The sequence below is a fragment of the Salmo salar genome, chromosome 06 (genome assembly GCF_965601325.2).
Source record: "Salmo salar chromosome 06, fSalSal1, whole genome shotgun sequence".
In the NCBI taxonomy this organism is placed as follows: Eukaryota; Metazoa; Chordata; class Actinopteri; order Salmoniformes; family Salmonidae; genus Salmo; species Salmo salar.
In genome coordinates, this window is record NC_138296.1 from 93376694 (window position 1) to 93448782 (window position 72089).

The following is a 72089-nucleotide window of genomic DNA, read 5'->3' on the forward strand; positions in this document are numbered from 1 at the left end:
CGATGGTGCAGCTGTAGAAACTTTTGAGGATCTGAGGACCCATGCCAAGTCTTTTCAGTTTTCTGAGGGGGAATAGGTTTTGTCGTGCCCTCTTCCCGACTGTCTTGGTGTGCTTGGACCATGTTAGTTTGTTGGTGATGTGGACACCAAGAAACTTGAAACTCTCAACCTGCTCCACTGCAGCCCCATCGATGAGAATGGGAGCGTGCTCGGTCCTCTTTTTTCTGTAGTCCACAATCATCTCCTTTGTCTTGATCACTTTGAGGGAGAAGTTGTTGTCCTGGCAACATAGGGCCAGGTCTCTGACCTCCTCCTTATAGGCTGTCTCGTGTTTGTCGGTGATCAAGCCTACCACTGTTGTGTCATCGGCAAATTTAATGATGGTGTTGGAGTCGTGCCTGGCCGTGCAGTCATGAGTGAACAGGGAATACAGGAGAGGACTGAGTACGCACCCCTGAGGGTCTCCAGTGTTGAGGATCAGCATGACTGATGTGTTGTTTCCTACCCTTACCACCTGGGGGTGGCCAGGAAGTCCAAGATCCAGTTGCAGAGGAAGGAGTTTAGTCCTAGGGTACTTAGCTTATTAATGAGCTTTGAGGGCGCTATGGTGTTGAATGCTGAGCTGTAGTCAATGAGTAGCATTCTCACATAGGTGTTCCTTTTGTCCAGGTGGGAAAGGGCAGTGTGGAGTGCAATGGAAATTGCATCATCTGTGGATCTGTTGGGGCGGTATGCAAATATGAGTGGGTCTAGGGTTTCTGGGATGATGGTGTTGATGTGAGCCATGACCAGCCTTTCAAAGCACTTCATGGCTACAGACGTGAGTGCTACAGGTTGGTAGTCATTTAGGCAGGTTACCTTTGTGTTTTTAGGCACATGGACTATGGTGGTCTGCTTAAAACATTTTAGTATTACAGACTCGGACAGGGAGAGGTTGAAAATGTCAGTGAAGACACTTGCCAGTTGGTCAGCGCATGCTCAGAGTACAGAGTAGACGTCCTGTTTAAAGGTCTTACTCACATCGGCTGCGGAGAGCGTGATCACACAGTTTTCCGGAACAGCTGGTGCTCTCATGCATGTTTCTGTGTTATTTGCCTCGAAGCGAGCATAGAAGTAGTTTAGCTCATTTGGTAGGCTTGTTTCACTGGGCAGCTCTCGGCTGTGCTTCCCCTTGTAGTCTGTAATGGTTTGCAAGCAAACCCAGCCATATGCAGGCAAGAGTGTGCAAGGCACTATTGAATGTCACTGTCTGTCCATCTGTCACTCTCTGTGACCTCAAATGTGTGTCTCGACCTATTTATTGTACCCAAGACAAGGTGCACCTGTGTAATGATCATGCTGTTTAATCAGCTTCTTGATATGCCACACATGTCAGGTGGATGGATTATTTTGGCAAAGGAGAAATGTTCACTAACAGGGATGTAAACAAAATTGTGCACAACATTTGAGAGAAATAAGCTTTTGTGCATATGGAACATTTCTGGGATCTTTTATTTCAGCTCATGAAACATGGGACCAATACATTACCTGTTCCATTTATTTTTGTTGAATGAAGAACAGGACAAAATACAAACCAACCCAAAAAGGCCTGTGGTATTGATGGTATCCTAAATGAAATTATAAAATATACAGACCACAAATTAAATTGGCTATACTTAAACTTTTTAATATTATCCTCAGCTATGGCATCTGCCCCAATATTCGGAACCAAGGACTGATAACCCCAATCTACAAAACTGGAGGCAAATTTGACCCCAATAACTACATGGGATATGCATCAACATTGACCTCTGGATAAACCTCTGCATTATCATTAACAGTTACTCCAACATTTCCTCAGTGAAAACAATGTCCGGAGCAAATGTCAAATTGGCTTTTTACCAAATTACCATACGACAGATCACGTATTCATAATGCACGCGCTAATTGACAAACAAACAAACCAAATCAAATTGAGCCCCACGCTCTTCAGCATACAAGCAGCCAACATGTGCTCAGCATATGTGGGAACTCTTTCAAGGCTGTTGGAAAAGCATTCCTGGTGAAGCTGGTTGAGAGAATGCCAAGAGTGTGCAAAGTTGTCATCAAGGCAAAGGATGGCTACTTTGAAGAATCTCAAATATAAAGTATTTGTTTAACACTTTTTTGGTTACTACATGATTCCATATGTGTTATTTCATAGTGTTGATGTCTTCACTATTGTTCTACAATGTAGAAAATAGTAAAAAAAATAAAGAAAAACCCTTGAATGAGTAGGTGTGTCCAAACTTTTGACTGGTACTGTATATATCACGGTCCCGTGTGGCTCAGTTGGTAGGGCATGGTGTTTGCAACGCTAGGGTTGTGGGTTCGATTCCCACTGGGGACCAGTACAAAAAAAAAAAATACATTAATGAAATGTATGCATTCACTACTTTAAGTCACTCTGGATAAGAGCATCTGCTAAATGACTTAAATGTAATATCAACAAATTATCGAGGGCACTAGAACAGTCTGCAGCACCCGGCCTCACTCTACTAGAATCTGAAGTAAAATGTTTACTGTTTACTGATGATCTGGTGCTTCTTTCCCCAACTAAGGAGGACCTAGAGCAGCACCTAGATCTTCTGCACAGATTCTGTCAGGCCTGGACACTGACAGTGAATCTCAGTAAGACACAAATAATGGCGGTCCAATTTCCAGGACCACAAATCCATATTCCATCTAGAATATGTATTTGTTGCACTGTTGCCCTAAAGCACGCACAAAACTATGCCTACCTAGGCCTAAACATTGGTACCCCTAATTTCCCCAAAGCTGTGAACGATCCAATACAAGGCAAGGAAGGCTTTCTACGCCATCAAAAGGGACATAAAATTCGACATACCAATTAGTATCTGGCCCCAAAATTGTTTTTATCAGTTATAGAATCCATTTCCCTTCATGCTTGTGACAAACACCAAATTGAGACTCTGCATACAGAATTCTGCAAAAACATCCTCTGTGTACAACGTAAAAATCAGGCCGATACCCGCTAATTATCAATATCCCGAAAAGAGCCGTTGAATTCTACAACCACCTAAAAGGAAGCGATTCCCAAACCTTCCATAACAAAGCCATCACCTACAGAGAGATGAACCTGGAGAAGAGTCCCCTAAGCAAGCTGGTCCTGGGGCTCTGTTCACAAACACAAACACACCCCACAGAGCCCCAGGACAGCAACACAATTAGAGCCAACCAAATCATGTGAAAACAAAAAGATAGTTACTTGACGCATTGGAAAGCTGTGACTGACCCAAAATTAAGGAAAGCTTAGGCTACGTACAGACTCAGAGAGCAAAGCGTTTCTATTGGGAGAGGCCGTCGTAGACAGACCTGGCTCTCAAGAGAAGACAGGCTATGTGCATCTGCCTTTCAACTGTAAAATGTCTTCCTTCTTGAAGGCCAACAGGTCACTGCACGATAGCGATCAGTAGTTTCCCCAAGGTCTAGCTAGCTAGCTTTTGTTGTCGGCTAGTTTGCAGCGGCTTTGCGATTTGTGTAGACTACTACATAATTGATAAATCCTATACCTCCACTACACTACTTTGATATGCATCAGTAGGGATTAAGAAGTGAGTATAAGCAATGCCCACTGAAAGAAGAGTGGGTATAGAGTTTATACCTGCGTATAGCCTCCACTACACCACTGGCCCTTTGTGTTTTATAAAAAGTACTCTCTCCTACATGAGTGGTCTGGTATTACGGTTGCTGTCCTTTCAGCATCACCATCCTGTCTATAGGACAATAGGTTCTCCACTATACTAACCTGTCAATAGGTTCTCCACTATACTAACCTGTCTATAGGTCAATAGGTTCTCCACTATACTAACCTGTCTATAGGTCAATAGGTTCGCCACTATACTAACCTGTCTATAGGTCAATAGGTTCTCCACTATACTAACCTGTCTATAGGTCAATAGGTTCTCCACTATACTAACCTGTCTATAGGTCAATAGGTTCTCCACTATACTAACCTGTCTATAGGTCAATAGGTTCTCCACTATACTAACCTGTCTATAGGTCAATAGGTTCTCCACTATACTAACCTGTTGTCATGACGTTGGCCTCTTTTGGTACAGGGAGGACAGTTGACCCCTCCCTTTTGCTACCACCCCCCCCAATCCACCCTGTGTGTAAAGGGTCGTAAAAACTCTAAAATTGCAGGAGAGTCTCTGGCCACATGGCCCATAGAGAGACACAGGAAATTCTTCCAACTCATAGAATTGGAGAGCCAAGCGACATTTTGTGTTCTGGAGAAGGTATGGAAGATTGGTGAAGAATCCAGCTACGAACTGATCCGCTTGGTACAATTTTGTGATACTCAGAAGAGACAATATAGCCATATTACCATAAAACTGTTTATATAATAGCATCATAATGCTTGTATAGAATGTATTAATAAGGATAAAGCTTTTGTAAGACATTGAGATGCTATTTACTGATGTAATGTGATAGAATTGTATTTCTGTAACCAAATCTAACTCAGTCATAGGCACGCCCCCAGGGACCCATACAGGACCAGGCGTCATTTGACAAGCCTGTTCTAGGTGCACTATAAAACACCCCCTGATTTACATTTCACCAGACCAGGCCTCCACTCATGGCTAATAGGGTTTACCTTCCAATTCCTCTACTGAAAGTGAACCATACCACGTGGTTAACTTTTAGACTATTGATACCGACAGAATAAGAACAAGTCTTTGATATTAATTATTAGTCTGCAGCTAAGTAAATTATATCATCGAACGCGAAGACCAACGAAACATCCAGTCTATGACGACATTAATGAATGTCGCTTTGAAAGATCCATTCTAACCGAGAGAGAGACTCTCCAACAGAACCGAACTCTCCAACAAAGAACGACAACACACTGAGCGTAAATATATATTGATTGCAATTGTTCCCGAATGAGTGAGCCTTCAATTGTCAATTGTTAATATTAATGAACTCTGTGTAACTTCTCAGCTGACCGTTTATGACCCATTGTTCAACAGGCCGACCTGCCTGTTTAGCCCACAAGGGCACATTCCTCTACCAATCCTTTGTGACGATAATGACTGTTTGTATGTTTTCTGTTAATTACTTAGTGTAGTAAATAAATGATTTTAAGACAATTGATGTATGGATGATTTTAGTAAAGACTGGGTTCGTGCAGATACAACAATTTACGACGTTTGGAATGAGACTGGACTAGAGGTAAAATACACAATTTAAACCAGAAGATAATCGGCCTATACTATAATAGAATAGAATATTATAGTACAGGAAAGTTATATTAGGAAAATTATAGCTTTGTAATCTGAATATTCTCCTTGGTGCCCCGATCTCCTAGTTAATTACAATTAAACGATTAATCAGTTTAATCGCGTGATAATAATTACAGGGAGCTAATTGATAAACATATCCTCAGTTTAATGGTACCCCAAAGACACGACACTGTCTATAGGTCAATAGGTTCTCCACTATACTAACCTGTCTATAGGTCAATAGGTTCTCCACTATACTAACCTGTCTATAGGTCAATAGGTTCTCCACTATACTAACCTGTCTATAGGACAATAGGTTCTCCACTATACTAACCTGTCTATAGGACAATAGGTTCTCCACTATACTAACCTGTCTATAGGTCAATAGGTTCTCCACTATACTAACCTGTCTATAGGTCAATAGGTTCTCCACTACACTAACCTGTCAATAGGTTCTCCACTATACTAACCTGTCTATAGGTCAATAGGTTCTCCACTATACTAACCTGTCTATAGGACAATAGGTTCTCCACTATACTAACCTGTCTATAGGTCTATAGGTTCTCCACTATACTAACCTGTCTATAGGTCAATAGGTTCTCCACTATACTAACCTGTCTATAGGACAATAGGTTCTCCTAGTTAATTAGGAGGTTCTCCACTATACTAACCTGTCTATAGGTCAATAGGTTCTCCACTATACTAACCTGTCTATAGGTCAATAGGTTCTCCACTATGCTAACCTGTCTATAGGTCAATAGGTTCTCCACTATACTAACCTGTCTATAGGTCTATAGGTTCTCCACTATACTAACCTGTCTATAATAGATATAAAGACTGTTAAGATATTATATTTCAAGAAAGGAGTTTATATATTTGGCCTGGCAAACACACACCGACACACACACACACACACACACACACACACACACACACACACACACACACACACACACACACACACACACACACACACACACACACACACACACAGGAAATATAGGCTCCAGACAGTTGCCTGTGACAATGTTTTCAATCTATTCTACTGCAAACCTCACTGGGATAAAAAAAACCTTTGAGAAGAAAGCCCTTTGGAGCCCCCTGGTTTTTCCTTTCAGCTGAGTAGACACCCAGTCATACTAATCACTCTGCTGCTCATACTGTAGTACACACACACACACATACACACACACACACACACACACACACACACACACACACACACACACACATACATACACACACACACACACACACACACACACACACACACACACACACACACATACACACACACACACACACATGCATGCACACGCGCGCTCGCACACACGCACACACACGCACACACGCACACATACGCACACACACGCACGCATACACGCACGCACGCACACACGCACGCACGCACGCACACACGCATACACACACATACACACACACACACATGCCAACTCTAGATGACTGTCGTGCATGGTGAATGCATCAACTCTGTAAATGAGTCAGTCTGACTGACTGGCCTGTGCTTTATGACAACCCGTCTCATTCAGAGAGCATTACCCGTGCACGTTAGTCATCTCGTAGTAAAGACCTGTACATATGAAGTAAATTATTAATAAACAGACTTAGACGATGACTGAGAGAGGCTTTTGACAAAGAGGCTCCTGGAATAATAAAGATGTTATGAATGGATTCAAGATATAAACACATTTATTCAATGTGTTATGGACAGACTGATGACTCCATTTCACCTAAAAGAGAAATAGACAGATGAGACATCAACATAGAAAATAGTTCACATAGGTTTGCCCCCACAACCCATTTATTCTACTCTACTGTACTCTACTGTACTCTACTGTATTCTACTCTACTGTACTCTACTGTATTCTACTCTACTGTACTCTACTGTATTCTACTGTTCTGTACTCTACTGTACTCTACTGTACTCTACTCTACTGTACTCTACTGTATTCTACTCTACTGTACTCTACTGTATTCTACTCTACTGTATTCTACTGTATTCTACTGTTCTGTACTCTACTGTACTCTACTGTACTCTACTCTACTGTACTCTACTGTATTCTACTCTACTGTACTCTACTGTACTCTACTCTACTGTACCCTACTGTATTCTACTCTACTGTATTCTACTGTATTCTACTGTTCTGTACTCTACTGTACTCTACTGTACTCTACTCTACTGTACTCTACTGTATTCTACTCTACTGTACTCTACTGTACTCTACTCTACTGTACCCTACTGTATTCTACTCTACTGTATTCTACTCTACTGTACTCTACTGTATTCTACTCTACTGTACCCTACTGTATTCTACTCTACTGTACCCTACTGTATTCTACTGTACTGTACTCTACTGTACTGTACTCTACGTACTCTACTGTATTCTACTGTACTGTACTCTACTGTACTCTACTCTACTGTACTCTACTGTATTCTACTCTACTGTATTCTACTGTACTGTATTCTACTGTACTCTACCCTACTGTATTCTACTATACTGTATTCTACTGTACTGTATTCTACTGCACTCTACTGTATTCTACTGTACTGTACTCTAGTGTTCTCTACCCTACTGTATTCTACTATACTCTTCTGTAATCTACTGTACTGTATTCTACTATACTCTACTGTAATCTACTGTACTGTATTCTACTATACTCTACTCTACTGTACTCTACTCTACTGTATTCTACTATACTCTACTCTACTGTACTCTACTGTACTGTTGTCTACTCGACTGTACTCCACTGTACTCTACTCTGCTGTACTGTACTGTACTGTAGTGTAGTGTATTGTAGTCTAGTCTAGTCTACTCTACTCTACTCTAGTCTACTCTACTGTACTGTTCTTTACTCTACTCTACTGTACTGTACTTTACTGTACTCTGCTGTGCTCTACACACAAATAAGTCTTAGCCATCATAGCAGTATAGTACACTGCCATAAAAAAATAAAGGGAACACTTAAACAACACAATGTAACTCCAAGTCAATCACACTTCTGTGAAATCAAACTGTCCACTTAGGAAGCAACACTGATTGACAATAAATTTCACATGCTGTTGTGCAAATGGAATAGAAAACAGGTGGAAATTATAGGCAATTAGCAAGACACCCCCAATAAAGGAGTGGTTCTGCAGGTGGGGACCACAGACCACTTCTCAGTTCCTATGCTTCCTGGCTGATGTTTTGGTCACTTTTGAATGCTGGCGGTGCGTTCACTCTAGTGGTAGCATGAGACGGAGTCTACAACCCACACAAGTGGCTCAGGTAGTGCAGCTCATCCAGGATGGCAAATCAATGCGAGCTGTGGCAAGAAGGTTTGCTGTGTCTGTCAGCGCAGTGTCCAGAGCATGGAGGCGCTACCAGGAGACAGGCCAGTACATCAGGAGACGTGAAGGAGGCCGTAGGAGGGCAACAACCCAGCAGCGGGACCGCTACCTCCGCCTTTGTGCAAGGAGGAGCAGGAGGAGCACTGCCAGAGCCCTGCAAAATGACCTCCAGCAGGCCACAAATGTGCATGTGTCTGCTCAAACGGTCAGAAACAGACTCCATGAGGGTGGTATGAGGGACCAACGTCCACAGGTGGGGGTTGTGCTTACAGCCCAACACCGTGCAGGACGTTTGGCATTTGCCAGAGAACACCAAGATTGGCAAATTCGCCACTGGCGCCCTGTGCTCTTCACAGATGAAAGCAGGTTCACACTGAGCATGTGACAGACGTGACAGAGTCTGGAGACGCCATGGAGAACGTTCTGCTGCCTGCAACATCCTCCAGCATGACCGGTTTGGCGGTGGGTCAGTCATGGTGTGGGGTGGCATTTCTTTGGGGGGCCGCACAGCCCTCCATGTGCTCGCCAGAGGTAGCCTGACTGCCTTTAGGTACCGAGATGAGATCCTCAGACCCCTTGTGAGACCATATGCTGGTGCGGTTGGCCCTGGGTTCCTCCTAATGCAAGACAATGCTAGACCTCATGTGGCTGGAGTGTGTCAGCAGTTCCTGCAAGAGGAAGGCATTGATGCTATGGACTGGCCCGCCCGTTCCCCAGACCTGAATCCAATTGAGCACATCTGGGACATCATGTCTCGCTCCATCCACCATGCCACGTTGCACCACAGACTGTCCAGGAGTTGGCGGATGCTTTAGTCCAGGTCTGGGAGGAGATCCCTCAGGAGACCATCCGCCACCTCATCAAGAGCATGCCCAGGGCGTTGTAGGGAGGTTATACAGGCATGTGGAGGCCACACACACTACTGAGCCTCATTTTGACTTGTTTTAAGGACATTACATCAAAGTTGGATAAGCCTGTAGTGTGGTTTTCCACTTTAATTTTGAGTGTGACTCCAAATCCAGACCTCCATGGGTTGATAAATTGGATTTCCATTGATTATTTTTGTGTGATTTTGTTGTCAGCCCATTCAACTATGTAAAGAAAAAAGTATTTAATAAGATTATTTCATTCATTCAGATCTAGGATGTGTTATTTTAGTGTTCCCTTTATTTTTTTGAGCAGTATATTATGTAGTATTTCAACAATGATTGCACAGTACATACATGTTTCCCCCACAACCCCTTTCTCTCCTCGTTCTTAGCTATTTTCTCTTGTCTTATCCGGTGTCCTGTGTAAATTTAAATATGCTCTCTCTAATTCTCTCTTTCTCTTTCTCTTTCTTTCTTTCTCTCAGAGGACCTGAGCCCTAGGACCATGCCTCAGGACTACCTGGCATGATGACTCCTTGCTGTCCCCAGTCCACCTGGCCGTACTGCTGCTCCAGTTTCAACTGTTCTGCCTGCGGCTATGGAACCCTGACCTGTTCACCGGACATGCTACCTGTCCCAGACCTGCTGTCCCAGACCTGCTGGAACCCTGACCTGTTCACCGGACGTGCTACCTGTCCCAGACCTGCTGTTTTCAACTCTCTAGAGACAGCAGGAGCGGTAGAGATACTCTCCAAGATCGGCTATGAAAAAGCCAACTGACATTTACTCTTGAGTTGCTGACTTGTTGCAACCTCGACAACTACTATGAGTATTATTATTTGACCATGCTGGACATTTATGAACATTTGAACATCTTGGCCATGTGCTGTTATAATCTCCACCCGGCACAGCCAGAAGAGGACTAGCCACCCCTCATAGCCTGGTAAATCTCTAGGTTTCTTCCTAGGTTTTGGCCTTTCTAGGGAGTTTTTCCTAGCCATCGTGCTTCTACACCTGCATTGCTTGCTGTTTGGGGTTTTAGGCTGGGTTTCTGTACAGCACTTTGAGATATCAGCTGATGTAAGAAGGGCTATATAAATACATTTGATTTGATTTGATATTTATCTGTTGATTCTGGCCGACCTCGCTTAGGACTGGGTGTTATAAACCGCCATCTTGTGTCTGTCGGCCGTCGGGAGTCATGGGGTGAAGGCTGTCCAATCTGTCCAATCTGCATCGTGGTCCGGGTGGGGGTAGGATCTGATCTGCTGAACCAGGCACTTTATGGACCAGAGGACAGAAAGTCATTGAATATATACATGATTATAAACTGGGTGGTTCGAGCCCTGAATGATGATTGGCTGAAAGCCGTGGTGTACCAGCCTTTGTATATCAGTGTATACCACAGGTATGACAAAACATTAATTTTTTTATGCTCTAATTACGTTGCTAACCAGTTTATAATAGCAATAAGGCACCTTGGGGGGTTGTGATATATGGCCAATATACCACGGCTAAGGGCTGTATCCAGGCACTCCGCGTTGCGTCGTCCTTAAGAACAGCCCTTAGCCATTGTATATTGGCCATATACAGTGCTTTTGGAAAGTATTTAGACCCCTTGACTTTTTCCACATAAGGTTTGTCGTGGAAAATTGCAAGATTATGTTATAATGCTTGTATTGTATTATAATGGTTGTAATATTCGACAGAATTGAGTATTCTGTTAAACTATTGTGTGTGTGTGTGTGTTCTACTGATGGGCCTCTATAAGATAGCACTGACAGTGGAGATTTACAATGTCTTTGGGTAATAAAGCCTAAAAGAGCATTCCAGAGGACATGAGCTAATGATTCTGTTCTATACCGTACCAGGGAGAGACGGTTCCAGTTTGGAGTAGGAGGACCAGACACTGGTCTGTTCTGTACCGTACCAGGAAGAGACGGATCCACTGTTCTATACAATGAAAACTGTTGACACAGCAGTTGCTGTCTGCTATGTTTTATAGATATCTTTCATGCACATCTTAACCTTGTGACCCATTCTATGTATCTGTGGTTCGTCATGTACGTTGAGAGGGGTGTATCTTGGCTATAAAAGATCTTTGTACTTTTGTGTTGTCACTATCAACGGTTCATTAGAAATGGTGACTCGTTGAAAGTCAATGCTTTTGCAAAGCTCTTATTATTAAAGATGTAGTTTAAGTATAACTCTGACTGGTGTGTGAAGTTTGTTTCTCTTCGTTTGGTAATACTGAAATTAACCACCACAGGTGATGTTACAACCTTATTCTAAAATAAATTAAATTGTTTATTTTCCTAATCAATCTACACACAACACCCCATAATGACAAAGCAAAAATTGTTTTTTAGAAATGTTTGCTACTTTAAAAACTTAAATATCACATTTACATAAGTATTCAGAACCTTTACTCAGTACTGTGTTGAAGAACCTTTGACAGCGATTACAGCCTCGAGTCTTCTTGGGTATGGCACAACAAGCCTGGCACGCCTGTATTTGGGGAGTTTCTCCCATTCTGCTCTGCAGATCCTCTCAAGCCCTGTCAGGTTGGATGGGGGGGCGTCGCTTCACAGCTATTTTCAAATCTATACAAAGATGTTTGATCGGGTTCAAGTCTGAGCTCTGGCTGGATATTCAGAGACCCGAAGCCACTCCTGCATAAGCCACTCCTGCGTTGTCTTGGCTGTGTCCTTAGGGTCATTGAGCGCTCTGAAGCAGGTTTTCATCAAGGATCTCCCTGTACATTGCTCTGTTTATCTTTGTCTCGATCCTGACTAGTCTCCCAGTCCCTACTGCTGAAAAACATCCCCACAGCATAATGCTGCCACCACCATGCTTCACCGTAGGAAAGAGTTCAATCTTGGTTTCATCAGACCATGGAATCTTGTTTCTCATAGTCTGAGTCTTTAGGTGCCTTTTGGCAAACTCCAACCTGTCATGTGCCTTTTACTGAGGAGTGGTTTCTGTCTGGCCACTCTACCATAAAGGCCTGATTGGTAGAGTGCTGTAGAGATGGTTGTCCTTCTGGAAGGTTCTCTCATCTCCACAGAGGAACTCTGGAGCTCCGTCAGAGTGACCATCGGGTTCTTGGTCACCTCCCTGACCAAGGCCCTTCTCCCCAGATTGCTCAGTTTGGCCGGGTGGACAGCTCTTGGAGGAGTCTTGGTGGTTCCAAATGTCTTCCATTTAAAAATGACAGAGGGCACTGTGTTCTTGGGGACCGTCAATGCTGTAGACATTTTAAGGTACCCTTCCCCAGATCTGTGCATCGACACAGTCCTGTCTCGGAGCTCTACAGACAATTCCTTCGACCTCATGGCTTTTACTCTGACATGCACTGTCAACTGTGGGACCTTACATAGACAGGTCTGTGCCTGTCCAAATCCTGTCCAATCAATTTAATTTACCACATGTGGACTCCAATCAAGTTGTAGAAACATCTTAAGGATGATCAATGGAAACAGGATGCACCTGAGCTCAATTTACAGTCTTTAAGCAAAGGGTCTAAATACTTATGTAAATAAGGTGTTTCTGTTTTTGTTGTTTTATAAATTTGCAAAAATTTCTAAAAAACAGTTTTCACTTTGTCATTTTGGGGTATCGTGTGTAGATTGTGGGTAAAACTGTATTGTTGGTTAAGGGCTTGTAAGTAAGCATTTCACTGTAAGGTCTACACCTGTAGTATTCGGCGCATGTGACAAATACAATTTTATTTTATTTTATTTCATCCATTTTTTGAATAAGGCTGTAACGTAAAAAAAATGTGGAAAACGTCAAGGGATCTGAATACTTTCCGAAGGCACTTTCTCACACCCCCTCGGGCCGTATTTATTAAATATAAATCAGATAGATGCTATTCTACTATACAGCCATGTTGATGCATAAATTCACACTCCGATTACGGCTGTCATTGGCTAAACGTCGTTGTTCAAATATCAATCAATTAAAAAAATACAGTCAATGGAAAATAGGCATGTTTATTTTTTTTCAGACTTGATTGGCTGGGTTGGTCTGGGATGGTGATTGATGGGAAAAGGAGATTGTCTCTCATCGTAGGTAGTGAGGTAGTTCACCTGTTTACCACATCAGCATGTTGTCATGACCAACAGCCTAGCCATGATGTCATGTTTTACCCATGAGTTTTTGTGTTGATGTCTCAGTTATTTGGCAGTCAATGCAGAGCTTTTTCTTTTGGAAAGTGATGGACAAAAACAAGGTATTTTATCAACCACTCTTCCTCATTCCACCTCTCTCTCTCTCTCTTTCTCTCTCTCTCTCTTTCTCTCTCTCTCTCTCTCTCTTTCTCTCTCTCTCTCTCTCTCTTTCTCTTTCTCTTTCTCTCTTTCTTTCTCTCCCTCTTGCTCGCTCACTCTTTCTTTCTCTTTCTTTCTTTCTTTCTCTCTCTCTCTCTTTCTCTTTCTCTTTCTCTTTCTCTCTCTCTCTCTCTCTCCCTCTCTCTTTCTCTCTCTCGCTCTCTCTCTCTCTCTTTCTCTCTCTCTCTCTCTCTCTCTCTCTCTCTCTCTCTCTCTCTCTCTCTCTCTCTTTCGCTCGCTCTCACTCTCTCTCGCTCTCTTCCTCTCTCTCTCTCTCTCTAACCAAACAATCAGAAATGAACAGTAAACATTACACTCACAAAAGTTTCAAAGAAGCAGAGACATTTCAAACGTTATATTATGGCCAGTGTTGTATTACTCGAGGCCAGTCTTGAGACCACATATCGAGTGTCTCGGTCTTGTCTTGGTCAGATACATGTGTACTAGGTCTCGTACAGGGAGGACTCGTAATTTCTTCCCCAGACCAGCGGAGTTAAAAAACTATAATTATCAGCTTCCATTCAGTCATAAAACCTGTGCGTGTGCATGTGTGTGTTTCCCGGTACTCCTGGCCGGTTAAAAAGCACCCCTGGCATGTGATGACTGCTCTAGCTACTGTCATGCTTCAAAATAACTACTACTCTACTGAACTGTACTTTACTTTACTGCACTGCACTGTACTGTATTGTACTGTACTGTACTGCACTGTACTGTACTATACTGTACTGTACTGCACTGTACTGCACCGTACTGTACTGTACTATATTGTACTATACTGTACTGTACTGTACTCTACTGCACTGTACTGCACTGTACTATATTGTACTGCACTGTATGGCACTGTACTATATTGTACTGTACTGTACTGTAGTGCACTGTACTGTACTGCACTGTACTATACTGTACTGTACTGTACTCTACTGCACTGTACTGCACTGTACTATATTGTACTGTACTGTACTATGTTGTACTGTACTTTACTGCACTGCACTGTACTGTACTGTACTCTACTGCACTGTACTATACTGTACTGTACTCTGTACTGTATATTGTACTATACTGTACTGTACTCTACTGTACTGCACTGTACTATATTGTACTGTACTGTACAGCACTGTACTATATTGTACTGTACTTTACTGCACTGTACTGTACTGTACTGCACTGTACTGTACTGTAGTCTACTCTACTGCACTGCACTGTAGTCTACTTTACTGTACTGCACTGCACTGTACTCTACTACACTGTACTGTAGTCTACTTTACTGTACTGCACTGTACTGCACTGTACTATATTGTACTGTACTTTACTGCACTGTACTGTACTGCACTGTACTGTACTGTAGTCTACTCTACTGTACTGCACTGCACTGTACTCTACTACACTGTACTCTACTCTACTCTACTCTACTGCACTGCACTGTACTGCACTGTACTATACTTTACTGCACTGCACTGTACTGTACTGCACTGCACTGTACTCTACTGCACTGTACTGTAGTCTACTCTACTGCACTGTACTCTACTACACTGTACTGTAGTCTACTTTACTGTACTGCACTGTACTGCACTGCACTGTACTCTACTGCACTGCACTGTACTCTACTACACTGTACTCTACTCTACTGCACTGCACTGCACTGTACTCTACTGCACTGTACTGTAGTCTACTATACTGTACTGTACTGTACTGTACTCTACTGCACTGTACTCTACTCTACTGCACTGCGCTGTACTCTACTCTACTGCACTGCGCTGTACTCTACTCTACTGCACTGTACTGTACTCTACTACACTGTACTCTAATCTACTCTACTGCACTGCACTGCACTCTACTGCAGTCTACTCTACTGTACTCACCTCTACTCTACTCTACTGTACTCTACTCTACTCTACTCTACTCTACTCTACTCTACTCTACTCTACTGTACTCTACTGTACTGTACCTCTACTCTACTGTACTGTACCTCTACTGTACTCTATTGTGCTGTACTCTACTGTACTCTACTCTACTGTACTGTACTTTGTTCTACTGTACTTTGCTCTACTGTACTGTACTCTACTGTACTTTGCTCTACTGTACTCTAAGGTACTCTACTCTACTGCACTGCACTGTACTCTACTGCACTGTACTGTAGTCTACTCTACTGTACTCGCCTCTACTCTAATCTACTCAACTCTACTGTACTCGACTCTACTGTACTGTACTTTACTGTACTCTACTCTACTCTACTGTACTCTACTCTACTCTACTGTACTGTACCTCTACTCTACTGTACCTCTACTGTACTCTACTCTACTGTACTCTACTCTACTGTACTCTACTGTACTCTACTATACTTTGCTGTACTGTACTCTACTGTACTTTGCTCTACTGTACTCTACTGTACTCTACTCTACTGTACTCTACTGTACTGAGCTCTACTCTACTGTACTCTACTGTACTGAGCTCTACTGTACTTTGCTCTACTGTACTCTACTGTACTGAGCGCTGCTCTACTGTACACACAAAGACACCACAGCCTTCATAGCATTATAGTATTATATAGTATTTCAACAATGACTGCAAAATATATTAAGGAAATTACAACTGCATTACATTATGTACTTTACAACCCTCTTCAGTAATCCTTTCAGAGAGAACAGACTAGATATCTGCTAGACCATTCAGAGGCTTTTATGTACCATGATGATGATGATGATGATGAGCCTAACACATGGACCTTTTGTCTGCTATCGTCTGTCTACCCTGGCTGCTGTCTGAGTGCTGATGCTCCTCTCATCCAGACAGCAGTAGACGACCACAGAGCCAGACTCCAAACAAACGCTTCACAGTCAGAGCTTTATGTCAAGTCTGCCAGTCTTTTTTTTTGGTGAAAACATTTAATTCCATGAAACTGTTGCCAGAGAGTATATTCCATACTCTATACTCTAACATTTTACAACGTTATGTTGGGATGAGATTTTGGGCAAAGTTGAAGTGTCTCTCACATCAGACTATTGTCTGTTGGGCTACACCACCCTCTAGTGGCTCGAAGGAGAACATTCGAAATTGATTACTACCTGGGATTATGTACAGATGCTGGGAGATGACTACAGAGGTTTGGACCAAGAGTAGCACAGAGTTAAGATCAGTACATTTTTTAAGTTTCTTCTCAGAGATTTCCTCATATTAAAAAGATCTACCACCTGAGAGAGAGAGAGAGAGAGAGAGAGGTTCTCCTCGCCATTTCCCAGAGGCCTTTGCTTCTCCAGCCCAATAGAGGATACATAGTTAACATCTTTATCATTTCAAAGAGTATGATTGAGACACTTCTGATTTTGAAACAATTTGGCTTGTTGGTTAGTACTGAATCGCTTGTTGGTTAGTACTGAATCGCTTGTTGGTTAGTACTGAATCGCTTGTTGGTTAGTACTGAATTGCTTGTTGGTTAGTACTGAATCGTGTGATCTCAAGTCCAAAATGGTCTCTTTCTCTTGGTAGGACAAACCTCTGATAGGACACCCTCTGATAGGACACCCTCTGATAGGACAAACCTCTGATAGGACATACCTCTGATAGGACAAACCTCTGATAGGACAAACCTCTGATAGGACAAACCTCTGATAGGACATAAACCTCTGATAGGACATAAACCTCTGATAGGACATACCTCTAATAGGACAAACCTCTGATAGGACAAACCTCTGATAGGACAAACCTCTGATAGGACATACCTCTGATAGGACATACCTCTGATAGGACAAACCTCTGATAGGACATACCTCTGATAGGACAAACCTCTGATAGGACAGACCTCTGATAGGACAGACCTCTGATAGGACAAACCTCTGATAGGACAAACCTCTGATAGGACAAACCTCTGATAGGACATACCTCTGATAGGACAAACCTCTGAAAGGACAAACCTCTGATAGGCACCCGATGGCACCTCTGATAGGACATACCTCTGTGACGCTGTCACTGTCTTCACAAGCTCTTCTGTGTGCGTGCATGCATGCAATTACCCATTGAGGAAGGGAGGGAACATCATTGAGGGATGCCAGGGGCTGAGTTAACAACCTAAAATATCTCAGCATGAGGGAAAAGACAAAGAGATCTCATTCCCTCTTCTCATTTTTTTTTAGGTTCTCAAAATAATTCCCAAGCCCATTTTGGGGCCATTTTCAGTTATGATCATTCCAACCGGCACAAAGCAAAGAGCCAAACTTATGAAAGAAGACATTGCTGGGATCAAGCGGTTGGAGCAACTAGAAAGGAAATGAATGTGGAAAGTGATATATACGGAATCAGGGGAGTGTTCCCATAACGTACATGGTGGGATACCTAGATGGACGACGACCACACAAGGAGGAAATTACTATTTAATGTAGACGACTGATCACTCGCATAGTACCACAAACAACAAAAAACATTGCAAGATCCTGCAGAGACGGGCTAAGGAGCTACAGTATGTCAACACAAAGAGACTCCTTGAGAAATCAGTGTGGTTTAACTTTCCTTTCCAGATTACTGTGGCTTAACTTTCCTTTCCCAGATAACTGTGGTTTAACTTTCCTTTCCAGATAGCTGTGGTTTAACTTTCCTTTCCAGATAACTGTGGTTTAACTTTCCTTTCCCAGATAGCTGTGGTTTAACTTTCCTTTCCAGATAGCTGTGGCTTAACTTTCCTTTCCAGATAGCTGTGGTTTAACTTTCCTTTCCCAGATAACTGTGGCTTAACTTTCCTTTCCAGATAGCTGTGGTTTAACTTTCCTTTCCCAGATAACTGTGGCTTAACTTTCCTTTCCCAGATAGCTGTGGTTTAACTTTCCTTTCCAGATAACTGTGGCTTAACTTTCCTTTCCAGATAACTGTGGTTTAACTTTCCTTTCCCAGATAACTGTGGTTTAACTTTCCTTTCCAGATAACTGTGGCTTAACTTTCCTTTCCAGATAGCTGTGGTTTAACTTTCCTTTCCAGATAGCTGTGGTTTAACTTTCCTTTCCCAGATAACTGTGGTTTAACTTTCCTTTCCCAGATAACTGTGGTTTAACTTTCCTTTCCCAACACTCTGTGCACAAGAAAGATGAGAGAAAGAGAGGGATAGCAGCAGACAATAGTGACAAAGTGGAAAGACGTATTTTTTGGTTTGTTTTTGCTAATTTATTGAAGGAAAAATTTACTTTAAGGATACCTGGGAAACTGTACTCATGCCTAAACAAACATACAGTGCTTATTTGGACATTACTGAATGTTTCACATCACTATGCATACCGCTGGTAAACGTTATAGCTAGTGAAATGCCATTCCTGCCCCAACGATTGGGTCTAGACTAAAGTTCAATCTGACCTTTGACCGTAAAAGGGATCTGAGAAATGTAACCAGCCAGTATACAGTATATTCTAGGAATAAAGATGAAACGATGCTGAGAGAAAAAAAAATGCCGCTCTGTAAATACAACAACTTAGAGGACCTACAAAATAAACATGCAGAAAGAATGGATTTCATCAGGGATTATGGTTTGAGGTTCCTGAGTGTGTGAGAATCTTGACGGAACTGGGGTTGAAAGATGGACTCATTTGGAAACTCTCTACTGGAGTAATGTCCCTGGAATTTCTAGTAAAGTGGATTTTGTTATGCATTCCAAATTGCACCTTATTCCCTTTGGTTCAGCTGTTGTGGAACAAGTCCATTTTATCCTCAATGGTGCAAATGATGGTGTATCATTTATTAACTTATCTAGAAAGGAATGAAATGCTTCCCAGTGAAGTACTATTATGAGCAGCGATAACAAGGATAAGACAGAGATGGTATAGCAGGCACTGCTTGGGTCTGGTTTGCGTCAGACATGTTTCAATTTACAATACCTTTGATGTTCCACTAGAGGGAGTACTGTCTATTTCAAAAGGACAGTAGCAGCAGTTGATCGGACCACCTTCGTTACCAAGTTAATTACTGATGCCGATATTGTACCATTTTCCTCTAACAACAGCGATTAACGCAATCAGATCGATGAAATCCCCTTATGAGTAATTGTATGCTATCAAAACAGCCTACAAGCGACATTGATCCTTGGAAAAAGTAATAATAAAGTCATACATCTAAACTTTTTCACTTTAAACTATTAAAAAAATATATAAAATATGATAAACGTTTAGAATTACGTTTGAAATGACACATTGTATTGAACTGATAATAGATTATATTTTGAGATGTGAGAACTTCTACACAGAATAGAGTTATGGTCATGGAATAGATAACCTGTGGTCCTTCCTCCATCAAAACGTCACAGCCGTCGGTATAAAACAAACGTGAGCCCGTGCTGAAGGCGCACAGCTCTGCAACGTGACGTTAGCCGGGCACTGTTAGGAGAAGGTGCGTGCGGGTCAGTGGCACGAAGTTGTTCATGACAAATAAAAATAAAAATAAAAAAGGAAGGATGCAAAGTTGTGGTGCGAATCGGGCGACCTAAGTGAACGAAAAGGGTTAAATAGAAGAATGAGAAAGAAAAGTCAATAGGCGGTATGCGTTCAGTTACTAGAATGATGATTGAGACCGTTATTGCACTGAGTAGATTTTAGTTTGGGCCGCGCTTGGGAATTTATTCATTTGGAACGGCTGGGCGATAGATGTCTGATGGCTGAATACACACCTGGATTTCTATGGATCACAAACCAGCGAAAATGGATTTCCTCGGGAGAGGACATACGTGTATGAAGAAGTCAAATGAAATTGCGAGAAAATAGTTTGTAAACTGCTATGAAGTTGATTTGAAAGTTTAAACATACTTTTACGCGTAGGAACCTTGAGAAATAGTCACCGGTGTGAATCCGTTATTAGACTAAATTTGGTTACCTAAGTGCTTCACAAACCAAGTGCATCACTGAGCAACAGAAACATGTATCTCGGTAAAGCTCTTCTGTTGGTCCTTCTCCTAAACTACACGACCACCAGTCTGTCTCTGTCAACCTGCGCCACGGTGGACATCGATCATGTGAAGCGGAAGAGGTTCGAGGCGATTCGGGGACAGATACTGAGTAAGCTCCGGCTGACCAGCCCGCCACACTCCCTGGGACCCAGTCAGGTCTCCTACCAGATCCAGTCGTTGTATAACAGTACCCGGGAGCTGCTTGAGGAGTTGGGGAGAGACCGGCAGCAAAGTTGCGGCCAAGACAACACGGAGACCGAATATTATGCCAAAGAGATATACAAATTCAACATGGTCCAGGGACCGCCAGAAAATAGTAGGCTAAGTCGTGTTATATTATATTCACCTTAATGCTCTTTTGGTTGATAAGCTATTTTCTATTGTTATTTTTGGTAAAACTCTCTTTGATTGTAGTTGGGTGCTCCATTACGCACGAGATCAATGAATAGAGAGCGTGCCAAATGCGTAATTTTGAAAACTTCCGCGTGATCACAAGAGGGAGGGCTGTCCCCGTTACCCAAGTGAAGATCATAAAATTAGTGGTTTATCTATTTGTCATGACAATGATGGGTCCTATTTGGGCTTTACATAGTTGATAGTTGACAATGGATAGGATCGACTCTGTATATTGCATATATGGAGTGTGTGGATAGGATACAGTAGACTCGGTCCTTCTGGACCCCAATGGGTGCTCGTTTTAGTTATTTGCCATAACACTACACAGCTGATTAGAAATGATCAAAGCTTGATGAATAGTTAATTATTTTAATCAGTTGTGTAGTGCAAGGGCAAAAAACCAAAACGTGCACTCCTTGAGGTCACGAGGACTGAGTTTGGGAAACCCTGTGAGTACACAGATGGAATGTCTCAGAAACTGAATCTGTTTAAGATCGTATTAGATGTGCTAACTTCTGTTCAGTTCACTTTATTGGCCTTATTCAGGAATGTGTCTCGGACATCGGTGAGATGTGAGACTAGTAGAAGCTATGTTGTGGATTAACCTGGAAGTTGCCTCAGCTCTTTCCCCAACCTATTTCAATCCAGAAGACTAGTGTTTTTGTGTAAAGTCGTTCCTACTCCTCCTTCCTCCCTCTTTTTAACCATGGACCCAGTCCCTCTCACCAGATGTGTCCGTTTGTGTTGCAGCCAGGCCCAAATGAGAGGGACATCTGCCCAAGCTGATTGGAATAGGGCTGGGGAAGGGAAGGGGAAGCCTTGCTGAGGGGAGATAGGAAAAGTTAACATGGAGAAAACTTAGCTGAGGGAAGGACAGGGAAAGTAATCATGGAGAAAGAAACAGTTAGCAGATGGAAGGATCTCCTCCACTCCTTAGCCAGAGATCCACCACACACTATCTCCCTTTTCCCTATCTCACCTACATATCACCTTTATAGAGATCCACTATCTCCCTTTTCCCTATCTCACCTACATATCACCTTTATAGAGATCCACTATCTCCCTTTTCCCTATCTCACCTACATATCACCTTTATAGAGATCCACTATCTCCCTTTTCCCTATCTCACCTACATATCACCTTTATAGAGATCCACTATCTCCCTTTTCCCTATCTCACCTACATATCACCTTTATAGAGATCCACTATCTCCCTTTTCCCTATCTCACCTACATATCACCTTTATAGAGATCCACTATCTCCCTTTTCCCTATCTCACCTACATATCACCTTTATAGAGATCCACTATCTCCCTTTTCCCTATCTCACCTACATATCACCTTTATAGAGATCCACTCCCCACCACACACTGTCTGTGAGGTCCTAACTGTCTGTGACTCCTAACTTTAACAATTAGTGGGGGGGGGAAAACTCCTAACTTTAACAATTAGTGGGGGGGGGGGGAAACTCCTAACTTTAACAATTAGTGGGGAGGGAAAACTCCTAACTTTAACAATTAGTGGGGGGGGGAGAAACTCCTAATTTTAACAATTAGGGGGGGGGGGGGGGGAATGCAAAACTGATCCAAGATCAGTGTCTAGGGGAAACGTCACCCTACTCCCATTTAGGATACACCATCACCATTCCTCTTGTTTACAACGCCCTATAGCGTTACAGTTTTCCCTGGGGGTCAAAGGTCAAATTATCTTAATGTTCTCAATCAATATTGATTTATAATCTTCCTCTTTAGCCACTTGGCTCATCCTAATAAACTATTATCCCCTATAGTGTATAGAAAAGGCGACAATAGTCATCTGTAACACTATAGGTAAAGTTTAGATTTGACTGAATATTCATTATGATTACTTTCATTAATCTCATACTCTGTATGAAAAGACGATGGGTCAAACCCACCTTAAATGCAAAAGATTCACATAATCTCATACTTGTTGTGGTTCTTTATTTAACCAGAGGTCACATTTGAGATTTGCATTTCTTTTTTCCAGGTGAGCTCTGGCCAAGAGAGCTGCGTACACATGAGATACAACACAACATAACTATAAATGAACGTTAAGAACAGTGCAAAGTGCATAAGAGAGCTTAAAAGAGCTGGTACACTCGTCAGTTGTCAATAGCGTCATCATGCATACACAGTATTCACCCCAATGGGACTAATGACTTCAGCATATGCTGCTTTCTGGACGGAGCCAGCAGCAAAACATGGAGGATGGTTTTTTTTATATTTTCCCTGTTGTGCACATTGCCCTTTCCCTCAGCTGGCTCCAGACTTTTAGAATTCCACTTACCTCAGAGAGGAAAAGAGCTACGTTTTTGAAATGTCTTCCAATGCCAGGAAGGCTGTCTTGACCCTGCTGTAGGAGTTAGTCTTTACACCTGAGAATTTCTAGTGGCTTGAATTACTCAAGACAATAGTGCAAACCGGTTCAACATTGTTATACAGTGGGAAGAAAAAGTATGTGAACCCTTTAGAATTACCTGGATAAATTGGTCATAAACTTTTATCTGATCTTCATCTAGGTCACAACAATAGACAAACACAGTCTACTTAAACTAATAACACAAACAATTATATTTTTTCATGTCTTTATTGAACACACCGTGTAAACATTCACAGTGCAGGGTGGAAAAAGTATGTGAACCATGTGAACCCTTGGATGTAATAACTGGTTGACCCTCCTTTGGCAGCAATAACCTCAACCAAATGTTTTCTGTAGTTGCCGATCAGACCTGCACAAGGGTCAGGAGGAATTTTGGACCCGTCCTCTTTACAAAACTGTTTCAGTTCCACAATATTCTTGGTATGTCTGGTGTGAACCGCTTTCTTGAGGTCATCCCACAGCATCTCAATCGGGGTGAGGTCAGTACTCTGACTGGGCCACTCCAGAAAGCGTATTTTCTTCTGTTCAAACCATTCTGTTGTTGATTTACTTCTGTCTTTTGGGTTGTTGTCCGGTTGCATCACCTAACTTCTGTTGAGCTTCAATTGGCGAACAGATGGCCTTACATTCTCCTGCAAAATGTCTTAATAAACTTGGGATTTCATTTTTCCGTCGATGATAGCAAGCTGTCCAGGCCCTACGGCAGCAAAGCAGCCCCAAACCATGATGCTCCATCCACCATACTTTACAGTTGGGATGAGGTTTTTATGTTGGTGTCCTGTTCCTTTTTTTTCTCCACATAGTGTTGTGTGTTCCTTCCAAACAACTCAACTGTAGTTTCATCTGTCCACAGAATATTTTGCCAGTAGCGCTGTGGAACATCCAGGTGCTCTTTTGCGAACTTCAGACGTACAGCAATTTTTTTGGGACAGCAGTAGTGGCTTCTTCCGTGGTGTCCTCCCATGAACATCATTCTTGTTTAGTGTTTTACGTATTGTAGATTCGTCAACAATAATGTTAGCATCTTTCAGAGATTTCTGTAAGTCTTTAGCTGACACTCTAAGATTCTTCTTACCCTCATTGAGCATTCTGCGCTGTGCTCTTGCAGTCATCTTTGCAGGACGGCCACTCCTAGGGAGAGTAGCAACAGTGCTGAAATTTCTCCATTTATAGACAATTTGTCTTACCGTGGACTGACTTTTAGAGATACTTTTGTAACCCTTTCCAACTTTATGCAAGGCAACAATTCTTAATTGTAAATCTTCTGAGATCTGTTTTGTTCGAGGCATGGTTCACATCAGGCAATGATTCTTGTGAATAGCAAACTCAAATTTTGTGAGTGTTTTTTTATGGGGCAGGGAAGCTCTAACCAACATCTCCAATCTCGTCTCATTGATTGGATTCCAGGATAGCTGACTCCTGACTCCAATTAGCTTTTGGAGAAGTCATTAGCCTAGGGTGTTCACATACTTTTTCCAACCTACACTTTGAATGTTTAAATGATGTATTCAATATAGACAAGAAAAATACAATAATTTGTGTGTTATTAGTTTAAGCACACTGTTTGTCTATTGTTGTGACTTAGATCAGATCAAATGTTATGTAAAATGTATGCAGAAATGCAGGTAATTCCAAAGGGTTTACATACTTTTTCTTGCCACTGTAGTGCCATTGGCCAATATGGTACCCCTTATTGTGGAAATAAAGAGAGCACATATCATGATGACGTTATATTAGTGTTATGATGAACCCCCCTTTGCCAGATGGACTTCACCAGGTGCACAAACTTCCTCATATAAAGAAAATCTTTGAAGTTATATCCCTTGGTCAAGGTGCTTTCCACCTTACTAGATCTGTTCAAAGCCTTTTCTACTTCAGACCCCTCCTACTTCAGACCAGACCCCTCCTACTTCAGACCAGACTCCTCCTACTTCAGACCAGACCCCTCCTACTTCAGACCAGACACCTCCTACTTCAGACCAGACACCTCCTACTTCCTCAGACCAGACACCTCCTACTTCAGACCAGACACCTCCTACTTCAGACCAGACACCTCCTACTTCCTCAGACCAGACACCTCCTACTTCAGACCAGACACCTCCTACTTCAGACCAGACACCTCCTACTTCAGACCAGACACCTCCTACTTCCTCAGACCAGACACCTCCTACTTCCTCAGACCAGACCCCTCCTACTTCAGACCAGACACCTCCTACTTCCTCAGACCAGACACCTCCTACTTCAGACCAGACACCTCCTACTTCCTCAGACCAGACACCTCCTACTTCAGACCAGACCCCTCCTACTTCAGACCAGACACCTCCTACTTCCTCAGACCAGACACCTCCTACTTCAGACCAGACACCTCCAACTTCCTCAGACCAGAGTAACTGTGAGTCACACCAGAATAAGTGTTTTAGAGGGAGGTGAGAGACTGAGAGGACTGGCTTCCTGTGTTTGCAGAGAGGCGTATTTCCAAGAAAGTACTGCGGTCAAGACCTAGCTGGTGGACAGATACAGCAAAAAGAACCCAAAACAGTGCACGACTAGACTCTCATCAAAGGTAGGGAATAGGGTGCCATTTGGGACGGAGCATAGGTCTTTGTCTCTCTCTCTGTCTCTCTCTTTCTCTCTGTCTCTGTTTCTCTTTCTGTCTTTTGTCTGTTTCTGTCTTTTCTGTCTCTGTCTCTCTTTCTCTCTGTCTCTCTCTTTCTGAAGAAGTTTTGCTTTCGGTGGATCTGCTGTTGACTCCGAGCCAGTGACATCACTCCTTTCCTTTCCCACCTCTTTAGCATGGTGTGGGCAAACACTTTAGCTCCTGACAGCTCTGCTGAAAGGCTTTAGGTACACTGTTGACATTTGGCAGATCTAAGGCTAGCGTCTGCACCGCCTCAAATCCCTGACAGGTGCAAATGAAACAAAGTTAAAGGGAAAGAAAGGGATGGACAGGGCAGGGATGGACAGGGTAGGGGAGACAGGAGACAGACGGGGTTATTTGAGGGCAGGGATAGAGGAGCGGAGGGTAGGTGTTGTCGAGAAGCCATCATGTGGTCGGAGCCGAAGGACTGTGAGTGCTGGATCTGATCTGGTCCGGTCTGTACTGGGGTGGGCTGGGCTAGCCCTGTATTCACAAACCCAGCGTAGGAGAGCTGAAAAAGGATTTGTTTTACCTTTTTAGATCATATTGAATAACATTATATGGACAGAGAGGACCTGATCTTATATCAGCACTATTACTCTGAGGGATTTTCTGAATATGGTCGGAGGTCTGGTCTAAGGGTCAATCCCAGCCCACTGAGGACAGCAGGGTTTTTGATAGGCCGAATACCAGAGAGGTGAAGTCGCTCCAAGTCAAACAGGGACACTACTTCACTTAGAAAATAAATGTCCCCCCACCCACCCCCAGATGCTTCTAGCCCCCTTGACTTCAGCTGATAACGGAAGCGTGTTATCGGGTTCCATGCTGAAGCCATGTGTAAAGGGTTCATTCAGGAAAGAAGTAAAGTCGTTTGAGGGCATTGACTGCTTTACATCATTAACGTTTACTGGCTGTGTCACAAATGGCATCATATTTCCTATATAGTGCAATCCTTTTTGACCAAAGCTCTATTGGTAGTGGTCAAAAGTAGTGCACTATATAGGAAATGGGGTGCCATTTGGGACGAAGACATTGTGAGCTGCGACTAAATTTGACGCGGGAAAACAACTGGTCTAACGAGGTGAACTACATTAAGGAGGAAATGTGGTATCTACTGGTCTATAGAGGTGAACTGCGTTAAGGAGGAAATGTGGTATCTACTGGTCTATAGAGGTGAACTACATTAAGGAGGAAATGTGGTATCTACTGGTCTATAGAGGTGAACTACATTGAGGAGGAAATGTGGTATCTACTGGTCTATAGAGGTGAACTACATTAAGGAGGAAATGTGGTATCTACTGGTCTATAGAGGTGAACTGCGTTAAGGAGGAAATGTGGTATCTACTGGTCTATAGAGGTGAACTACATTGAGGAGGAAATGTGGTATCTACTGGTCTATAGAGGTGAACTACATTAAGGAGGAAATGTGGTATCTACTGGTCTATAGAGGTGAACTACATTAAGGAGGAAATGTGGTATCTACTGGTCTATAGAGGTGAACTGCGTTAAGGAGGAAATGTGGTATTATACTGGTCTATAGAGGTGAACTACATTAAGGAGGAAATGTGGTATCTACTGGTCTATAGAGGTGAACTGCGTTAAGGAGGAAATGTGGTATCTACTGGTCTATAGAGGTGAACTACGTTAAGGAGGAAATGTGGTATCTACTGGTCTATAGAGGTGAACTACGTTAAGGAGGAAATGTGGTATCTACTGGTCTATAGAGGTGAACTGCGTTAAGGAGGAAATGTGGTATCTACTGGTCTATAGAGGTGAACTACGTTAAGGAGGAAATGTGGTATCTACTGGTCTATAGAGGTGAACTACGTTAAGGAGGAAATGTGGTATCTACTGGTCTAAAGAGGTGAACTACATTAAGGAGGAAATGTGGTATCTACTGGTCTATAGAGGTGAACTACATTGAGGAGGAAATGTGGTATCTACTGGTCTATAGAGGTGAACTACGTTAAGGAGGAAATGTGGTATCTGCTGGTCTATAGAGGTGAACTGCATTAAGGAGGAAATGTGGTGTCTACTGAACTATGCAGGGGAAATATCTACCGAGTCAACTCTTGGCTTATCAGTGGTGGTTCAACGTGTACCTATGCGCACAAGATGTTGAAAAGACTTTGAAAATACATATTTGTGGTTTGAAAAGACTGAAAATACATATCTGTGGTTTGAAAAGACTTTGAAAATACATTGTTGTGGTTTGAAAAGATGTCTTTCAACCAATTTTGGTCAATGGGTAGGAAGTTTTCTGACATGTTATTTTTTATAAGGGCGTCAATTGCTTGTCTGAGAAGGTATTAGATTCGCATTGACATTCATTCTGTACAAAGCAGACATTTTTTATGTAACGGAGGTAAGAACTTGCCCGTAAGCTCACTCCACAGCTACCTTGAAATGTCACGGATGGGGCCCCTCAAGAAGTATCTTTTTTGAGTGGCTCAACCCATTGGTTATGTTATCAAAACAGGGCGGTCACATGTGTTGCGACGACAGAACCTCCCTCGTTTGAGCCAGCAGCACCCTCACTGCTGTGAAGTTTGCAATGATAACTTCTGTGGTTAAAAACCACGCTGGAGTCCACTGGTTTAGCTTTGTGGTAACTTACAGTCATCTGCATGTTGGTTTGAATGTTACTGAGCTGGGTCTCTTCTGTCTGTAGAAAGAGGAATTGGCGTGTTCAACTAAATATGTAATAACAAAGTATTTGTGTGCTGGGTTCATAAGTCATATACTGGGGAAAAAGGGAAATCCTACAGTGAAATAATATGAAGGTTTTTTTTTTTTCAAGCAGCACAGGTCAGAGCAAACGGATTCATTTGGGTCACAGCCTTCATCAATGTTTGGATAACAACAGGCATTCACCGATATGTATAGATGACGTCACATTGTAGTAGTGCTTCCTTCTTCTTCTTCCTCTGACGGTTGTAGGTGACCTTCCCTACTGCCCGCAGGACATCGCCTCCAAAGTGATCATGTCTGATCTCTTTCTTCTGTCTCCCGTCTCTCTTACAGAAGACCTGCCCGACTGTGCTAAGAGTATTAACATCAGTGTGCAAGCATTTACTGAGCTCTGTCCTCCTATGCCTGTTTCTTACAAATAAACTGCCCTCCTCTCTGTCTCCAACAGCCTGCCCTACTGTCTCCTCTCTGTCTCCAACAGCCCGCCCTACTGTCTCCTCTCTGTCTCCAACAACCTGCCCTACTGTCTCCTCTCTGTCTCCAACAACCTGCCCTACTGTCTGTCTCCTCTCTGTCTCCAACAGCCCGCCCTACTGTCTCCTCTCTGTCTCCAACAACCTGCCCTACTGTCTCCTCTCTGTCTCCAACAACCTGCCCTACTGTCTCCTCTCTGTCTCCAACAACCTGCCCTACTGTCTGTCTCCTCTCTGTCTCCAACAACCTGCCCTACTGTCTGTCTCCTCTCTGTCTCCAAAAACCTGCCCTACTGTCTGTCTCCTCTCTGTCTCCAACAGCCTGCCCTACTGTCTGTCTCCTCTCTGTCTCCAACAACCTGCCCTACTGTCTGTCTCCTCTCTGTCTCCAACAACCTGCACTACTGTCTGTCTCCTCTCTGTCTCCAACAACCTGCCCTACTGTCTGTCTCCTCTCTGTCTCCAACAACCTGCCCCACTGTCTGTCTCCTCTCTGTCTCCAACAACCTGCCCTACTGTCTCCTCTCTGTCTCCAACAACCTGCACTACTGTCTGTCTCCTCTCTGTCTCTAACAGCCTGCCCTACTGTCTGTCTCCTCTCTGTCTCCAACAACCTGCCCTACTGTGTGTCTCCTCTCTGTCTCCAACAACCTGCCCTACTGTCTGTCTCCTCTCTGTCTCCAACAGCCTGCCCTACTGTCTGTCTCCTCTCTGTCTCCAACAGCCTGCCCTACTGTCTGTCTCCTCTCTGTCTCCAACAACCTGCCCTAATGTCTCCTCTCTGTCTCCAACAGCCTGCACTACTGTCTGTCTCCTCTCTGTCTCCAACAGCCTGCCCTACTGTCTGTCTCCTCTCTGTCTCCAACAGCCTGCCCTACTGTCTGTCTCCTCTCTGTCTCCAACAACCTGCTCTACTGTCTCCTCTCTGTCTCCAACAACCTGCCCTACTGTCTCCTCTCTGTCTCCAACAACCTGCCCTACTGTCTCCTCTCTGTCTCCAACAACCTGCCCTACTGTCTCCTCTCTGTCTCCAACAACCTGCCCCACTGTCTGTCTCCTCTCTGTCTCCAACAACCTGCCCTACTGTCTCCTCTCTGTCTCCAACAACCTGCCCTACTGTCTGTCTCCTCTCTGTCTCCAACAACCTGCCCTACTGCCTCCTCTCTGTCTCCAACAACCTGCCCCACTGTCTGTCTCCTCTCTGTCTCCAACAACCTGCCCCACTGTCTGTCTCCTCTCTGTCTCCAACAGCCTGCCCTACTGTCTGTCTCCTCTCTGTCTCCAACAGCCTGCCCTACTGTCTATCTCCTCTCTGTCTCCAACAGCCTGCCCTACTGTCTCCTCTCTGTCTCCAACAACCTGCCCTACTGTCTGTCTCCTCTCTGTCTCCAACAACCTGCCCTACTGTCTGTCTCCTCTCTGTCTCCAACAACCTGCCCTACTGTCTGTCTCCTCTCTGTCTCCAACAGCCTGCCCTACTGTCTCCTCTCTGTCTCCAACAACCTGCCCTACTGTCTGTCTCCTCTCTGTCTCCAACAACCTGCCCTACTGTCTGTCTCCTCTCTGTCTCCAACAACCTGCCCTACTGTCTGTCTCCTCTCTGTCTCCAACAGCCTGCCCTACTGTCTCCTCTCTGTCTCCAACAACCTGCCCTACTGTCTCCTCTCTGTCTCCAACAGCCTGCTCTACTGTCTCCTCTCTGTCTCCAACAACCTGCCCCACTGTCTGTCTCCTCTCTTTCTCCAACAACCTGCCCTACTGTCTGTCTCCTCTCTGTCTCCAACAACCTGCCCTACTGTCTGTCTCCTCTCTGTCTCCAACAGCCTGCCCTACTGTCTGTCTCCTCTCTGTCTCCAACAACCTGCCCTACTGTCTCCTCTCTGTCTCCAACAACCTGCCCTACTGTCTGTCTCCTCTCTGTCTCCAACAGCCTGCCCTACTGTCTGTCTCCTCTCTGTCTCCAACAGCCTGCCCTACTGTCTGTCTCCTCTCTGTCTCCAACAACCTGCCCTACTGTCTCCTCTCTGTCTCCAACAACCTGCCCTACTGTCTCCTCTCTGTCTCCAACAACCTGCCCTACTGTCTCCTCTCTGTCTCCAACAACCTGCCCTACTGTCTCCTCTCTGTCTCCAAAAACCTGCCCTACTGTCTCCTCTCTGACTCCAACAACTGCCCTACTCTCCCAATGTCATCACCTGCAACCAGTCTATTGGTTAAGATTTGTAGGAACATAATCTGGTTCATTGTTACTGACTGTGGTCTCTTCTCTCTGTCCTACAGATGACCTTCCCTACTGTCCTAAAGGTCTCCTCTCTCTGTCCTACAGATGACCTTCACTACTGTCCTAAAGGTCTCCTCTCTCTGTCCTACAGATGACCTTCCCTACTGTCCTAAAGGTCTCTTCTCTCTGTCCTACAGATGACCTTCCCTACTGTCCTAAAGGTCTCTTCTCTCTGTCCTACAGATGACCTTCCCTACTGTCCTAAAGGTCTCTTCTCTCTGTCCCACAGATGACCTTCCCTACTGTCCTAAAGGTCTCTTCTCTCTGTCCTACAGATGACCTTCCCTACTGTCCTAAAGGTCTCTTCTCTCTGTCCTACAGATGACCTTCACTACTGTCCTAAAGGTCTCTTCTCTCTGTCCTACAGATGACCTTCCCTACTGTCCTAAAGGTCTCTTCTCTCTGTCCCACAGATGACCTTCACTACTGTCCTAAAGGTCTCCTCTCTCTGTCCTACAGATGACCTTCACTACTGTCCTAAAGGCATCACCTCCAAAGTGTTCCGTTTCAATGTGTCGGCCATGGAGAGGAACTCCACCAACCTGTTCCGAGCTGAGTTCCGTGCTCTCAGGGTTCCAAACTCTGCTGCCAATAGGAACGAACAGAGGGTCGAGCTGTACCAGGTATGTAAAGGTACCCTCCATCTCTCCATGTCCTTCAGAGATCTTTAACTCCACCTGACCCCCAAGAAATAACTGCATAGTTTTCTAAGGACCTGAAGCAAGGCGACCATCTCTGCCGGCGCCAACAAGATGGCGCCAACAAGATGGCGCCGGCAGAGATGGTCTCTTCCGAGCCTGTTCACCCCGCTATCATCCAGAAGGAAAGGTCAGTACAGGTGCATCAAAGCTGGGACCGAGAGACTGAAAAACGGCTTCTATCTCAAGGCCATCAGACTGTTAAACAGCCATCACTAACATTGAGTGGCTGCTGCCAACATACAGACTCAAATCTCTGGCCACTTAAATAAACTGACTTAATAAAGGTATCACTAATCACTTTAAATAATGTCACTTTAATAATGTTTACATATCCTACATTACTCATCTCATATGTATATACTGTATTCTATACCCTCTACTGCATCTTGCCTATGCCGCTCGGCCATCGCTCGTCCATATATTTATATGTACATATTCTTATTAATCCCTTTACAGTTGTGTGTATAAGGTAGTTGTTGTGAATTTGTTAGATTACTTGTTCGATATACTGCTCTGTCATAACTAGAAGCACAAGCATTTCGCTACACTCGCATTAACATCTGCTAACCATGTGTATGTGACCAATAAAATTTAATTTGACAATGATAAGTCTTTCCTCCTAGTTTCATTTAGAGGCGGGGAACATAAAGGCCTGCAAAGAAACATCCATGTCATCAGGCATCAACATGGAATGTGTGTTCCAAATGACAGAATGTCAGAATGGAGAATGTGTACAGGGTCTGGCTCGGGGCAGGGTAACGCTAGTGTGTCCTGGAGAATGTGTACAGGGTCTGGCTCGGGGCAGGGTAACGCTAATATGTCCTGGAGAATGTGTACAGGGTCTGGCTCGGGGCAGGGTAACGCTAATATGTCCTGGAGAATGTGTACAGGGTCTGGCTCGGGGCAGGGTAACGCTAATATGTCCTGGAGAATGTGTACAGGGTCTGGCTCGGGGCAGGGTAACGCTAATATGTCCTGGAGAATGTGTACAGGGTCTGGCTCGGGGCAGACTCTGTACACTCTTGCCTGCATCTAGCTGCATCATTAGTCCAGCAGTTGCAAACGAGAGTTTAAATTGGACAAATTCAGGAATGTTTTATCCTTGTTTTGTTCAGTTTGCTTCCGTTTAAGAAACTTTTTAACAGAATCGGCGGAATGAATACACCCCTGATCACACATAAACACAGTTCACTTTCACAGCAGCCACGTTGTATTCCTTCTCACATCTATGCGCTCTCCTCCTCTCACCTCTTTCCTTCGCTTGTGGACTTCAATGTACAACACATCAGCTGTATGTGACCAGGCTTAAAAACCTTTCCAAACCAAACCACTGCACATAGCCTACATCGTTGTCACCATATTAGCTAAAGTAACATCATAGTCAACATAGCTAATAGAACTAATGCGTTAGTAAACCCGCTACAATCATGCAGTAACGTTACAGTGTACAGTCAGTAAGCAGTTACACCGACAGGCCCCGGTGACAACACTTTAGTAAAACCAAAAGCTTACCTTGACTTGGAATAGTTCCAATGTTGTGTTGGCAAGTCATAGCCAGCTAGCTAACATAGCTCCCTCTGTTTGAGTAGGCTAAACTAGCTGTGTTTGCTAGCAAAGTAAGTGAAAGTGAAAAAAAATGAAATCTGTCTCTCTCTCTTGCTTCTCACTCATTTTGGAAGAAATTAATTTGTTAAACTGTTCAACTATTGTCTTTCTCTCTCTTTATACACTGCAGTGCTAGCTAGCTGTAGTTTATGCTTCCAGTACTAGATTAATTCTCTGATCCTGTGATTGGGCAGAAAAAATGTCAGTTCATGCTTCAAGAGCTCTGATAGGTTGGAGGACGTCCTCCGGAAGTTGTCATAATTACTGTGTAAGTCTATGGAAAGGGGTGAGAACCATGAGCCTCCTAGGTTTTGTATTGAAGTCAATGTACCCAGAGGAGGATGGAAGCTAGCTGTCCTCTGGCTACACCATGGTGCTACCCTACAGAGTGCTGTTGAGGCCACTGTAGACCTTTGCAAAATAGTGTGTTTTAATAAATTATTTGGTGACGTGAATATATTTATTATAGTTTTATCTAAAAAGGATAACTTTAATGTTTTACTATTTTTATGAAATTCACAGAGGAGGATGTTCCTCCTCTTCCTCCTCTGATGAGCCTCCACTGTTTGAGTGTTTTAATTGAGTCTGTTTTTGGATGCCGATTCACTTTTTTTTATTATTAAACTGAATGTACCCAAAACATTCTACAAGCATCTCTCTCTAAAGCCTCTGCTCTAGAATATGACATGCAGTGCCATGGCAGTAATGGCAGAAATTATGTCCTTATTGTGGAGTTTCTTTATGCTTCTTCTCACAAGTTTAGCTTATGTCTCCACTAGTTCCAACAGCATCAGTGTAGTGACTCTGTATCGTTCATATGCAGTAACTCACCTACCCTCGGTTTTCAGATCCTGAGGCCAGACGAGCACATAGCTAAGCAGCGCTACATTGGAGCCAAGAACGTGCTGACCAAGGGACCGCCAGAATGGGTCTTCTTCGACGTGACAGAGACGGTACGGGAGTGGTTGATGTACAGAGGTGAGGATGCCACGATTGATTGATTGATTGATTGATTGATTGATTGATTGATTGATTGATTGATTGATTGATTGATTAATGAATTAATTGATTGTAGTGTTGAGCAATTTAGTGCATTTCTGAGATCGGTTTGGGTTTCAGCGGGAAAAAAATACAAAAAATTATAATACATGAAATGCATTGTGTGGGTTGAATGGTGTAACACAGAATAAAACAATGAATAAAAGTCCCATGATGCTGGTGACTGTCCGTTACTGCTGATCACTTATTAACCATCACTTATTCACATGAATTTAATATAAAATGTCAGCTGTTGTGTATATTACATTAGTTTTATTTAATTACTTAATTATTTAGTTCACAAGTCATCATCTCATCTCCATAGAGCTGCTGTCTGACAAAATCACTATTTTAGTAGTTCAAAGTAAATGAGGCGTACTTGTAATGGCTGCTGAATGCCACCTGTCAATCACTTCATGTATTTTCAGGCTCGTAACCCAACTGCTTTCTATCCCTCTCCATCTTCTCTGTCTCCATGTCAAGTTTAAGCGCCCATGCAATGGATTCTGGTCATTGTAGTTAATTACCACATTTTCTGCACTAAACAATGTATACTGAACAAAAAATATAAACGCCACATGTAACAATTTCAACTCCTTTTACTGAGTCACAGTTAATATAAGCAAATCAGTCAATTGAAATAGATTCATTTGGCTCTAATCTATGGATTTCACATGACTGGGCAGCCAAGGGTGGGCCTGGGAGGGCATAGGCCCACCCACTTGGGAGCCAGGTCCAGCTAATCAGAATCCGTTTTTACCCACAAAGGGGCTTTATTACAATGGTTCTCCTTCAATGTGACAGAAATACTCCTCGGTTTTATCAGATGTCCAGGTGGCTGGTCTCAGACGATCCCGCAGGTGAAGAAGCTGGATGTAGAGGTCCTGGGTTGGCGTGGTTACACGTGGTCTGTTGTTGTGAGGCCGGTTGAATGTACTGCCAAATTCTCTAAAACAACGTTGGTGGCGGCTTATGGTAGAGAAATTGACATTAAATTCTCTGGCAACAGCTCTGGTGAACATTCCTACAGTCTGCATGTCAATTGCTCGCTCTCTCAAAACTTGAGATGTCTGTGGCATTGTGTTGTGTGACAAAACTGCACAATTTGGAGTGGCCTTTTATTGTCCTCAGCACAACATGCACCTGTGTAATGATCATGCTGTTTAATCAGCTTCTTGATATGCCACAACTATCAGGTGGATGGATTATCTTGGCAAAAGAGAAATGCTCACTAACAGGGATGTAAACAAATGTGTGCACAAAATTTGAGAGAATTAAGCTTTTGTGTGTATGGAACATTTCTGGGATCTTTTATTTCAGCTCATGAAACGTGGGACCAACACTTTACATGTTGCGTTTATATTTTTGTTCAGTATAGAATATTGGCCTGTTGGAAACTACAACTCCCTACTACATCACACAGTTCAGGCTGACTGATTTATCTCTACAGAAACTACAACTCCCTACTACATCACACAGTTCAGGCTGACTGATTTATCTCTACAGAAACTACAACTCCCTACTACATCACACAGTTCAGGCTGACTGATTTATCTCTAGAGAAACTACAACTCCCTACTACATCACACAGTTCAGGCTGGATCTGATTTATCTCTAGAGAAACTACAACTCCCTACTACATCACACAGTTCAGGCTGGATCTGATGTATCTCTACAGAAACTACAACTCCCTACTACATCATGGTCTGGTCTGGTTTATCTCTAGAGAAACTACAACTCCCTACTACATCGCACAGTTCAGGCTGGATCTGATGTATCTCTAGAGAAACTACAACTCCCTACTACATCACACAGTTCAGGCTGGATCTGATGTATCTCTACAGAAACTACAACTCCCTACTACATCACACACTTCAGGCTGGATCTGATTTATCTCTACAGAAACTACAACTCCCTACTACATCGCACATTTCAGGCTGGATCTGATTTATCTCTAGAGAAACTACAACTCCCTACTACATCACACAGTTCAGGCTGGATCTCATTTATCTCTAGAGAAACTACAACTCCCTACTACATCGCACATTTTAGGCTGGATCTGATTAATCTCTACAGAAACTACAACTCCCTACTACATCGCACATTTCAGGCTGGATCTGATTAATCTCTACAGAAACTATAACTCCCTACTACATCACACAGTTCAGGCTGGATCTGATTCATCTCTCTCGAGAAACTACAACTCCCTACTACATTGCGCAGTTCAGGCTGGATCTGATTAATCTCTACAGAAACTACAACTCCCTACTACATCACACAGTTCAGGCTGGATCTGATTTATCTCTACAGAAACTACACATCGAGCTCACAGAAGAAGAAAAAAAACGAACTAAATGGAATTCAAATAATTGAACCGACTTCGGTCAATTCGTTTAAAAAATAATCATATTTAGGTTAATCGCTCAGCACTAATTTATTGACATGATGCCTCTCTCCTGTCAGAGACCAACCTGGGTCTGGAGATCAGCGTACACTGCCCATGCCACACCTTCAACCCCAACGGTGACATCATCGATAATGTGAACGAAGTGCTGGAGGTCAAGTTCAAAGGTCAGTAGGCATAACATTATCTTCTTTGTGTGGTCTCCTCTTTGTTGTTACCACCCAATAACTGGCAATGAACTGCAAGTCTCGCTCTGTCCTCTATCTTCTTGAGCTGCATCTGTGTTCCTTTTGACAAACGGAACTTTGAACTGACATCCCCCCCCCCCCCCCAAAAAAACCCCAAAACATTTTTAAAAAGGCTTTATAAGACACAAAGTCACAATAGGACTAGCTCAGTAACTGAGGAGGAAGGCCTATGACGTCCTGGGGGACAGCACCCGTTGTTCTCAACCCGCAGTTCAAACTGCTCCCCCTTATGATGCAGCCTACTCTGTCTGAAGTGCTGCACCAATAGGAGCAGGGCCTGGTTTGAGCCCGAGGCCATCCACCTGGTTAACAGGACCATAAAGGAAGACCTAGGGACTATTCTAGAGATAGTTCAGCCCTGACATTAATTAACAACTGTGGCTTCCGTGAACTTTTAGTTTCTTAAATTGCACCATGCACATTTTAATTGATGTCTTAAGTGTTGATCTTGTATTTCTTATACTGTCTATGATTGTCCTAATTTGAAAGCATCCTGTCCACCCTGAACAAATCGCACCTCTGGGATTAATAAAGTTGTATTGTAATGACTGACCTTTGACCCCTCTCTCTGCTGCAGGGGAGAAACATAGAAAAAGTCTGACCTATGCCCTGTAACATGTATTGGCTGATATATAATGTCTGCCCTCCTGCTGCTATAGGTATGGAAGGGGAGTATGAGGAGGTGGGTCGTTGGGACCTGGGTCGTCTGAAGAAGAAGAAGAAGAAGAAGAAGGAACAGAAGGAGCAATACCTGCCTCACCTCATCCTCATGATGATCCCTCCTCACCGCCTCGACTCACAGCCACGCAGACGCAAAAGGGCCCTGGACACCAACTACTGCTTCTCGTAAGGACCCTTACTGAAACTGTTAGCACTTGTGTTTCCACCTATCGGTTGTCATGTCCTGAAAGGCGCCTTAGAAGTGGTTTCTGATACATCTGCTGTAATATAAACAACAATAGCAGATGAAGGATCAATGAGCCAGCTAACCTTCCCATATGTGCAATATAAAACTGTTCATGTGTTGGTTGATCAAGACGAGAAACTTTTAAAAACTTCCTTGCAACTTCAACTGACTCTAAAGTTCTGTGTTGTTAACAAGAAAACCGTTGAGTTGTAACTGAACAGTTATCAAAGCTGACTACCTAGCTCATTGTTGTATGAGTGAGAAGGTATGAGTGATTCACCATAGTTTGTTGTGCCCCCCCCCCCCCAGCACTGTTGAGGAGAACTGCTGTGTCCGTCGTCTCTACATCGACTTCCGTCGAGACCTGGACTGGAAGTGGATCCACGAGCCTAAAGGATACTTCGCTAACTACTGCTCTGGACCCTGCCCCTACCTGAGGAGCTCCGATACCACACACGCACAGGTGAGGGTAATCTGACACCACACACACACAGGTGAGGGTAATCTGACACCACACACACACACAGGTGAGGGTAATCTGACACCACACACACGCACAGGTGAGGGTAATCTGACACCACACACGCACACAGGTGAGGGTAATCTGACACCACACACACGCACAGGTGAGGGTAATCTGACACCACACACACACACACACACACACACAGGTGAGGGTAATCTGACACCACACACACACACAGGTGAGGGTAATCTGACACCACACACACACACACAGGTGAGGGTAATCTGACACCACACACACACAGGTGAGGGTAATCTGACACCACACACACACAGGTGAGGGTAATCTGACACCACACACACACAGGTGAGGGTAATCTGACACCACACACACACAGGTGAGGGCATTCTGACACCACACACACACACACACACACACACACAAGTGAGGGCAATCTGACACCGCAGACACAGGTGAGGGCAATTGTGGTTATATGCGCTAAGGCTATAATGACAAAACAATACAGGCTAGCTAGGTAGCTGCTCAATAGCCCATGTAAGGTAGCTAAGGTACAGTGAGACATCATACACAGGACTCAACCAGAATAAAATTCAGATCTTCCAGGATTGATTTATTTACGCAATTTAGTAGACCGGGACAGTTGCACATTAATCAACATTAATCCACATTTCAGCTTCCACATCAGCAACACCAAAATGTCTCTTTCACAGCCTAAAATGAACACCTGTCACCTGCGGGTAGATTTTAAGATGTCTGTTTCACCAGCCTTGTTGGTGGGAAGTCAGGGCTCCACTGTGCGAGCGTTTCACTTGTGTTTGAATAAAAATGGTGAAATATGATCACATTTACAGTAAAAAATGCTGCAGTAACTGTTTTCAAAGTATTTCCGCCATTTTGTTTCATAGCTGGTAAATTAATCACATAAAATCGAAACTACAAATCCTATATAGCCTATCCCACCTCGCGCTGCAACACTGCCTGGCTGGGGCTGAGCACACCTGAAGAGCTGCGCTTAGGCATAAAAATGTGTTTAATTTACTTGAAACGAAAGTCTACTGAAGTGAGACTTTGTCCTTGTTTTTCTTAGCTATTTACATTATTTTGTTGACAAGCAAGGTTGTTTTTCTATGTTTAAGTCACAACTGCTAGAGAAGAGAAGACAGCGTTTCTACTAGTCAGACTCAATCTCACAGATACAAACATGACTGGAGTCGTGCTACCACCGTAACCTTCCGCTCTTAAAGGGGCAGGTGAACATTTGTCTCGTCTGTGATATTTTGGTTAGACTCAGATCACAAAAAATGTAATTTTTCAATAGACTATATTTACTTCTTACTAGTAATACATTTATTTTAGAAACATTAGAAAGCATGTTAATAGTTTTTTTTTGTGTGTGTGTTTTGTTGAAAATTTTAAATGCCCAAAAATATATTGTCTGGTTAAAAAAAAATCTGAATGGTTGGTGGACCAAAAAAAGTATATTTTATACCCTCATCTCTTTCCTGTTCCTCCATAGCTGCTGAGCTTGTATAACACTCTGAACCCAGAGGCCTCAGCCTCTCCCTGCTGCGTTCCCCAGGACCTGGAGCCTCTCACCATTCTCTACTACTCTGGACGTACCCCTAAAGTAGAGCAGCTATCCAACATGATCGTCAAGTCTTGCAAATGCAGCTGAGGAGGCCAGGAGTAGGTCCGAAGCCTTGGAGTAGGATAGGGGGGAATGGCCCTCGTAGGTGACCTGTATTGGGACACTAGAGCCAGCCCGGCCTGCCTACCTGTGGAGGACTAGACTACCAACATCCAGGCGATTTGTATTAATCAACAAACTACGTGACCTAGCTCTTAACACCACTTAAACTGAAGGGCCCCATCCTTGTGTAAGGAGGACATACTATGCTAGACTTTGGGATCCGAACTTCTTCATTCTTTTTGATTTGTTCAGTTTAGAGTTAGTAGTTTCCTTTTACAGTTTTCTAACTGGGTTTCCTTCCCTTCCTACAAACTCGGTTTCCTTCCCTTCCTACAAACAAACTGGGTTTCCTTCCTTCCCTTCCTACAAACAAACTGGGTTTCCTTCCTTCCTTCCTTTTCTACAAACAAACTGGGTTTCCTTCCTTCCCTTTCTACAAACAAACTGGGTTTCCTTCCTTCCCTTCCTACAAACAAACTGGGTTTCCTTCCTTCCCTTCCTACAAACAAACTGGGTTTCCTTCCTTCCCTTTCTACAAACAAACTGGGTTTCCTTCCTTCCCTTCCTACAAACAAACTGGGTTTCCTTCCCTTTCTACAAACAAACTGGGTTTCCTTCCTTCCCTTCCTACAAACAAACTGGGTTTCCTTCCTTCCTTCCTTTTCTACAAACAAACTGGGTTTCCTTCCTTCCCTTCCTACAAACAAACTGGGTTTCCTTCCTTCCCTTCCTACAAACAAACTGGGTTTCCTTCCCTTTCTACAAACAAACTGGGTTTCCTTCCTTCCCTTCCTACAAACAAACTGGGTTTCCTTCCCTTCCTACAAACAAACGGGGTTTCCTTTCCTTTCTACAAACAGTGGGCATTATTATCATAACGCAAAGGAGAAAGGACAGACTAGCTGCCATATCCAAAGACATACACTACCGTTCAAAAGTTTGGGGTCACTTAGAAATGTCCTTGTTTTTGAAAGAAAAACACTCTTTTTGTTCATTTAAAATAACATAAAATTGATCAGAAATACAGTTTAGACATTATTGTAGCTGGAAACGGCAGATTTTTAAAAATGGAATATCTACATAGGTGTACAGAGGCCCATTATCCTCAACCATCACTCATGTGTTCCAATGGCACGTTGTGTTAGCTAATCCAACTTCATCATTTTAAAAGGCTAATTGATCATTAGAAAACCCTTTTGCAATTATGTTAGCACAGCTGAAAAATGTTGTCCTGATTTAAAGAAGCAAAAAAACTGGCCTTCTTTAGACTAGTTGAGTATCTGGAGCATCAGCATTTGTGGGTTCAATTACAGGCTCAAAATGGCTATAACAAAGCACTTTCTTCTGAAACTCGTCAGTCTATTCATGTTCTGAGAAATGAAGACTATTCCATGCAAGAAATTGCCAAGAAACTGAAGATCTCGTACAACGCTGTGCAATACTCCCTTCACAGAACAGCGCAAACTGTCTCTAACCAGAATAGAAAGAGGAGTGGGAGGCCCCGGTGCACAACTGAGCAACAGGACCAGTTCATTGGTGTCTAGTTTGAGAAACAGACACCTCACAAGTCCTCAACTGACAGCTTCATTAAATAGTACCCGCAAAACACCCATCTCAACGTCAACAGTGAAGAGGCGACTCTGGGATGTTGGCCTTCTAGGCAGAGTTCCTCTGTCCAGTGTCTGTGTTCTTTTGCCCATCTTAATCTTTTATTTGTATTGGCCAGTCTGAGATATGGCTTTTTCTTTGCAATCCTGGAGTCGCCTCTTCACTGTTGACGTTGAGACTGGTGTTTTGTGGGTACTATTCTAATGAAGCTGCCAGTTGAGGACTTGTGAGGCGTCTTTCTCAAACTAGACACCAATGAACTGGTCCTCTTGCTTTCTCAGAACAAGAATAGACTGACGAGTTTCAGAAGAAAGTGCTTTGTTTCTGGCCATTTTGAGCCTGTAATCAAACCCACAAATGCTGATGCTCCAGATACTCAACTAATCTAAAGAAGGCCAGTTTTATTGCTGCTTTAATCAGAACAACAGTTTTCAGCTGTGCTAACATAATTGCAAAAGGGTTTTCTAATGATCAATTAGCCTTTTAAAACGATAGCTAACACAACGTGCCATTGTAACACAGGAGTGATGGTTGCTGATAATGGGCCTCTGTACGCCTACGTAGATATTCCATAAAAAAATCTGTCGTATCCAGCTACAATAGTCATTTACAACATTAACAATGTCTACACTGTATTTCTGATCACTTTGATGTTATTTTAATGGACAAAAAAAAGGAGCTTTTCTTAAAAAAAAAAAAAACAAGGACATTTCTAAGTGACCCCAAACTCTTGAATGGTAGAGTAGCTTCATTCAGGCAGAGGGGAAGGAGAAAGACAGACTGTGATGAAGAGAGATAGAAAAGACTGTCTTCTTTCTTTTTTGGGGGGGCTGACAGCAGTGGCCATGTTTATTTTTTTTTGCTTCTATTGCAACTGGAGTGGAAGGAGGAGGGATCTTTAAACAAACCTAAAAAAAAAACACAAGTTGCTCTCTTTGAAGACTTTCTTGGCAGGTTTGAATAAAAAAAGGGACCCGAACACAATATGCTGGAAAACATTGATCTGAAAAACTATTACGTAACAGATTTTCGTGAGATATATATTTTTCTTTAAAATGGCAAATATTCTCTGGTAGTGTCATATGATTGATGTAATGTTAATGTGTATCTGTCTATTACCCCTGGAAAGCCTTTTCATATTACACAATGGTCCTCATCATATTGTTTGACTGGTGATTTTGAAGACATACTCTATGGTCATGCCAGGTTTGCTATTTATGAGAAGATGAAACATTAAGCAAAGGCATGATAGCTGGCACAGCTGATCGTCTTGTTTTTTGGTGTTTAAAAAAAAGAAAGAAATTCCATCAGAGTAGTCACCCACAATGCAACAGTCACATTACGACTTAGAGAAAGAGGACTCCAGTACCCAAAAAAACATTTATAGCATGTGCAGTGCCATTGAGGAATTTCACTATTTTAAAGTAGTCAACTGGGTTGGACTTCCTTTACAAACATTGACTTTATGACTGTTCAAACAGCACACTCCATGTGGCAGTATGCACCCTTTCAATTTGTTTACCAACTCATAGACGTAGAAGAAGAAAATGTACTATGTCGAAATGAAGATGGCCTCAATGGCACTGCCAATACATAATGTCACAGACAGATACAATCTTGCGTCTTCTAAATATCTCTATGCATTATGAAAAGAAAGAGTGGTTGAATCCCAAATCACCCCCTCGCCCCTTCGACCTCCTCCATTTTGAACACAAAGCTGAGGGAGTGAAAATGACCGATGGTGTAGGGGCTAATTAGCCTGCAATGCTGCCGGCTTAATAGCAAGGTGGAATCCCATAAGGCACTGTGTTATTTTTCAGTTTACGCAATTTCACACAAAAGAATGGAGAGGCGTACCTAATCATATGGCATGTGCATTTGTTTATGTCTGATGTTGAGACTTGACACATGTAAATCAATCTTTAACTGTTACTGAGGTTTATATTTTGTAAACGACAGGGGATTTGTTCATTTTAATTTCATGTTCATTTTATTATTTACAAGTGGAACATGAATTGCATCATTCAAGTCACTAGTGTGTCCCGAAGTTGACGGGTTTATTGATCCCCCATCTCCACTCTCTGGAACTCAGCAACACGTGACAACAGAGGGGCCTCCGAGCGAGTTGATGTGTTTATTGATCCCCCTCGCCACTCTCTGGAACACAGCAACACGTGACAACAGAGGGGCCTCTGAGCGAGTTGATGTGTTTATTGATCCCCCTCGCCACTCTCTGGAACACAGCAACACGTGACAACAGAGGGGCCTCTGAGCGAGTTGATGTGTTTATTGATCCCCCCTCGCCACTCTCTGGATCTCAGCAACACGTGACAACAGAGGGGCCTCTGAGCGAGTTGCTAGGGGTGAGGCGGTGGTTCACCGGGTCTCAGACGCTTCGTGGTGACCTCATCCTGCCCTCCTATCGTCTTACCCATCATCTTGGAATTCCTGCAGCTGACGAGGAATTCCAAGAGAACTCTGGGCTTCCACACACTGCACTCTTTCATTCCTCCCTCCTTACCTTTTCTCCTCTCTATCATCTGTTTGTTTTGAGGCCCGGTAGAAGAGGGGGAGGAGAGGGAGGAGTGACATGACAGCAGCTAGACAGTCTTTCTCCAAGTCAGCAGTAAGAGCATTGTGAAGGCCAACCATCCCTCACTCCGTCTCCCCTTTCTCTCTTATTGGCTCCCCTGTCATCTCTCTCCACCCTAGCGCCGGCCCAGCCATAGTGAGGAGGTATTTTATCTAGCCTTGAGATGACTAAACAGGAGAAGAAACCGTACAACAACACTTGTTCCAATGGAAAATGAGAAGGTCGATGGGCTAGATATGAAGCAACGGGATGTTTTTAATAATAAAGGGTCACACTTTATTAAACAACAGAAAGGCCTACAGTAGCCTTGGTGAAAATGTTCATTTAAGTCTCACGCTCCTCTTTCCCAGGGTCTCTCCTCCTCCACCTGACTTTCCTCTCAACACATAATACAAACCCGGGCGCCATTTTCTATTTTCTTTCTCACTCCAATAAATTCCCCTTTGGCTGGTTTTCTCCCTAACAGCTTTCCCAGACCATTTCTAGCCCTACTACCTTTTTTTATGATACAGAATGTGTTTTAAAATCATTTATCTCATCTTCAGTGAACTGCTCAGAGAACAGATTAGATAGGTTGAAATGCCATCAGTGGGGCAGGTTCAACAAACAGGAAACCTAATACCTATATAGTGCACTACTTTTGACCAGAGCCCTATGGGGACTATATAGGGAATCGGTTGCCATTTGGGACACAGTAAGTTTTGGGAATGAGAATAGCCCTTAGCATTAGTGGTGAATGGGAATAGCCCATAGCATTAGTGGTGAATGGGAATAGCCCATAGCATTAGTGGTGAATGGGAATAGCCCATAGCATTAGTGGTGAATGGGAATAGCCCATAGCATTAGTGGTGAATGGGAATAGCCCATAGCATTAGTGGTGAATGGGAATAGCCCATAGCATTAGTGGTGAATGGGAATAGCCCATAGCATTAGTGGTGAATGGGAATTGCCCATAGCATTAGTGGTGAATGGGAATAGCCCATAGCATTAGTGGTGAATGGGAATAGCCCATAGCATTAGTGGTGAATGGGAATAGCCCATAGCATTAGTGGTGAATGGGAATAGCCCATAGCATTAGTGGTGAATGGGAATAGCCCATAGCATTAGTGGTGAATGGGAATGGCCCATAGCATTAGTGGTGAATGGGAATAGCCCATAGCATTAGTGGTGAATGGGAATAGCCCATAGCATTAGTGGTGAATGGGAATAGCCCATAGCATTAGTGGTGAATGGGAATAGCCCATAGCATTAGTGGTGAATGGGAATAGCCCATAGCATTAGTGGTGAATGGGAATAGCCCATAGCATTAGTGGTGAATGGGAATGGCCCATAGCATTAGTGGTGAATGGGAATGGCCCATACCGTTAGCTACGTAGCTGTGAATGTGGCTAATGTGTACTGACAAGTGATCAGGGAGAATGTGGTCTCTATGGGGCTCTGCTATCACTCCCTGTCAGAGCCTATCAGAGAGTGGAGTCATGATGACAAAGGAATAAGGCCAGAAATAACACAAAGGCCAGTCATCTGGGTCTCAGGAGCTGAAAACGTGACGGCGTTCAATGGATTTGAAGACAGCTGAGAACGTTTGGCATCCAATGGATTTGCAGACAGCCCCAGTGCTGTTGGATCAAATAAGATGAAGACGGGTGGTGGTGCTCAATGGTTTCACAGCCAGACAAAACATCCCAGCCCTGACCTAACAGCCCCTGTTGAAGCATAGCCATGCTCAATACATGCATGGTTGGTCCTGAAACTCACAGTAAGAACCCCAAATAGAACCGCAAATAGCACCCCAAGGAACACCAGATAAAACCCCAAATAGAACCCTATAGAACTCCAAATAGAACCCTATAGAACTCCAAATAGACCCTATAGAACTCTAAATAGAACCCTATAGAACTCTAAATAGAACCCCAAATAGAACTCTAACTATAACCCCAAATAGAACCCTATAGAACTCCAAATAGAACCCTATAGAACTCCAAATAGAACCCTATAGAACCCTATAGAACTCTAAATAGAACCCTATAGAACTCAAAATACAACCCCAAATAGAACTCTAACTATAACCCCAAATAGAACCCTATAGAACTCTAAATAGAACCCCTAATAGAACTCTAAATATAACCCCAAATAGAACCCTATAGAACTCCAAATAGAACCCTATAGAACTCCAAATATAACTTTAAATAGAACCCCACATAGAACCCTATAGAACTCCAAATATAACTCCAAATCGAACCCTATAGAACTCGAAATAGTACCCCAAATAGAACCCTATAGAACACCTATAGAACTCCAAATATAACCCTATAGAACACCTATAGAACTCCAAATATAACCCTATAGAACACCTATAGAACTCCAAATAGAACCCTATAGAACTCCAAATATAACTTTAAATAGAACCCCAAATAGAACCCAATAGAACTCTAAATAGAACCCCAAATAGAACCCTATAGAACTCCAAATAGAACCCTATAGAAATCAAAATAGAACCCAATATAACTCCAAATATAACTTTAAATAGAACCCCAAATAGAACCCGATAGAACACCTAAAAGAACCCCTAATAGAACTCTAAATAGAACCCCAAATAGAACCCTATATAACTCCTAATAGAACCCCTAATTGAACTCTAAATAGAACCCTATAGAACACCTATAGAACTCCAAATAGAATTCTAAATAGATCCCCAGATAGAACTCTAAATATAACCCTATAGAACTCTAAATAAAACCCCATAGAACCCCAAATAGAACTCTAAATATAACCCTATAGAACTCTAAATAAAACCCCATAGAACCCCAAATAGAACTCTAAATATAACCCTATAGAACCCTATAAAACTCTAAATAGAAACCTATAGAACTCCAAATAGAACCATGTTATAAAAAGACAGCTAGTGCCTGAAACCAACTCCTCTCCCCACAAGTCTCCTGTTCCTTTCTTCCTTTTTAATACCAAACCAAAATAATCCAGGAGCCAAACTCCATCCCATTAACCCCCCCCCCCAATGCCCCAACCCCCTTATCCCGTGAAACAAAAAACACATTTATGAAATTCAGAAGCTGTCTGGTAAGATCAGGTTTCAGTTATTGGTGTGTATGAGGCATTTGTTCACACAAACTATCCTGAGAAGAAAGGAGGAAGAAAATAAATGAAAAAATAATCCCCCCCTCAGAATCCCTCCCTCATTTTTTAATCAGGCGCAAGGAAAATCTCCTGCTACTCAGCTTTGTGAGAATATGGTGACTGCTCCTTTTAGGCTTCAATCTGACCCCACATCCAACACACACACACACACACAAACACACCCAACTCTCCCGCTACTGAATGAGGAACCTAGAGTTTGAGTGCGAGTTTAGATCCAGATCTGTTTGGGTTTCTATGTTTCTAAGAAGCTCAACTCTTCCAAGATTCAACGATGACGAATTACGTGACATGTAAAATGAACCAAGGTTTGGAAAAGTCTGTCTGCAGAAATCACTCTGACCACATTAACAGATGGTGAGAGAGAGAACAAAATGAAAAAGAGAGGGAGGGAGAGAGAGAGACAAAGATGGAAAGAGAGAGAAAAGGGAGTGAGAGCAATAGAGAGGAAGGAGAGGGGGAGAGAGAGAGTGAGCGAGATGGAAGTAGAGAGACATGGAGAGAAAGAGAGAGGGGGAATGAGAGAAAGAGGGGGAGAGAGAGAGAGAAAGAGAGACAAACTGCTCAATATGACTGTTGCATATACAATCATCAGGTGCTTTCAGCCCAGTTCTCAGGCTCCAGGGTGGAAAGAGTTGTGTAACTCAAACATACACACACACACATACACACACTCAACTACACACACACACACACACACACACACACACACACACACACACACACACACACACACACACACACACACACACACACACACACAGCACCTGCATCTCGGAGCATGCTCTGTACAGTATGTAACGTAGCGATTCAAAACCACCAGGCCAGCTGGCTTGGAGCATCACCAAGGGAACAACCAAATGACACCCTATAACATCTGTACTGCCCTATAGGCCCTGGTTAAAAGAAGTGCACTATATAGGGAATAGGCTGCCATTTGGGAAGCAAGCCATTTCCTTACTGTCACTGCCGTTACATAACTGACAAACCCGTGAAGAACTCAAGCCAGCCTGTTGCATCACACTCAAAGACACAAACACACCAAACAAGTTAGCTAATTATTGCAATAAAATACAATTGTGTGCTTTCGAAACCCTTCTGATTTAACCAAATACAATAACACAGAGAGGTGATCTTCTGAGGCCGTCTCTCCAATGCAGATGTACAGTACTGCAGATAGAAAAGATATCAACATGTAACCTACACACACACGCACGCACGCACGCACGCACCACACACACACACACACACGCACACACACACACACAGGGCCTCCACCATAAAACCATAGAAACGGCTTCCATTGTCCTCCAAGGCCAATTACTCTGCCAACAGTCGGTTTAGGTTTACCTCTTCCTTCTCTCCAGCCGCCATTTTGTCTATGTTTAGTAGTGAACACTGACTCCATTACCTAAAGGTTAGACAGTAATGCTTAGCCTCCCATGTATACACGTACAGTGAACAGGGGAATATACCGTATAGGGTAAGGGAAGAGCTCAAACTAAGTGAAGCATGCTGCAAATCATCCTGTGGAGTATATGTGTGTGTGTGTGTGTGTGTGTGTGTGTGTGTGTGTGTGTGTGTGTGTGTGTGTGTGTGTGTGTGTGTGTGTGTGTGTGTGTGTGTGTGTGTGTGTGTGTGTGTGTGTGTGTGTGCGCTCATTCACACTCCTGCATACGTATGTATAATGTATCAGCGACAGAGAGCAGTCCTAAATCAAGCAGACGTGAACATTCATCTTCTCGGTAAGGGTTCTCTTGGTAAGAGTCGTCCTGGTAATGAACCTCTTGGTAGTGAGCCTCTTGGTAATGAGCCTCTTGGTAGTGAGCCTCTTGGTAATGAGCCTCTTGGTAATGAGCCTCTTGGTAATGGTGTCTCTTGGTAATGAGCCTCTTGGTAATGAGCCTCTTTGTAATGATCCTCTTGGTAATGTGCCTCTTGGTAATGAGCCTCTTGGTAATGGTTCTCTTTGTAATGAGCCTCTTGGTAATGAGCCTCTTGGTAATGAGCCTCTTGGTAATGAGCCTCTTGGTAATGGTGTCTCTTGGTAATGAGCCTCTTGGTAATGAGCCTCTTGGTAATGAGTCCTCTTGGTAATGAGCTCTCATGGAAAGGAGCCCTCTTGGTAATGAGTCCTCTTGGTAATGAGCCTCTTGGTAGTGAGCCTCTTGGTAATGAGCCTCTTTGATAATGAGCCTCCTGGTAATGAGCCTCTTGGTAATGAGCCTCTTGGTAATGGTTCTCTTTGTAATGAGCCTCTTGGTAGTGAGCCTCTTGGTAATGAGCCTCTTGGTAATGAGCCTCTTGGTAATGAGCCTCTTTGTAATGAGCCTCTTGGTAATGAGCCTCTTGGTAATGAGCCTCTTGGTAATGAGCCTCTTGGTAATGATCCTCTTTGTAATGAGCCTCTTGGTAATGGTTCTCTTTGTAATGAGCCTCTTGGTAATGAGCCTCTGGGTAAGGGCCCTCTTGGTAAGGATCCACTTGGTAAGGGTCCACTTGGTAAGGGTCCACTTGGTAAGGGTCCACTTGGTAAGGGTCCACTTGGTAAGGGCCCTCTTGGTAATGTGTCTCTTGGTAATGATTCTCTTGGTAATGTGTCTCTTGGTAATGATTCTCTTGGTAATGTGTCTCTTGGTAATGTGTCTCTTGGTAATGAGCCTCTTGGTAATGAGTCTCTTTGTAATGGTTCTCTTGGTAATGAGTCTCATGGAAAGGGCCCTCTTGGTAATAGTTATCTTGGTAATAGTTATCTTGGTAATGAGCCTCTTGGTAATGAGCCTCTTGGTAATGAGCCTCTTGATAATGAGCCTCCTGGTAATGAGCCTCTTGGTAATGAGCCTCTTGATAATGAGCCTCTTGGTAATGATAACACTGGTTGTGAACATTAACCCTCTTAGTAATGGTTCTCTTGGCAATGACCTCTTAGTAAGGAGCCTCTTGGTAATGTTTATCTTGGTAATGAGCCTCTTGGTAATGGTTATCTTGGTAAGGGTCTTCTTGGTAATAGTTATCTTGGTAATGAGCCTCTTGGTAATGAGTCTCTTTGTAATTAACCTCTTGGTAATGAGCCTCTAAGTAATGTTTGTCTTGGTAATTATCTCTTGGTAATGAGCCTCTTGTTAATGACCCTCTTGGTATTGTTTTTTGGTAATGAGCCTCTTGGTAATGAGTCTCTTGGTAATGAGTCTCTTGGTAATGAGTCTCTTGGTAATGAGTCTCTTGGTAATGAGTCTCTTGGTAAGGGTTCTCTTGATAATGTTTATCTTGGTAATGAGTCTCTTGGTAATGAGTCTCTTGGTAATGGTTATCTTGGTAATGAGCCTCTTGGTAATGAGCCTCTTGGTAATGAGCCTCTTGGTAATGAGTCTCTTGGTAATGAGTCTCTTGGTAAGGGTCCTCTTGGTAGGGGCCCTCTTGGTAAGGGCCCTCTTGTTAATGTGTCTCTTGGTAATGGTTCTCTTGGTAATGAGCCTCTTGGTAATGATTCTCTTCGTAATGGTTCTCTTGGTCATGAGTCTCTTGGTAATGGCCCTCTTGATAATGATTATCTGGTAATGAGTCTCTTGGTAATGAGTCTCTTGGTAATGGTTATCTTGGTAATGAGCCTCTTGGTAATGAGCCTCTTGGTAATGAGCCTCTTGGTAAGGGCCCTCTTGATAATGATTATCTTGGTAATGAGCCTCTTGGTAATGAGCCTCTTGGTAATGATCCTCTTGGTAATGATTCTCTTGGTAATGAGCCTCTTGGTAATGATTCTCTTGGTAATGAGCCTCTTGGTAATGAGCCTCTTGGTAATGATCCTCTTGGTAATGATCCTCTTGGTAATGAGCCTCTTGGTAATGATCCTCTTGGTAATGATCCTCTTGGTAATGATCCTCTTGGTAATGAGCCTCTTGGTAATGAGCCTCTTGGTAATGATCGTCTTGGTAATGAGCCTCTTGGTAATGATCCTCTTGGTAATGATCCTCTTGGTAATGGACCTCTTGGTAGTGAGCCTCTTGGTAATGAGCTTCTTGGTAGTGAGCCTCTTGGTAATGATCCTCTTGGTAATGAGCCTCTTGGTAATGAGCCTCTTGGTAATGAGCCTCTTGGTAATGAGCCTCTTGGTAATGATCCTCTTGGTAATGATCCTCTTGGTAGTGAGCCTCTTGGTAATGAGCTTCTTGGTAATGATCCTCTTGGTAGTGAGCCTCTTGGTAGTGAGCCTCTTGGTAATGATCCTCTTGGTAGTGAGCCTCTTGGTAGTGAGCCTCTTGGTAATGATCCTCTTGGTAAGGGCCCTCTTGGTAAGGATCCTCTTGGTAAGGGTCCACTTGGTAAGGGTCCACTTGGTAAGGGCCCTCTTGGTAATGTGTCTCTTGGTAATGATTCTCTTGGTAATGTGTCTCTTGGTAATGAGCCTCTTGGTAATGAGTCTCTTTGTAATGGTTCTCTTGGTAATGAGTCTCATGGAAAGGGCCCTCTTGGTAATAGTTATCTTGGTAATAGTTATCTTGGTAATGAGCCTCTTGGTAATGAGCCTCTTGGTAATGAGCCTCTTGATAATGAGCCTCCTGGTAATGAGCCTCTTGGTAATGAGCCTCTTGATAATGAGCCTCTTGGTAATGATAACACTGGTTGTTAACATTAATCCTCTTAGTAATGGTTCTCTTGGCAATGACCTCTTAGTAAGGAGCCTCTTGGTAATGTTTATCTTGGTAATGAGCCTCTTGGTAATAGTTATCTTGGTAAGGGTCTTCTTGGTAATAGTTATCTTGGTAATGAGCCTCTTGGTAATGAGTCTCTTTGTAATTAACCTCTTGGTAATGAGCCTCTAAGTAATGTTTGTCTTGGTAATTATCTCTTGGTAATGAGCCTCTTGTTAATGACCCTCTTGGTATTGTTTTTTGGTAATGAGCCTCTTGGTAATGAGTCTCTTGGTAATGAGTCTCTTGGTAATGAGTCTCTTGGTAATGATCCTCTTGGTAATGAGCCTCTTGGTAATGAGCCTCTTGGTAATGATCCTCTTGGTAATGAGCCTCTTGGTAATGATCCTCTTGGTAATGATCCTCTTGGTAGTGAGCCTCTTGGTAGTGAGCCTCTTGGTAATGAGCTTCTTGGTAGTGAGCCTCTTGGTAATGATCCTCTTGGTAAGGGCCCTCTTGGTAATGATCCTCTTGGTAAGCGCCCTCTTGGTAAGGGTCCACTTGGTAAGGGTCCACTTGGTAAGGGTCCACTTGGTAAGGGCCCTCTTGGTAAGGGGCCTCTTGGTAATGTGTCTCTTGGTAATGATTCTCTTGGTAATGTGTCTCTTGGTAATGAGCCTCTTGGTAATGAGTCTCTTGGTAATGGTTCTCTTGGTAATGAGTCTCATGGAAAGGGCCCTCTTGGTAATAGTTATCTTGGTAATAGTTATCTTGGTAATGAGCCTCTTGGTAATGAGCCTCTTGGTAATGAGACTCTTGATAATGAGCCTCCTGGTAATGAGCCTCTTGGTAATGAGCCTCTTGATAATGAGCCTCTTGGTAATGATAACACTGGTTGTGAACATTAACCCTCTTAGTAATGGTTCTCTTGGCAATGACCTCTTAGTAAGGAGTCTCTTGGTAATGTTTATCTTGGTAATGAGCCTCTTGGTAATAGTTATCTTGGTAAGGGTCTTCTTGGTAATAGTTATCTTGGTAATGAGCCTCTTGGTAATGAGTCTCTTTGTAATTAACCTCTTGGTAATGAGCCTCTAAGTAATGTTTGTCTTGGTAATTATCTCTTGGTAATGAGCCTCTTGTTAATGACCCTCTTGGTATTGTTTTTTGGTAATGAGCCTCTTGGTAATGAGTCTCTTGGTAATGAGTCTCTTGGTAATGAGTCTCTTGGTAATGAGCCTCTTGGTAATGAGTCTCTTTGTAATGGTTCTCTTGGTAATGAGTCTCATGGAAAGGGCCCTCTTGGTAATAGTTATCTTGGTAATAGTTATCTTGGTAATGAGCCTCTTGGTAATGAGCCTCTTGGTAATGAGCCTCTTGATAATGAGCCTCCTGGTAATGAGCCTCTTGGTAATGAGCCTCTTGATAATGAGCCTCTTGGTAATGATAACACTGGTTGTGAACATTAACCCTCTTAGTAATGGTTCTCTTGGCAATGACCTCTTAGTAAGGAGCCTCTTGGTAATGTTTATCTTGGTAATGAGCCTCTTGGTAATAGTTATCTTGGTAAGGGTCTTCTTGGTAATAGTTATCTTGGTAATGAGCCTCTTGGTAATGAGTCTCTTTGTAATTAACCTCTTGGTAATGAGCCTCTAAGTAATGTTTGTCTTGGTAATTATCTCTTGGTAATGAGCCTCTTGTTAATGACCCTCTTGGTATTGTTTTTTGGTAATGAGCCTCTTGGTAATGAGTCTCTTGGTAATGAGTCTCTTGGTAATGAGTCTCTTGGTAATGAGTCTCTTGGTAAGGGTTCTCTTGATAATGTTTATCTTGGTAATGAGTCTCTTGGTAATGAGTCTCTTGGTAATGGTTATCTTGGTAATGAGCCTCTTGGTAATGAGCCTCTTGGTAATGAGCCTCTTGGTAATGAGCCTCTTGGTAATGAGTCTCTTGGTAATGAGTCTCTTGGTAAGGGTCCTCTTGGTAGGGGCCCTCTTGGTAAGGGCCCTCTTGTTAATGTGTCTCTTGGTAATGGTTCTCTTGGTAATGAGCCTCTTGGTAATGATTCTCTTCGTAATGGTTCTCTTGGTCATGAGTCTCTTGGTAATGGCCCTCTTGATAATGATTATCTGGTAATGAGTCTCTTGGTAATGAGTCTCTTGGTAATGGTTATCTTGGTAATGAGCCTCTTGGTAATGAGCCTCTTGGTAAGGGCCATCTTGATAATGATTATCTTGGTAATGAGCCTCTTGGTAATGAGCCTCTTGGTAATGATCCTCTTGGTAATGATTCTCTTGGTAATGAGCCTCTTGGTAATGATTCTCTTGGTAATGAGCCTCTTGGTAATGAGCCTCTTGGTAATGATCCTCTTGGTAATGATCCTCTTGGTAATGAGCCTCTTGGTAATGATCCTCTTGGTAATGACCCTCTTGGTAATGAGCCTCTTGGTAATGAGCCTCTTGGTAATGAGCCTCTTGGTAATGATCGTCTTGGTAATGAGCCTCTTGGTAATGATCCTCTTGGTAATGATCCTCTTGGTAATGGACCTCTTGGTAGTGAGCCTCTTGGTAATGAGCTTCTTGGTAGTGAGCCTCTTGGTAATGATCCTCTTGGTAATGAGCCTCTTGGTAATGATCCTCTTGGTAATGAGCCTCTTGGTAATGATCCTCTTGGTAATGATCCTCTTGGTAATGATCCTCTTGGTAGTGAGCCTCTTGGTAATGAGCTTCTTGGTAATGATCCTCTTGGTAATGAGCCTCTTGGTAATGAGCCTCTTGGTAATGATCCTCTTGGTAATGATCCTCTTGGTAATGATCCTCTTGGTAATGATCCTCTTGGTAGTGAGCCTCTTGGTAGTGAGCCTCTTGGTAATGAGCTTCTTGGTAGTGAGCCTCTTGGTAATGATCCTCTTGGTAGTGAGCCTCTTGGTAATGAGCTTCTTGGTAATGGTAACACTGGTTGCTACTCCTAAACACATGAACTCGGTTGATGAGGGCTCCGTCTCCTCCTCAGACTATGTTATTCAAACCTAAGTCTCCATCGTAACCTACTGTGTGTGTGTGTGTGTGTGTGTGTGTGTGTGTGGTGTGTGTGTGTGTGTGTGTGTGTGTGTGTGTGTGTGTGTGTGTGTGTGTGTGTGTGTGTGTGTGTGTGTGCGTGCGTGCGTGCGTGCGTGCGTGCGTGCGTGCGCGTATGAGAGCAGACCCCAGGACAGGCAGGGTATAAACAGGTATTTGTCCTTGTATCCTGAAGGATTTTCTACCATTACAAATCTAGGATGGAAATAAAAAATGGAATCACAGGAAGAGGCTGGAGCCTGCCAACATCATTGTGTTTGTTATAATAATATATATAATAATAACAGGACAAACACACACACACAGAAACACACACAGACACAATTTAAAAGTGAGATCTCTTGACTGCTTTAGTTGGCAGCTGTACGGGCCATTGACTGCTGTAGGTCCTACTATGTACCAGTGGAGGCTGGTGGGAGGAGCTATATGAGGACGGGCTCATTGTAATGGCTGAAATGGAATCAATAGAATGGAGTAATGGTTTCCATTGGTTTGATACTGTTCCATTTAGTCCGTTCCAGCCATTACAATGAGCCTGTCCTCCTATAGCTCCTCCCACCAGCCTCCATTGCTGTGTACATGTAATCACTCGAGTTGGAATGTGGATCAAAAGCTGACAACCCTCATTGACCTTCCCCTCTCAGAAATGTTTTATGGCTCATTGAACTTCCCCTCTCAGAAAGTCTTTGTGGCTCATTGAACTTCCCCTCTCAGAAAGTCTTTATGGCTCATTGACCTTCCCCTCTCAGAAAGTCTTTATGGCTCATTGACCTTCCCCTCTTAGAAAGTCTTTATGGCTTATTTTACCTTCCCCTCTCAGAAAGTCTTTATGGCTTATTTGACCTTCCTCTCTCAGAAATGTTTTATGGCACATTGACCTTCCCCTCTCAGAAATGTTTTATGGCTCATTGACCTTCCCCAACCAGAAAGTCTTTATGGCACCCTATTCCCTACTGTGTGCTACTTTTGAACAGAGAACTATGTGCCCTGATCAAAGGTAGTGATTACATTTTCATTGTGATTAGATTGATTAGGATCCCATTAGCGACGCCAATGACAACAGCTAGTCTTACTGGGGTCCTGACTTATAACAAAAAATACATTATGGACAAAATACTTTACATTTTACATATGTTTAAAAACATGGACATATATGTGTGCGTCTATTAGTTACACATACTGTACATGTCAATACATACACACAACAAGTAGGTCACATGAGGGAGAGGTGTTGTTTACCGTTTCTTTATTTGTTTTTTGAAACCAGGTTTGCTATTCACTGGCGCTATATAAGATGGAAGGGAGTTCCATGCACTCATGGCTCTGTATAATACTGTGTGTTTCCTTGAATTTGTTCTGGACCTGTGAAAAGACCCCTGGTGGCATGTCTGGTGGGATACGTTTGTATGTCAGTGCTGTGTGTAAATTGACTGGCATGCATAGTATTAATATTAGCCCTCTGATTACAATGAAGAGCAAGATGTGCTGCTCTGTTCTCAGCCAGCTGCAGTTTAACCAGGTCTTTCTTTGCAGCACTTGACCATATGACTGGACAATAATCAACATAAGATATAACTAGAGCCTGCAGGACTAGCTTTGTGGAGTGTGGTGTCAAAAATGCAGAGCATCTCTTTATTAGAGACAGACCTCTCCCCATTTTTACAACCATTTAGCCTATATGTTTTGACCATGACAGTTTACAATCTAACGCAGGCCTGGGCTACTCCAGTCCTCTGGGGGACTGATTGGTGTCACACTTTTACCCCCAGTTCCAGCTAACACACCTGACTCCAATAATCAACTAATCATGATCTTCAGTGTAGAATGCAATTACTTTAAATCAGGTGTGTTTAGGGATGGGAGAAAAGTGTGACACCTATCAGGCCTCCGAGGACTAGAATTGCACCGGCCTGATCTCAGGTAACACCAAGTAATTTAGCCTCCTTAACTTGTTAAACAGCCACACCATTCATTACCAGATTCAGCTGAGGTCTAGAACTTAAGGAATGATTTGTACCAAATACAATGCTCTTAGTTTTAGAGATGTTCAGGGTCAGGTTATTACTGGCCACCCATTCCAAAACAGACTGCAACTCTTTGTTAAGGGTTTCAGTGACTTCATTAGCTGTGCCTACCGATGCGTATATGGTTGAATAATCAGCATATGTGGACACACATGATTTGTTAAATGCCAGTGGCAGGTCATTTGGTAAAAATAGAAATAAGTAGAGGGCCTAGAGAGCTGCCCTGTGGTACACCACATTTTACATGTTTGACAATAGAGAAGCTTCCATTAAAGAAAACACTGAGTTCTATTAGATAGAGAGCTCTGAATCCACAATATGGCAGAGATTGAAAAGACATAACAGATAAGTTTTCTCAACAACAGGTTATGGTCAATAATATCAAAGGCTGCACTGACATCTAACAGTACAGTGCCCACAAACTTATTATTATCAATTTCTTTCAACCAATCATCAGTCATTTCTGTCAGTGCAGTACATGTTGAGTGCTCTTCTTTATAAGCATGCTGAAAGTCTCTTGTTCATTTGTTTACAGAGAAGTAGCATTGTATTTGGTCAAACATTTTTGACTATTTTTTCAAAACTATTTTTTTCCAATAGTTTGCTAAGAACTAGCAACAAGCTGATAGGTCTGCTGTTAGAATCCGTAAAGACCGCTTTACCACTCTTGGGTAGCGGAATCTTTGTCATCCAGGCCTGATGACAAAGATTTTCTTCCAGGCTCAGATTAAGGATAGGACAGATAGGAGTGGCTATAGAGTCAGCTACCATCCTCAGGAGCTTTCCATCTAAGTTGTCAATGCCAGGAGGTTTGTCATTATTGATCGATAACCTTTCCCACACTAACTTTACAAAATTCTAACTTGCAATGGTTTTCTTTCAGTATTTGTTTTTTAATGAATGAATACGATGGTTCACTGTTTGTTGTTGGCATTTCCTGCCTAAGTTTGCCCACTTTTCCAATGAAGTAATTATAAAAAAAGAATTGCCAGTATCAAAGGGTTTTGTGATGAATAAGGCATCTGATTTGATGAAAGATGGAGTTGAATTTGTCTCTCTGCCCATAATTTCACTTAAAATACTCCAAATGTTTTTTTTCCATCATTCTTTATATCATTGATTTTGGCTTTATAATGCAGTTTATTCTTCTTTTTGTTGAGTTTAGTCACATAGCCAGTCAGATGTGCAACCAGACTTATTAGCCACTCCTTTTGACCCATCTCGTTCAACCATACAGTTTTTCAATTCCTCATCAATCCATGGAGCCTTAACAGTTCTAACAGTCAGCTTCTTAACAGCTTCTTAACAGGTGCATGCTTATCAATAAAGCAATTTCATAAATTCATCAAGTGCAGCATCTGGATGCACAGACCAACACATAACATCATCCACATAAGAGTCACAGCAAAATCTTTTGTATGATCTCGTATATACATTATTTTAGGCCCAGCTTTTGGGACTTTGGCTTTCCTGGATATAGCCACTATATTGTGATCACTGCATCCAATGGGTATGGATGAAGCTTTAGAACGAAGTTCTACAGTATTAGTAAAAATGTGATGAACACATATAGATGATATAGCTCCTGTAGTGTTTGTAAACACCCTGGTAGGTTGATTAATAACCTGAACCACATTACAGGCACTGGTTACAGTGAGAAACTTCCTCTTGAGGGGACAGCTTGATGAAAACCAGTCAATATTCAGGTCCCCGAGAAAGTAGACCTGTCTGTTTACATCACATACACTATCAAGCATTTCAAACATATTATTTAGATACTGACTGTTAGCACTTGGTGGCCTATAGAAACACCACAAAAGAAAAGGCTTTAGATGTGCCAGGTGAACCTGCAACCACAACACTTCAATAACACTTGGCATAAGATCTTCTCTAAGTATTACAGGGATATGGCTCTGAATATATACAGCAACACCTCCCCTATAAGCATTCCTGTCTCTTCTATAGATGTTATATAATTGTATTGCTACTATCATCAAATGATTTATCTGAGTCTCAGAAATGGCTAATATATGAATGTTATCTGATGTTAGCAAGTTATTGATTTCAGGAACCTTATTTCTAAGGCTACATATATTAATATGGGCTATGTTCAGCCCTTTCCTGGGTAGCTGATCAGGGATAGACATACTATGGAAAAGAGCAAACAAAGCAAGAGAAGAAAATATACATTCACCAGTCCATTAATCAGTTGGTGTGTGTAAGTGTGTGTGCTGTGGGGTTGAAGCTATGAGCCCATAGGCTTGGCTCTCTCATCCCTTCCAGTCTTTTTGGAGGGAGAGTGGAAAATGAGCCTGTCATAGCAGATGTAAGCAATGTCACCACGCTCTCCGGCAGCTTTCATGGCTGGGATCAGTTTTTTCCTCTTCTGGCGCACAGCTTCAGGATAGTCCTCATTGAGGATGTAATACGTCCCTCTGAAGTTCTTGACTCTTTCCAGAACAGCTACTTTGTCCTTGAATGTCAGGAACTTGACCACTATCGGCCTGGGCCTATCACCTGGGCTGGTGGTGGGTTTTCCAGTCCTGTGGGCGCACTCCACCTTAATCTTCCTGTGGTCCATCTTCAATTTCTCAGAGATTATTTCCCTCTCTGTTATCATGGATTCACATACAGAACCGATGTCATCTCGCAATAACTTACAGATTGCTGTCATTTTGCCGTTCTCCTGTTTAACCCTTGTGTAGTCTTAACATTCTGTATACTCAAAAATTACCTGCCTTCACTAAACCCCTAAAATAAAGCAGCTTAATTGAATTTTAAACCACAAATCTATTTTGCATGAAGAAATAACCTGTCATTCATCACAAACTTTGTGAATATCTGGGTTTTCCCTCTTCACAATGCAGAAAGACTGCATTTAATCAGTGGACACCACTCGTTTTTATTATAACACACCTGTCATAATTGTTTTCTTTACTAAAGTAGAGGTTTATTATTGTTATTGCTAAAGGTACTGCATATGTAACGACTATCGTAGAGAGGGGACGAAGGTGCAGCGTGTTGATTGCTCATGATGAATATTTATTATAACTCAAAACACTAAAGGAAAAATAACAAAGAGAAAACGAAAGCGCACAGTTCTGTCAGGTACATAGACTAAACAGAAGACAACTACTCACAAACACAGGTGGAAAAACCCCCTACTTAAATATGATCTCCAATTAGAGACAACGAGGACCAGCTGCCTCTAATTGGAGATCATCCCCCCCAAAAAACGTAGAAATAGAAAACTAGAAACTAAACATAGATATACAAAACATAGAAAAACACAAAACACTCCCTGTCACGCCCTGACCTACTCTACCATAGAAAATAACATCTTACTATGGTCAAGACGTGACAGCATAGGTGTAAACACATTTTTTAGCAAGAGATAGCACTTGTATAGCCTAAGCAGAAATTTGCAGAAAGTAGTTTTGAATACATTTTATTGAAGGGGAACAATAACAGTCTTTAACTTTTTGGGCAACAGTGATATAGTGATATATTCTTATATATTTTACAATGAGGAATTCATCTACAAAATACTAGTCTTCTCCCATTTTTTTAACCATTGCCCATACCCACAAGGTGTATAAACAACAACAATAAATAATAATAAAATAAGATAATAGATACAAAACAAAAATGTGAAGAACATAAATCAATCAACTCTAATTAGCACATGTAGGACAGTATGCAAGTGTGTGTGCATGGACTTTGCAGATGAATTTCTCACATGTGCAGCACATAGTATTTGTTTTACAGTCCTTCTTTGGGGGGCAGAATTGGCATCCCCTCCTCTTGCCTGCCCCAGCTCCAGCCTCAGGTGGATCAGGACAAGATTCAGCCCCCTGAACAGCTTTCACAAGCACTGCAGAGGCTGCTGTGCGGTGGAGGTGCTCCCTTCTTTGAATGTGTGGGGTTACAAGTGTCTTTCCCAGCTGCTCCAGGAACACCCTCCTCTTGTTCCGCTTATCAGGCATCCAGGTATGGTTGATCTTGTTTCATATCACGAAGGCATTGTATGAGGACATATCAATGATGTTATGGAAGATGACCAGGGGCCAGCGGGCAGTCATCCTCCTGCAGCTGTAAATTCCAATCACCTTGTCCAGGTTGTCCACACCTCTTTTGTTGTGGTTGTCATCCAGGATGATGGCTGGCTTCCTGTCCTCACAATCACTGATCTCAGCCGTTTTGTGCAGTGTGCTCAGGAGGACCACATTCTTGTTCCTCTTTGGGAGGTAAGAAACTAGAGTGGTGGTGGGGGTGATGGCAAACTTTGATGTGAAGGCCTCTCTCCCCCATGTTGTGAGGAGTGCAGGGGGGAGCTCAGGCTTGTTCTTTCTAACTGTGCCAACCATGGTGATCTTCCTCTTCAGGAGCTGCTGGCTGAGTTCAATCAGTAGCTCACATAATCTCAATTTCTCATTGTGTGTGTGTGTGTCTTTGTGATTTTTGTGGTGTGTAAATGATTTTATAACTGCCAGGTCAAAAATGACCCTAAGACAATCTTGGTACCCTGGTGCTGTTCAGCTTCCATGGAAATATGAACAAAAGCGATATTTCACTTTTTCTAATGTTTGGGTCACTCTAGGAAAAGTCATCAAATTTCAAGTTCAAAAATATCATTTAGGGGGTTTTCTCTGCTGTTAAAGTGGCTGGTAATTTTTGACCCTTAAAGACAACACAAGTGTTAAACACATCGAGCTGACCCGTGGAGAACTACAAACTGTTCTTCAGGTCCTGGACCTCTCTGGTCAGGTCGTCCCTTCTTTTATTAGTTGACTCCACCAGTATTTAGACAAAACACTATTTTCTTGTTGCTGTAACAACTGCTTGTAGAACTTGTTTTTTTTTTGTTCACTTAAAACATCCTTCACCTGTGATAAAAAGACACCGCTGTCCTCAACGGAACTCCCGGCGGCTTTGGTCTTTGTCATGGTAACAACGTAGGTTACGCTGTTACTCCTCGCCGTTCCAGATAAGGCAGAAGGATCTAGACCACCACAAGCACAGGACAATACGCAGTCCCAGCCACAATGGCTAACCGCGTCTTGGGCTGCGTTCAAGCCCTCAAGAAAACCCTGATAGCTTTATATGCAGCTAGCTAGCAGCTAGGCTAGCTGCTACGCCAAACAGCTCTTCAGACCCGGCCTTGGTCAGCAGGATCACATGACAGATAGTAATGGTCCCAGCAACTGATGCCAACTTTCCAAAACAACAAACTTTCCAAATAAGCTAGCTGAGCTCTTCCTCGTTCCGCGTTCAACAGGAAGTGCACTGTACAGGGAAGGGGGGGAGGGGGGGGGGCATTTGAAATGCAGTCAGAAAGACTTTAGCTGTATGAAATCAAACATTTACTTCCGTTAGTCTTAATCTTACAATGGACATTTCCATTTCCATAGTGGTGTTGTTTTAGCAATAGTGTTCGGCTTCATTGCTCTGTTTGTGTTTTGTGTTTTGCCACACTGTAAACTGAAAGAAGCCTTTATTTGAGGAACCACCCTATGACAAACATACGCGCACACACACACACACACACACACACACACACACACACACACACACACACACACACACACACACACCACACACACACACACACACACACACACACACACACTCACAGAGAGAATGATTTACTGTAGTGCATAATAACTGTCATGCTGCAACCCTGTCCACACTGTAACCAACATGGGTGGTCCCCTCTAGAGATCCCGCTACACACACACACACACACACACACACACGAACACACGAACACACACATGAACACACACACACACACACACACACACACACACACACACACTATACATACACCACAAATATGGGACAGCAAGTGGGACCTGGTAGAGAGAGGATAAGGAAAAGAGGCTAAGATATAGACTAGATTAAAAAGACCAGGATATAGATACTAGGATATAGAGACTAGGATATAGAGACTAGGATATAGATACTAGGATATATAGACTAGATTAAAAAGACTAGGATATAGAGACTAGGATATAGAGACTAGGATTTAGAGACTAGGATATAGATACTAGGATATAGATACTAGGATATAGAGACTAGGATATAGAGACTAGGATACAGAGACTAGGATACAGAGACTAGGATATAGAGACTAGGATATAGAGACTAGGATATAGAGACTAGGATATAGATACTAGATTAAAGAGACTAGGATATAGAGACTAGGATATATATACTAGGATATAGAGACTAGGATATAGAGACTAGGATATAGATACTAGGATATAGAGACTAGATTAAAGAGACTAGGATATAGAGACTAGGATATAGAGGCTAGGATATAGAGACTAGGATACAGAGACTAGATTAAAGAGACTAGGATATAGAGACTAGGATATAGAGACTAGGATATAGAGACTAGGATACAGAGACTAGGATACAGAGAATAGGATATAGAGACTAGGATATAGAGACTAGGATATAGAGACTAGGATATAGAGACTAGGATATAGAGACTAGATTAAAGAGACTAGGATATAGAGACTAGGATATAGAGACTAGGATATAGAGACTAGGATATAGAGACTAGGATATAGAGACTAGGATATAGAGACTAGATTAAAGAGACTAGGATATAGAGACTAGGATATAGAGACTAGGATATAGAGACTAGGATAAAGAGACTAGGATATAGAGACTAGGATATAGAGACTAGGATATAGAGACTAGGATATAGAGACTAGGATATAGAGACTAGGATATAGAGACTAGGATACAGAGACTAGGATATAGATACTAGGATATAGAGACTAGATTAAAGAGACTAGGATATAAAGACTAGGATATAAAGACTAGGATATAAAGACTAGGATATAGAGACTAGGATACAGAGACTAGATTAAAGAGACTAGGATATAGATACTAGGATATAGAGACTAGATTAAAGAGACTAGGATATAGAGACTAGGATATAGAGACTAGATTAAAGAGACTAGATTAAAGAGACTAGGATATAGAGACTAGATTAAAGAGACTAGGATATAGAGACTAGGATATAGAGACTAGATTAAAGAGACTAGGATATAGAGACTAGGATATAGAGACTAGGATATAGAGACTAGGATATAGAGACTAGGATACAGAGACTAGAATATAGAGACTAGGATATAGAGACTAGATTAAAGAGACTAGGATATAGAGACTAGGATATAGAGACTAGGATATAGATACTAGATTAAATAGGCTAAGATATAGACTAGATTAAAAAGACTAGGATATAGATACTAGGATATAGAGACTAGGATATAGAGACTAGGATATAGAGGTTATAGAGTCTAGGATATAGTGAATATAGAGACTAGGACATAGAGATTAGATATTAGGATAGAGAGACTACAATGTAGTCGATATAGAGACTAGGATAGAGAGGATATAGAGACAATGAAATAGAGACTAAGATATGGAGACTAGGATATAGAGAATATCGAGACTAGGATATGAAGACTAGAATATAGAGACTAGGATATAGAGACTAGGATATAGAGAATATAGAGGCTAGGATATACAGGATATAGAGACTAGGATATAGAGGATATAGAGACTAGGATAGAGAGGATATAGAGACTAGGATAGAGAGGATATGGAGACTAGGATATAGAGGATGTGGAGACTAGGATAGAGAGGATATAGAGACTAGGATAGAGAGGATATAGAGCCTAGGATATAGAGGATATGGAGACTAGGATATAGAGGATATGGAGACTAGGATATAGAGGATATGGAGAATAGGATATAGAGACTAGGATATAGAGGATATGGAGAATAGGATAGAGAGGATATAGAGACTAGGATAGAGAGTATATAGAGACTAGGATATAGAGGATATAGAGACTAGGATATAGAGACTAGGATAGAGAGGATATGGAGACTAGGATAGAGAGGATATAGAGACTAGGATAGAGAGGATATGGAGACTAGGATATAGAGAATATAGAGACTAGGATATAGAGGATATAGAGACTAGGATAGAGAGGATATAGAGACTAGGATAGGATCTCACATTCTGGAATGAGGCTATCTGGCTGCAGACAACAAGAGGGAACCCTGACCTGTTCCGGTCACAACTTGCAGACTTGTTTAATCTGTTTGGGATAGGGGGCAGTATTTTCACGGCCGGATAAAAAACGTACCCGATTTAATCTGGTTACTACTCCTGCCCAGAAACTAGAATATGCCCTATAATTAGTAGATTTGAATAGAAAACACTCTAAAGTTTCTAAAACTGTTTGAATGATGTCTGTGAGTATAACAGAACTCATATGGCAGGCCAAAACCTGAGAAGATTCCATACAGGAAGAGCCCTGTCTGACAATTTGTTCTCCTTCTAGGGCATCTCTATCAAAAATACAGCATCTCTGCTGTAACGTGACATTGTCTAAGGCTTCCATTGGCTCTCAGAAGGCGCCAGAAAGCGGAATGACGTCTCTGCAGTCTCTGGGCGAAAAACAGCAGGAGTTTTTGTGAGTGGTCAGGCAGGGAACAATGACACTGGAGTGCGCATGCACGAGACGACTCCATATTTTTCTTTCAGTCTATGAATGAATATAACGTCGCCCGGTTGGAATATTATCGCTATTTTACGAGAAAAATAGCATAAAGATTTATTTTAAACAGCGTTTGACATGCTTCGAAGTACGGTAATGAAATATTTTGACATTTTTTGTGACGAAATGCGCCCTTTGGATACTGACATGAACGCACGAACAAAACGGAGGTATTTGGATATAACTATGGATTATTTCGAACAAAAACAACATTTGTTGTTGAAGTAGAAGTCCTGGGAGCGCATTCTGACGAAGAACAGCAAAGGTAATCCAATTTTTCTTATAGTAAATCTGAGTTTGGTGAGCACCAAACTTGGTGGGTGTCAAATTAGCTAGCCTGTGATGGCCGAGCTATCTACTCAGAATATTGCAAAATGTACTTTCGTTCTGAGCAAAGAACTTAAACGTTAGCTTTTTTACATGGCACATATTGCACTTTTACTTTCTTCTCCAACACTTTGTTTTTGCATTATTTAAACTAAATTGAACGTTTCATTATTTATTTGAGGCTAAATTGATTTTATTGATGTATTATATTAAGTTAAAATAAAAGTGTTCATTGTTCATTCAGTATTGTTGCAATTGTCATTATTACAAATATATAAAAAAATCAGCCGATTAATCGGCATCGGCTTTTTTTGTCTTCTGACAAATCAACTGTAAATTTCGGTGATCCTCAAGGTTCACTATATATTTTACCTCTTGGTGATGTCATTCGGGAAACATAATGTTAACTTTCATTGCTATGCGGACAATACACAGCTGTACATTTCAATGAAACATGGTGAAGCCCCAAAATTGCCCTCCCTGGGAGCCTGTGTTTCAGACATAAGGAAGTGGATGGTGGCAAATGTTTTACTTTTAAACTCGGACAAAACAGAGAGGCTAGTTCTAGGTCCCAAGAAACAAAGAGATCTTCTGTTGGATCTGACAATTAATCTTGATGGTTGTACAGTCATCTCAAATAAAACTGTGAAGGACCTCGTTGTTAATCTGGACCCTGATCTCTCTTTTGACGAACATATCAAGAATATTTCAAGGACAGCTTTCTTCCATCTACGTAACATTGCAAAAATCTGAAACTTTCTGTCCAAAAACGATGCAGAAAAATGTATCCATGCTTTTGTCACTTCTAGATTAAGACTGCTGCAATGCTCTACTTTCCAGCCACCTGGATAAAGCACTACATAAACTTCAGTTAGTGCTAAACATGGCTGCTAGAATCTTGACTAGAACCACATTTTTTTATCATATTACTCCAGTGCTAGCCTCTCTACACTGGCTTCCTGTTAAGGCTAGGGCTGATTTCAAGGTTTTACTGCTAACCTGCAAAGCATTACATGGGCTTGCTCCTACCTATATTTGGTCCTGCCGTACATACCTACATGTATGCTACGGTCACAAGACGCAGGCCTCCTTACTGTCCCTAGAATTTCTAAGCAAACAGCTGGAGGCAGGGCTTTCTCCTATAGAGCTCCATTTTTATGGAGTGGTCTGCCTACCCATGTGAGAGATGCAGACTCGGTCTCAACCTTTAAGTCTATTGAAGACTCATCTCTTCAGTAGGTCCTATGATTGAGTGTAGTCTGGCCCAGCAGTGTGAAGGTGAATGAAAAGGCACTGGAGCAACGAACCGCCCTTGCTGTCTCTGCCTTGCCGGTTCCCCTCTCTCCACTGGGATTCTCTGCCTCTAACCCTATTACAGGGGCTGAGTCACTGGCTTACTGGTGCTCTTCCATGCCGTCCCTAGGAGGGGTGCGTCACTTGAGTGGGTTGAGTCACTGACGTGATCTTCCTGTCCGGGTTGGCACACCCCCTTGGGTTGTGCCGTGGCCGAGATCTTTGTGGGCTACACTCGGCCTTGTCTCAGGATGGTAAGTTGGTGGTTGAACATATCCCTCCAGTGGTGTGGGGGCTGTGCTTGGCAAAGTGGGTGGGTTTATATCCTGCCTGTTTGGCCCTGTCCGGGGGTATCGTCGGACGGGGCCACAGTGTCTCCCGACCCCTCCTGTCTCAGCCTCCAGTATTTATGCTGCAGTAGTTTATGTGTCGGAGGGCTAGGGTCAGTCTGTTATATCTGGAGTTTTTCTCCTGTCTCCTGTCTGTCCTGTGTGAATTTTAGTATGCTCTCTCTAATTCTCTCTCTCTTTCTATCTTTTTCTCTCTTTCTTTCTCTCTTTGTCTCTTTCTCTCTTTCTTTCTCTCTCTCTCGGAAGACCTGAGCCCTAGGACCATGCCTCAGGACTACCTGGCCTGATGACTCCTTGCTGTCCTCAGTCGACCTGGCTGTGCTGCTGCTCCAGTTTCAACTGTTCTGCCTGCGGCTATGGAACCCTGACCTGTTCACCGGACGTGCTACCTGTCCCAGACCTGCTGTCCCAGACCTGCTGGAACCCTGACCTGTTCACCGGACGTACTACCTGTCCCAGACCTGCTGTTTTCAACTCTCTAGAGACAGCAGGAGTGGTAGAGATACTCTGAGTGATCGGCTATGAAAAGCCAACTGATATTTACTCCTGCTGACCTGTTGAAGTAATGATGATGTAAGAAGGGCTTTATAAATTGATTGATTGATTGATTGATTGATTGATTGATTGATATAGAGACTAGAACATAGAGACTAGGATATATAGGATATAGAGACTAGGATAGAGCGGACATAGAGACTAGGATATAGAGACTAGAAAATAGAGGATATAGAGACTAGGCTTTAGAGGAAATAGAGACTAGGATATAGAGGATATGGAGACTAGGATATAGAGACTAGGCTTTAAATGATATAGAGACTAGGATATAGAGACTAGGATAGAGAGGATATAGAGGCTAGGCTTTAAATGATATCGAGACTAGGATATAGAGACTAGGATAGAGAGGATATAGAGACTAGGATATAGAGACTAGGATATAGAGAATATAGAGACTAGGATATAGAGGTTATAGAGACTAGGATATAGAGGCTAGGATATAGAGACTAGGATATAGAGAATATAGAGACTAGGATATAGAGGATATAGAGACTAGGATATAGAGAATATAGAGACTAGGATAGAGAGGATATAGAGACTAGAATAGAGAGGATATAGAGACTACAATATAGAGAATATAGAGACTAGGATATAGAGGATATAGAGACTAGGATATAGAGAATATAGAGACTAGGATATAGAGGATATAGAGACTAGGATAGAGAGGATATAGAGACTAGGATATAGAGGATATAGAGACTAGGATAGAGAGGATATAGAGACTAGGATATAGAGACTATAGAGACTAGGATATAGAGGATATAGAGACTAGGTTATAGAGACTACAATATAGAGGAAATAGAGACTAGGATATAGAGATGAGGATATAGAGACTAGAATATAGAGACTAGAATATAGAGGAAATAGAGACTAGGATATAGAGGATATAGAGACTAGGATATAGAGGATATAGAGACTAGGATATAGAGACTAGGATGTAGCGAATATAGAGACTAGGATATTGATGATATAGAGACTAGGATATAGAGACTAGGAAATAGAGTCTAAGATATAGAGACTAGGGTATAGAGACTAAGATATATAGACTAGAATACAAAGACTAGAATATAGAGGAAATAGAGACTAGGATATAGAGAATATAGAGACTAGGATATAGAGACTGGGAATATAGAGACTATTATACAGAGGATATAGAGTCTAGGATATAGAGGCTAGGATATAGAGGCTAGGATATAGTTAGGATATAGAGTCTAGGATGTAGAAGCTAGGATATAGAAGATATAGAGACTAGGATATGGAGACTGATATAGAGACTAGGATATAGAGACTAGTTTATGGAGACTAGGATATGGAGACTCTGATATGGAGACTCTGATATAGAGGCTCTGATATAGAGGCTAGGATATAGAGGCTAGGATATAGAGGCTAGGATATAGAGGCTAGGATATAGAGGCTAGGATATAGAGGCTAGGATATAGAGGCTAGGATATAGAGACTAGTTTATGGAGACTAGGTATAGAAGATAGCATAAAACCTTGCTTATTGACAGTAAATGGAATGACCCAGAACTTACTTTCGTACACACACACTCCGTCTTTCTCCCCACCCTCTCTTCCTCCCTAACTGGGAAATGGGAATTAGGAGGCGTAGGGCCCTTCCATTGAAGCCACATGCTTTAAAGAAACAGCCTTGTTTCTGTCACAGAAAGAGGTTTGGGCGATTCCCTTGTTGTGTAATTTGGCCAGATGTTCACTTATAAAGTCATAACCTAGTGTGGGAAACCGGCTGGCTCTCTCTCTCTCTCTCTCTCTCTCTCTCGCTCTCTCTCTCTCTTTCTCTCTCTCTCGCTCTCTCTCTCTCTCTCTCTCTCTCTCTCTCTCTCTCTCTCTCTCTCTCTCTCTCTCTCTCTCTGTCTCTCTCTCTCTCTCTCTCTGTCTCTCTCTCTCTCTCTCTCTCGCTCTCTCTCTTTATATACACAATAAACAGTCAAACAAAACAAACACATGTATCAATATAAAAATCTCTAGCCTTTCTCTTAAACTAATCCAGAGACAACAACACATCCAAATGAAACGTTACTTGGAGATTATTCAACATGACAGGGGCCTGGTAGAAAAAGGCAGATTTAACCAACTCTGTGGATACACGTGGCATCTCCATCATTAACCAACCCTGTGATCTAGTGCTGAGGGAGGAAGGAAGGAAGGAAGGAAGGAAGGAAGGAAGGAAGGAAGGAAGGAAGGAAGGAAGGAAGGAAGGAAGGAAGGAAGGAAGGAAGGAAGGAAGGAAGGAAGGAAGGAAGGAAGGAAGGAAGGAAGGAAGGAAGGAAGGAAGGAAGGAAGGAAGGAAGGAAGGAAGGAAGGGGTTCCTTCTCTCCTGTAACCAGTACCGTCCAGCTCCACAGTATTGTGTTAACTAAACACAAACAGCAAACACCCCTGTGGTCTGATTGATTGATCGATTTGTTGATTGATTGATTGATACACACACTGTACATTTTAAAAACATCACAAGGATTTCACCCCCCAAAAACATTACAACATTACACAGATACTAACCTGAAGTACCTGAGTGTCTTTTCTTTCTATCTGGTCCTGACAACAAAACAGTCGGGGGAGGTTCTCTTCTGCACTGTTCAACCAATCCAGTAAACGTGGAGTAGGAGTTAAGATGGAGTGTCATCTTGTTAAAGGGGAAGTTGCGTCCAATGCATTCGGTATCACGGCTCAGACAAAGACTAAGACGAAGACGCAGGAGGCAGATAGTATGAGTCTCAGAGTTTATTATAGTTCAAGGGGCAGGAAAAAGGTAAGTGAAGGTAGGTAAAAGAGTCATAATCCAAATCAGAGTCAGGCAGGTACAAGACAGGACGGAGGTCAGGATGAGGGTCATGACAGGCAGAAAGGTCAGAACTGGGAAGACTAAGAAAACCCAAAAACTAAAGCACAGGAAACACGGGGAACACGCTGGTAGGACTTGACGGGACAAGACGAACTGGCCACAGACAAACAGAAAACGCAGGAGGATAATGAGAGGAGATGGGGAAAAAGGAGACAAAGGGCTGTGAGACGTAGGTTTAATCCTAGACACATGAAAAGTGGGACGTATATGGAGAGTGAGGGACAACAGAAGGCGAACAGCAGAGGGGCTAATGACCTTAGAGATGGGAAAAAGTCTGATGAAATGGGTGGGAAAGTTTGCGGGACTCCACCAGGAGGGGCAGATCCCGAGTGGACAGCCATACCTGCTGC

At 42.6% G+C, this 72089-nt stretch overlaps 1 protein-coding gene across 1 annotated transcript; it reads left to right on the plus strand.

The window, feature by feature from the left end:
- Nucleotides 1–20131: 20131 nt before the first annotated feature.
- Nucleotides 20132–43454, plus strand: LOC106608297 (transforming growth factor beta-3 proprotein). The gene is made up of 7 exons (XM_014206164.3): nt 20132–21045; nt 32067–32230; nt 34762–34891; nt 37415–37522; nt 38263–38449; nt 38820–38973; nt 40514–43454. The coding sequence occupies exons 1-7, from the start codon at nt 20700–20702 to the stop codon at nt 40670–40672; spliced, it is 1248 nt and encodes a 415-aa protein (XP_014061639.1). The 5' UTR covers nt 20132–20699; the 3' UTR covers nt 40673–43454.
- The last annotated feature ends 28635 nt before the right edge of the window (nt 43455–72089 follow it).

Coding starts and splice junctions, on each gene's coding strand:
- LOC106608297 (XM_014206164.3), top strand. CDS start 20,700: ATGTATCTCGGTAAAGCTCTTCTGTTGGTCCTTCTCCTAAACTACACG. Junction 21,046..32,066: donor CCAGGGACCGCCAGAAAATA/GTAGGCTAAGTC, acceptor TCTGTCCTACAG/ATGACCTTCACTACTGTCCT. Junction 34,892..37,414: donor GGAGTGGTTGATGTACAGAG/GTGAGGATGCCA, acceptor CTCTCCTGTCAG/AGACCAACCTGGGTCTGGAG.